The sequence below is a fragment of the Schistocerca nitens genome, chromosome 6, assembly GCF_023898315.1.
Source record: "Schistocerca nitens isolate TAMUIC-IGC-003100 chromosome 6, iqSchNite1.1, whole genome shotgun sequence".
NCBI classification, from domain to species: Eukaryota; Metazoa; Arthropoda; class Insecta; order Orthoptera; family Acrididae; genus Schistocerca; species Schistocerca nitens.
In genome coordinates, this window is record NC_064619.1 from 239,930,196 (window position 1) to 240,002,284 (window position 72,089).

Genomic DNA, 72,089 nt, shown 5'->3' on the forward strand with positions numbered 1-72,089 from the left:
CAAGGTTTAGGGCTGGAAAATTACATATTTACAATGAGACAGATTCGAGACTTCAATATACCCATTTTTGTTATACCCTAGATTTTTCCGAGGCGTATGGCAGCGTCCACATTTTGAGCATTCAGAATGTCCTGAGGCACTATGGGGCTCCTAAGGAAGCTTGTAAGCAAGGTGGAAGTTTGCACAACTCCACAAGATCAAAAACTGAAACAGCAGGTAGATCCAGCCAACGAATTAAACGTATTTACATGTTGCTATTTCGTCCATACTTCTCCACGTACATAGTTTGATGAATTCATATGCGAAATGAGCAGAAAATCTGAAAGGTAAGTTAGCTTCACATACAAATGTCACCATAGCTTTATCAAAGTTGGAAGTTGAGCAAGAAAGTATTGAGAAACCTAGTCCGCAATAGAACGAAAGCTCGATGTGAAAAAAAAGAAGTGAGGCGCCAGCGCCTTGAAGCGGCATTGTTTCATATCCTGGAAGCGGCATTGTTTCATATCCTGGAAGTTATAATATGAAAAGCACCAAATACGAAAATCTTTTAACTACTTCTATGTCATTTCCCGTCATTGTATTATAACACTAGCTTAACGCCTGCTATTTAGCTCTCGTAGACTGTATGACGTCATCATCATCATCATCATCATCATCATCATTTAAGACATTATGCCTTTCAGCGTTCAGTCTGGAGCATAGTCCCCCTTATAAAATTCCTCCATGATCCCCTATTCAGTGCTAACATTGGTGCCTCTTCTGATGTTAAGTCTATTACTTCAAAATCATTCTTAACCGAATCCAGGTACCTTCTCCTTGGTCTGCCCCGAGTCCTCCTACCCTCTACTGCTGAACTCATGAGTCTCTTGGGTAATCTTGCTTCTCCCATGCGTGTAACATGACCCCACCATCTAAGCCTGTTCGCCCTGACTGCTGTATCTATAGAGTTCATTCCCAGTTTTTCTTTGATTTCCTCATTGTGGACACCCTCCTGCCATTGTTCCCATCTACTAGTACCTGCAGTCATCCTAGCTACTTTCATATCCGTAACCTCAACCTTGTTGATAAGGTAACCTGAATCCACCCAGCTTTCGCTCCCATACAACAAAGTTGGTCGAAAGATTGAACGGTGCACATACTTTTTTTATTTAATCGAATTTCTATGTTTTTCACAAATTGCAACTCCTTCTAAACTATTCAAGGTAATTAAGCCCAAAGAAGCATGGTCTTTTCCGAATGTACTTCTGACCAAAACGCAATTCTGGTAGCTGGTTCTTGTGGTGATATTTTTGTCGAAAGTTTTCATCCCCAAACGTATTTCTTTACATTTAACCGAGAAATGAAATAGAAATTATCATAGATTTAGCTTAATTTTTTTTTAATCTAACGAAATATTTTCTTAAAATTTTTCATTCCAAATTTCACCCTCTTAGGAGGCTGAATTGCCAAAAACACTGAAACATGTATTTTTTTAATTTGTAACCGAGAAGTGAAACACCAGTTGCATGGATCTAGCTTTAGGAATGCTTTAATAGTTCTTTAATAATGTTTTATTTAAAAAGAAATCTTGATCTAACATTGTGCCCCCTTAGTGGTTGAATTTCCAAAAATTTTGAAACACTTAGGTTGATTTATTTCTGACTGAGAAGCCAAATACCAACTTTCATGAGTCTAGCTTCAAAATTTCTTTAATAGTGACATATTTCCAAAAAGCTTTGCATCCCCTATTTCACCACCTTTAGGAGTGGATTTCGAACACTCCCTTCTTAAACGATGCCTACGGTATAAGTTCCATACTCTCTTCAAATTTGAAGTTTCTTTCCTTTGAAACATCCACTTGGAAAAATTAATGAATTACGGTGCTGATAAACCCCTTACGTTATTTGATTTTCAAACAGCTGAGCAAAACTGAACGTGCACAGACATTTCTCTCTTTACGTATTCAGATCATCAACAAACTGACAAACAATATTTTTAGCGCAACGCAATCTGACTTTTAATAATCCCTACAAAAGAATGGCCCTGACTAACAATAACCTATACCTTTCATGAATCACTTACCTCACAAAAATCTTGGTTACTCGAACTACTGCAATACAACAAGCGCCAATACTGCCGGCTAAATAAAAGATTCTAACTACTGAAGGCACTAACTACTGATAGGCATAGTTAGCAAATGAAAGGTTTTGATAGAGAACAAACAGTGTATTTACCTTAATAGTGTTCAAAAGTCATAATATATATACCAGTTCATGACATCCAGTCTTACAAATTTACTCTTTCTGGCGGACACACGTCCAGATCATCCGCTCTCAAAACTCCGCCATCTCACTCCCCACATCCACGACTGCTGGCGGCTCACCTCCAACTGCGCAACGCTACGCGCTGTTCACATCCAACTGCCCAACACTACAATAGCGAATGTTCCAACAATGCCAACCAGCCACAGACTGCACACAGCACAGCCAGTGATTTTCATATACAGCGCTACGTGGCGTTACCACATAAAAACCTAAACAGCCTACTTACACCTTACCGGTTTGGACTGGACGAGGATGAGTCAGTGAATCAGTCGGACCCTATTTCACCACATTAGGGGTTGAATTTCCAGAAACAGTGAATCACGTTCTTTTTTATTTGTAACGAGAAGTTAAATACCAATTCTCGTAGGTGTAACTTTAAAAATATTTCAGTAGTTCTTTAATAATGATTTATTTTCGAAGCAAACTTTCCCCACTGTTTCGCCCCCCATGGGGTCAAATTTCCAAAAATGCACAAATACGTATTTGTTTATTTCGGATCCAGAAACCAAATATCAATCCTCGAGTGTTTAGCTTCAAAACTGCACTAAAAGTAACATATTTTCAAAAAAAAAAAAAAAAATTCGTCACCTATTTCGCATACAGGTGGAATTTCGAAAAATTCCTTCTTAAACGACTCTTAAGGTATAAGAGCAACACCCTCTCCAAATTTCAAGATTCTGTCCTTAGCAGTTTGGACTAGGCAATGATGAGTCGGTCAGTCAAGACATGGCCTTTGATATAAATAGATATTAAAAATTATACTTTTTCGATAAATCTGCAATATGACAGTGCTTTGAGACAGCATATATTCATAGCATGTAGTTTATAATACAAAAACTGCCAAGAAAGGGCTTCAGCTGCAAACGATGTAAACCAGTTTGGCGCCTCTCAAGTTCTGCTTATGCCTAGAAGCGATCGTGCATGTCATTGACCACGTTCCTCTCCGCGGTGTAAAAATCTGACGGCACGTCTGGTTCTTCCTTTCGTGCTTGGTAATGCTCCGCAACATGAAATTCCACGCTGTGACGTCATAAAACTCGTTCCGCTGCACGTCCACTTCCGGTTTCACGTCCCGTGTGAGGAGAGCTTTACGGCGCGCAGAGTGCTTCAGGCGGTGTCGACGGGCGCGAGAGCGTTTAGCAGTGGCGGCGCGGCCGTCGAGTTCCTCTGGGGCAGAGCGGGTGCGACAGGAAAATCTGAGCGCCGTGGGGCGTGCCGCGGCCATTATTAATGAGCCCCTAATACGGCGGCCATCCGTCTCCCCGGAGGGATCAGCGCCGTGCGCCACCGGGTCTGCTTTTTCCGCTCAGCCAGTGCCTGCGGCGAAACTGGCCAAGCGCGCGGGGCTTTGGAGTTACATCTCTGTAGCTGAACAAGTCACAATCGCAGCCTGGTCGTGCTCAATAAAGCTTACCTTTCGTTTCTAAATCACCCCGCTCATGTCTTTCCATTACTGATTCTCTTCAAACGTTAGTGACGAATCTGGACCTGAACGGATACTTTTACAGTTCCATTGCATGGGCAATATACGCTGAAAGAAATAAAAATCCCATCATCAAGAAATAATTACTGTAGAGTAATGAAATTTAGAGAATGACCCGCCAGGGTAGCCGAGAGCGCTAACGCGCTGCTTCCTGGACTCGGGTAGGCGTGCCGGCCCCGGATCGAATCCGTCCGGGAGATTGCCGACGGGAGCCGGTGTGCCGGCCAGCCTGGATGTGGTTTTTAGGCGGTTTTCCGCATCCCGATAGGTAAATACCGGGCTGGTCCCCACGTTCCGCCTCAGCTACACAGCTCGCAGACATCTGAACACATTCACACTGTTTCATGGATCCCACTAGACACAGACAGTTGGGGTACACTAATTGCGTCCTGCGGGGTACAGGGTGGCGGCAGGAAGGGCATACGGCCACCCCTTAAAATTAACATGCCAAATCCGATTAACCATGGCCGACCCAGCGTAACCGCGGGACATGGCGTGGGCGATGGATAGGTAGAATGAAATTTCGAGAATGTATTTGTCTATGTATAACTGACTAACGCTGCAAGATCTCAGGTTAATGTAAGCGCGAGGAAACCGTGGCAGACGTGAACTGCTGGTCCGTTAATAACCGGTGTAACCGTGGAAATGTTCAATGTAAGCATGCAAAGGTGCGTTCACCGTGTCGTATAGGTGGCGGATGTCAGTTTGTGGGATGAAGTTCCTTGGCTGTTGCACATGGTCGGTCAACACAGGAACAGTTAATACTGCTTGTGGATGACTCTGGAGTTGTCCGTTGATGTTCCACACGTGCTCGACAGGAGGCAGACGTGGTGATCTGGCAGACCAAGGCAACTTGTCGACACTCTGTAGAGCATGTAGGGTTACAACAGCGCTGTGTGGGTGATCGTTGTCCCGTAAGAAAACTCTCCTGTAATTCTCTTCATGAATGTCAGGACGACAGGTCAAACCACCAGATTGACGCACAAATTTGCAGCCAATTGCGTGGGTAACCACCTGCTGTCATACGAGATCGCGGCCAGACCATAAGCCCCCCTTCTTGCAGCGGTGTACCGTAGGTCTTTAGAAGAGCGTAGCGTTCCAAAGGATTGGAAAAGGGCACAGGTCATCCCCGTTTTCAAGAAGGGACGTCAAACAGATGTGCAGAACTATAGACCTATATCTCTAACGTCAATCAGTTGTAGAATTTTGGAACATGTGTTATGTTCGAGTATAATGACTTTTCTGGAGACTAGAAATCTACTCTGTAGGAATCAGCATGGGTTTCGAAAAAGACGGTCGTGTGAAACCCAGCTCGCGCTATTCGTCCACGAGACTCAGAGGGCCATAGACACGGGTTCACAGGTAGATGCCGTGTTTCTTGACTTCCGCAAGGCGTTCGATACAGTTCCCCACAGTCGTTTAATGAACAAAGTAAGAGCATATGGACTATCGGACCAATTGTGTGATTGGATTGAAGAGTTCCTAAATAACAGAAAGCAGCATGTCATTCTCAATGGAGAGAAGTCTTCCGAAGTAAGAGTGATTTCAGGTGTGCCGCAGGGGAGTGTCGTAGGACCGTTGCTATTCACAATATACATAAATGACCTTGTGGATGACATCGGAAGTTCACTGAGGCTTTTTGCGGATGATGCTGTGGTATATCGAGAGGTTGTAACAATGAAAATTGTACAGCAATGCAGGAGGATATGCAGCCAATTGACGCATGGTGCAGGGAATGGCAATTGAATCTCAATGTAGACAAGTGTAATGTGCTGCGAATACATAGAAAGAAAGATCCCTTATCATTTAGCTACAAAATAGCAGGTCAGCAGCTGGAAGCAGTTAATTTCATAAATTATCTGGGAGTACGCATTAGGAGTGATTTAAAATGGAATGATCATATAAAGTTGATCGTTGGTAAAGCAGATGCCAGACTGAGATTCATTGGAAGAATCCTAAGGAAATGCAATCCGAAAACAAAGGAAGCAGGTTACAGTACTCTTGTTCGCCCACTGCTTGAATACTGCTCAGCAGTGTGGGATCCATACCAGATAGGGTTGATAGAAGAGATAGAGAAGATCCAACGGAGAGCAGCGCGCTTCGTTACAGGATCATTTAGTAATCGTGAAAGCGTTACGGAGATGATAGATAAACTCCAGTGGAAGACTCTGCTGGAGAGACGCTCAGTAGCTCGGTACGGGCTTTTGTTGAAGTTTCGAGAACATACCTTCACCGAAGAGTCAAGCAGTATATTGCTCCCTCCTACGTATATCTCGCGAAGAGACCACGAGGATAAAATCAGAGAGATTAGTGCCCACACAGAAGCATACCGAGAATCCTTCTTTCCACGAACAATACAAGACTGGAATAGAAGGGAGAACCGATAGAGGTACTCAAGGTACCCTCCGCCACACACCGTCAGGTGGCTTGCGGAGTATGGATGTAGATGTTCAATAAACAAAGATACGAATGTTACACTGAGTGTATCCATACATAATTCTGACAAAATCCTTCCAGTGCGCAAGCAGCCAATAACTACATGCAGCAAAAAATGCAAATTACCAAAAAAATCCTCAATTGATACCAAAGTCTCCTCCGGTCCTACTAGCACAATCACGGCTGGTTGGGACCTCTCATGTCGCGCGGCTTCTCTCCGCCGCATCCTGCGTCCGACCACTTCCGACACCCCTCGAAAACTGCTCGCTCGCTACAACTCGAGGTAATACACTCCTGGAAATTGAAATAAGAACACCGTGAATTCATTGTCCCAGGAAGGGGAAACTTTATTGACACATTCCTGGGGTCAGATACATCACATGATCACACTGACAGAACCACAGGCACATAGACACAGGCAACAGAGCATGCACAATGTCGGCACTAGTACAGTGTATATCCACCTTTCGCAGCAATGCAGGCTGCTATTCTCCCATGGAGACGATCGTAGAGATGCTGGATGTAGTCCTGTGGAACGGCTTGCCATGCCATTTCCACCTGGCGCCTCAGTTGGACCAGCGTTCGTGCTGGACGTGCAGACCGCGTGAGACGACGCTTCATCCAGTCCCAAACATGCTCAATGGGGGACAGATCCGGAGATCTTGCTGGCCAGGGTAGTTGACTTACACCTTCTAGAGCACGTTGGGTGGCACGGGATACATGCGGACGTGCATTGTCCTGTTGGAACAGCAAGTTCCCTTGCCGGTCTAGGAATGGTAGAACGATGGGTTCGATGACGGTTTGGATTTACCGAGCACTATTCAGTGTCCCCTCGACGATCACCAGTGGTGTACGGCCAGTGTAGGAGATCGCTCCCCACACCATGATGCCGGGTGTTGGCCCTGTGTGCCTCGGTCGTATGCAGTCCTGATTGTGGCGCTCACCTGCGCGGCGCCAAACACGCATACGACCATCATTGGCACCAAGGCAGAAGCGACTCTCATCGCTGAAGACGACACGTCTCCATTCGTCCCTCCATTCACGCCTGTCGCGACACCACGGGAGGCGGGCTGCACGATGTTGGGGCGTGAGCGGAAGACGGCCTAACGGTGTGCGGGACCGTAGCCCAGCTTCATGGAGACGGTTGCGAATGGTCCTCGCCGATACCCCAGGAGCAACAGTGTCCCTAATTTGCTGGGAAGTGGCGGTGCGGTCCCCTACGGCACTGCGTAGGATCCTACGGTCTTGGCGTGCATCCGTGCGTCGCTGCGGTCCGGTCCCAGGTCGACGGGCACGTGCACCTTCCGCCGACCACTGGCGACAACATCGATGTACTGTGGAGACCTCACGCCCCACGTGTTGAGCAATTCGGCGGTACGTCCACCCGGCCTCCCGCATGCCCACTATACGCCCTCGCTCAAAGTCCGTCAACTGCACATACGGTTCACGTCCACGCTGTCGCGGCATGCTACCAGAGTTAAAGACTGCGATGGAGCTCCGTATGCCACGGCAAACTGGCTGACACTGACGGCGGCGGTGCACAAATGCTGCGCAGCTAGCGCCATTCGACGGCCAACACCGCGGTTCCTGGTGTGTCCGCTGTGCCGTGCGTGTGATCATTGCTTGTACAGCCCTCTCGCAGTGTCCGGGGCAAGTATGGTGGGTCTGACACACCGGTGTCAATGTGTTCTTTTTTCCATTTCCAGGAGTGTATCTTAAGAGTTTGTGTATGCACACCGTCGGGCAATAGACTGCGCCGCTTGAGCTGTCAACACAACTGGTACTGCTAAGAGAATTTTACGACTTCCACATCGCTGGCAACGGGTTATACACAAGGCTGGTGACTACTTTGAAGATTAGTAAAACTTTGGAACAGGTATCTATTTTGTGCGAGCTGTAAATAAATAGTTGCCACTATTAAAGTTCCAACCTCATATAAACACTCCTATCAATTTTCATTTCTGCCACTCATCTCCTTCTTGGAGCTGGGATTCTTTTTCCGTTAGCGTAGACCTGACCCGAAAATACGAGATCATTTTTTTCCTATTAAAGCACAGTGAAAATCCGAGAAGTTTTGCGTCTGTGTGTTGCACAGTGTTTCTAGTACGCCCGTCGATCGCGTTACGTCGCACTTTTCAGTTTTGAGCGCGCGGTGAGCACGTAAAGATGTATAGAGTAATAGTGTCAGTGCATGCTGTCATTAAATTTCTTCATGCTGGTAAGTTCCACCTCATTTCACGCAGCACACATAACGTAACTGTCATGCATGAAAGCAAAGTGCGGCAATGGTGCAGGAACTTTGCAGCAGAACGTGCAGTCGTTCATGATGCGGGCGGTCATGGAAGAAAGCGAGTGTCAACAGATGATCTTGCTGAGCGAGTGGATCAGGAGATCCCACAAAATCGTCTATGAAGGGCAGTTCGGAACAAGCGATGAGGAATGTTGTTGTCAGGCCTTTTCCTTCTTGATGACAACGCTCAGCCTCATATTGCAGCTGCAACAAAGACGCTCCTGCAGCATTTTCGATTGGAACTCTTTGGTCGTCCACCGTACAAACTGGACTTGGCTCCCTTTGATTTTCATCTCTTTGCCCACATGAACCGCTGACTACGACGACAGCATTTTGGCAAAGACAATCAATGCAGAGCAGCGTAGAAATTTTGCGGAAAGCACAGGCGGCTGCCTTGTGTGACGAGAGTAATGAAACGTTGGTACCACGGTACGGCAGATGTCTAAGCTCGAGCAGCGACTATGTAAAGAAGTGTAATTAAATGTTGCAACTAAAACATTTTTTATTTTCTCTACGGTTTCCACTTGGCGATAGATCGAAACTTAGAAAAAAATCCCCTCGTATTACATGTGCCTGAAGGTAGGCAACCCACCTTACACCATACGCACCAGAAGCGCAGTGTGTAAGTTGGCTTGCCTACCTTCAGGTAAATGAAATATTTTCGAGACCAGTTGTACTGGTTTGTATAAGAGCTTGTTTCTTTTCTAGCTTTAGTCTACCATAGGTCGTTGGAGGAACGAATAGTTTCAAGCCATTGGAAAAATGTTCTGGTCATACCCGCTCTCAAGAGAGGTCATCAAGGAGACTCGCACAACTGTAGGCCTATATCACTCTCGCCAGTTTCTTTTACAATTTTTGAACAAATTTTTTGCTCACGTGTCCTGTCTGGAGACCGAACATCCTCTCTGTTGAAATCAATATGAATTCCGCAAAAAACAGTTGAGCGAAACCCAGCTCTCCTCTCTCTCTCTCTCTCTCTCTCTCTCTCTCTCTCTCTCTCTCTCCGTACAAATCATACAGAAGGCCAGAAGGCTGTAGATACTGGCAACCAGGTTGATGCCGCGCTCCTTGACTTCAGGACGGCGTTTGATACACATGTGCGCGGTCGCCTATGGGCGAAATACGAGCATACGGAATATCAGTCCAGCTGTGTGTTTGGATTAGAGAGTTCCTAGCCAACTGAACACAATAAGTCATTCTTGACCAAGAGAATTCTTAAACGTCGAAGTGGCTTCGAGCGTATCCCAAGCGAATGTTATAGCACTATTAACTGACTCATGAACAGCAGTCCTGGGTGATCTATATTGTACCGAGTGGTTATAATTAAAGAGCAGCTGTTCACAGAGGTCCTGTGAGGGCCGTAATTATCATATGGCAGCGGTACATGGTAGATAGTCTAATGTTTTAATGAGGAAAAAAGTTATCTCCAATTTTGGCCACCAGGGCAAATCTCGCAATGTGAATAAAAGAAAGACGTATACAAATGTTTCCATATGTAACGGTTTAGGAACGGTGCATTGGCAGAAATTGTCAAATAAGTGAGAAAGACATAATGTTGATTTTATTATTAACCGCCGTTTAAACAATTCATTCAATATAAGCACTAGAAACATCGACATAATACTGTACAACGCCAGATTTGCACCTGGCGGCTAAAACTGGAAACAATTTTTGCACAGTAAATTGGTTCCACATTAACGCATTAGCGTGTCTACCACGTTTCGCTGTCGTACGATAATTACAGCGTACACTGTACTTCCGTGAGCAGCTGCACTTTAACTAAAACCGTCCGATATATAGAAAGGCAGCCACGACGCTATTTTGTTGCAGCGAAATGCAGGAAGACCTAAAGAGGATCGACGCTTGCTGCGTGGCACTTTATTCCCAACATAAACAAATGTGACATACTCTGCGTAATGGGGTGAAGACATTCGTTTTGTATGATTACAGATTTGTGGTAAGTTGCTATGGGACCAAGCTAGGCTTACACACTACTTAATCTAACTTAAACTAACCTAACGCTAAGGTCAACACACACACACACCCATGCCTGAAGGAGGACTCGAACCACCGACGGAGGGAGCCGCGCGAACCATGGCGAGGCACCTAAGACCGCACGGCTACAGGTTTGGTTCAAATGGCTCTGAGCACTATGGGACTCAACTGCTGAGGTCATTAGTCCCCTAGAACTTAGAACTAGTTAAACCTAACTAACCTGAGGACATCACACACATCCATGCCCGAGGCAGGATTCGAACCTGCGACCGTAGCGGTCTCGCGGGGCTACAGGTTTGCCGAACATCCTCTGCAAGCAGACATGTTCATTCAGTTTGTGGAAGTACGCGTACGAAGCGATTTAAAGGGACCTACAAAAAAAAAAAATAGGAAAGGTTGAGATCAGACTTAAATTCATTGAAAGAATGCTTCCGAAATATAGTCCTCTCACGAAGAAGATCGGTTACAAAACCGACCGTCATTAGACCGTTACTCGTTATTCTTGGACCTTTACCAGATGGACCAGATAGAGGAAACAGAGAAGATAAAAAGAAGAGTAGCGCATTGCGTGACTGGTTTGTTCAGCAATCGTGTGAGAGTTACGGAAGCGCCTCCTCTAATTGCTGTCGTCCGCAGCTCGTAGTCTCGCGGTCGCATTTTCGCTTTCCGAGCACGGGGTCCTTTCACCTGCTTCGAGATGACTGGGTGTTTGTGTTGTCCTCATCATTTCATCATTATTCATGAAAGTGGCGAGATTGGACTGAGCAAAGGTTGGGAATTTGTGCGGGCGCCGATAACCCCGCAGCTGACCACCCTACAAACCAAACATCATCATCATCATCATCATCATCATCATCGAACTGCTGTCGCTGATGCTACAAGAGAGTTCTGGTGCATCACAGTTTGGCTGATTGTTAAAATCCAAGACTACCAGTACGTTTCAAATAGAATCTACCAACATTTTACTTCCTCACAGATATATCTCGCGGATAAAACATGAACGGAAAATTAGAGGAATCCGAGCTCACGTGGAGGCGTGCTAACAATCGTTCTTCCCGGACACACATCTCAGCCACACAGATTAAGCATGTTCGCAGGGTATAGACGTAGATGTAGAACACCCGTTTTGACGCAACGTTGCCTCTGAAGAGACATAAAAAATCGCGCTTTTCTTCCACAATTTGCGCCAACGTACTGAATTAAGCTCCAGATCTCCCTGTGATGTCTTGAAAATGAAGAAACGAAGGAAAGAAGGTTTGAATTTTAGATTGCTGTCATTAGTGACGGAACAGTCAAAGAGGGGAACGTTGTTGTAGCGTTTGGAAAGATACCATCCGTCCATTTATCTCTAACAATTTGGGAATAATCTAATTCAGGATACTTAGACGTAGATTTGAACTTACAGAGTAAGTGCATTTTACAGTGTTGATGGTCATCTCTTCGTCAGGTCGGAACGTGCAACTGTTTGTATTAATAATTCCCTTCATTTATCTGTCTATTGCTGACCTAGCAACCCGGAGTTTGTTTTCCAGAGGGCCAGTACGTCATGTTTGTGAGACGAAAGAAGTAATACTGCCGCTGTCGTTAACCCTTCGCGATTATTTTTCAGGCATTTTCCTGCCATATTTTAATATTAATCATGGAGAAATTTCAGTAACTGTTTTATCAACGTGTTACTCCTGAAGAGAGTTTTTGATTACCTTGACTTTCAGTACATTCATCCATAAAAATAGTAACCGTATAGGATACTAACCACCCCATTTTTAAGCCATTGCCCAATATCCTTATTTCGAAATCTTGAAGCATCAATGAACTGTTAAAAGCAGCACTTCACTCAGACTACACAATTTTGGATCAAATAGAATCGTTCGACACAGCGATGTTATCGGAGAGTAGACCAGTATAACCATATTCACAGCGAAAAAAAGCTTTCTGATTATATTCAAAGCCAGAATTCTTTCAGTATGCAGAACTAGAGTTGTCACCTTGTAAAGATAGGTAATTGTTATAAACGTTTCAAAAAAATGTTCAAATGTGTGTGAAATCTTATGGGACTTAACTGCTAAGGTCATCAGTCCCTAAGCTTACACACTACTTAACCTAAATTATCCTAAAAACAAACACACACACCCATGCCCGAGGGAGGACTCGAACCTCCGCCGGGAACAAGCCCATAAACGTTTCAAATAAAGTAGATTTACTAGATGAGAGAGAGACTGTGCAGGTATTTTAAACGCAAATATGTGATTTAATAGCGTAAATATATTTTAAAAAAGTTAGAATAAATATTTAAACTATTAACGCCGCTGAAAATTATTGTTGTAGTTGTCTCTGTTTCACGTAAGTCGCACCGAAAAACGCTTTCGAAAGACATTTAGCAAAATGCCGTCACTACATCCAAAGTACCAACTTAATAACAGAAATAAAATTACCAAATATTGCCTCACAGATACCTTTCAGCAAATATCGAAACTGAATTTCTACAGATATGCGTCGTACAGATAATTTATACTTGAGAAAGATACTGATCGTATAGCTCTCCTCCAATGAGCACTCATAAAAAAGTACTGTATGACAGAATGTGAGGGGACTAATAAAACCGGAAATGAAAAGTGAAATGTTTCTGTTAACTTGTTTACTGCCTTCAAAGGGCTATATTAAGTTCTAAGGCTGGCGTGAAAGCTGTGTTCGTTCCAGTAGATTGCCGACGGGAAACCGCAAGTGATTTCCAAACGGCGTGGTAGAAACTCACGCAGTAGCTATACTTCATCTTCCTGTAAATTTCTTTTTGAGTGGTTACGAAGTATTAGCTGCAGCTACCAATTAGGAGAAACTACTCCGTCGGACGCTTTTTACGTGTGCACGCCTTAAACACGGATACAGTTACCGCTCTTGTTGTGAGAAAATGTTGAGAAAATATCACCTCAAAAGCCAGCGTAATTTTCAGCAGACGCACCTGAATGGCAGAGCGATTGTGAGGGGGAAGACATGAATCACAGAACTGGCCAATGCATAGTAATGTGCCCATCCATATCTCGACACGTATCAATAATTTACTACAATCTACACTAATAGCCGTATTACGGGCATAACGCGATCGATGTCAATTTACTTCACGTTTTCACTTTTCCATGAAACATTGTTCACGCCTGTCAGTAAAATTCTGCTTTTCTGTTGGTGAAATATCTCACTGTAGCCGGCCGGTGTGGCTGAGAGGTTCTAGGTGCTTCAGTCTGGAACCGCGCGACCGCTATGGTCGCAGGTTCGAATCCTCCTCAGGCATGGATTTGTGTAATCTCCTTAGATTAGTCCCATAGTGCTCAGAGACATATGAACCATTTTTATCTCACTGTTATCGAGTGACAGCTGTGATCTGTCTTCCGTAAATCATAAACTTGAGTAAAATATCCCCATTTCTGTTTTATGAACACGCGAATTACTTTGCGTATATTTGCATTTTCATGTATACTGCGTAAAACCACTGTAAAGAATGTGGCAGAGAATGCTTGGTACTGATGTTAGACGTTGTTTTGCGTACTCTACTAGCTTAGATTAGATTAGATTAATACCAGTTCCATCGATCATGAATACGATATTTCGTAATGATGTGGAGCGAGTCAAATTTTCCAATACATGACATAATTAAGTTAATTTAACAACATAATTAAGTTAATACAACAACTTTTTTTTCTTAATTTATATCTAAAATTCCTCTATGGAGTAGAAGGAGTTGTCATTCAGAAATTCTTTTAATTTCTTCTTAAATACTTGTTAGTTATCTGTCAGATACTCCCACCCTCCTTACACACACACACACACACACACACACACACACACACACACACACACACACATTTATTCTCCATTACAAAACTGAGAACTCCTTGATGCCTCAGGATGTGACCTATTAACCGATCCCTTCTTTTAGTCAAGTTCTGCAACATTTTCAAGCATTTTTAGTAGCATCACATTTCTAAACCTTCATTTCTCTTCTTGAGTGAAGTGTTTAACGTTCACGTTACTCTTCCATGCAGGACTACACTCCAAAATTAAAGAAATTCGGCAAGTACTTTCTAACTCTTCAGTTTACATCCTTTGTTAGCGAAATCGTCTTTTTCGGTTTGTTTTTCTTGTTTCTGCTAGCCTGCATTTTACACAGTACTCTCACATTAATGTGATCCACCACCTATGTTCGGAATCAGTGTGCAATAACCACTGACAGATAGCAGTTGGCAACACTAGCACTGGAGGTTATATGACGCGGATAACCGTGCAGTCGTTGTCGTAATGCGAATGCGGAGTGATTTATCTGACGTACAAAATGACAATCATTGGCTTTCAGCCCAAGGGTGGCAGCATTCCCGAAATGATTAAGTCTGTCAGCTGTTCACTTGCCATGGTTAAAGTGGACCGTGCGTAGCAAACTGGTGCTGTCCGAAGACTTTGTCAAGGTGACTATGGTGCAACAAGGGCCATGCATTACAGAGGTGAATAAACGCTGCGGATACGTGTAAGGGCGAATAGCCTAACAGCTCTTGAGCAACTGACCGCACAGTCGTACCAACAGTGTCTGCTGAGCTACGATTCAGCGAATCTTACCTGTGTGGGCCTCAGTAGCAGGCGCTGATTGGCCACCAATGCTGACTCCTACTCAGTGGCGACGAACGTTGGAATTTGCACGCCATTGAACGTCCACTGGGCGTCCTTTTCAGGAGACTCACGTTTTATGACCCATCAGAAAGATGCTAAACAGCATGCAGCAATCGTCGGAAGGGTTCAGTTCGGAGGAGATAGCGTTATGGTCTGAGGAATGTCTTCTTGCCATTCCCTAGGTGATCTCGTAATTCTGGAAGGCGCGGTGGATCAACACAAGTATGCATCTTTCCTCGGGGACCATGTCCACCCATATATGCAGTGCATCCTTCCTCCGCACGAAGCTATCTATCAGGACAGTGCAACATATCAACCAGCTCGCACTGTACGAGCGTGGTTCGAAGAGCGCTAGGTTACCTCGTACTTCCCTCGCCACCAAACCCACCAGATCACCCAATAATGAGTCTACGGTACGACCTCGATCGGGCTGTTCGCGCCATGGGATCTCAACTGATAAACCTAGTGTAGCTGGCCACGGCGCTGGAGTCCCTACCGAGCGAGGTGGCGCAGTGGTTAGGACACTGGACTCGCGTTCGGGAGGACGGCGGTTCAATCCCGCGTCCGGCCATCCTGATTTAGGTTTTCCGTGATTTCCCTAAATCGCTCCAGGCAAATGCCGGGATGGCTCCTTTGAAAGGGCACGGCCAAATTGCTTCCCCATCCTTCCCTAATCCGATGAGACCGATGACCTGTTTGGTCTCTTCTCCCACACAACCCAACGCTGGAGTCTACATGGCGCCACATCCCTTTCGGTACCTTCCAGAACCTCACTGATTTTGTTCCTGCAGGTCTCGCAGCGGTCCTCGATGCAGAAAATGGTTGTTGAAGTTTTGACAGGTGGTCACATTAATGTGACTAGACAGTGTGCATCCTCGCTAGTTCACTCATCATCAGCTATTTTGCTACCAAAACAATGAATCTCATCCATTTTAGTGTCTCATTTTCTAATCTAATTCTCTCGTCACCGACTGGATTAATACGATTACATTCAATTTCGCTTCTTTTACTTTGGTTGATGTTCATCTTATAATCGCTTTTCAAGACACTATCCATTCCACTGAGCTGGTTTTCCATTTACTTTACCGTGTCTGAGAAAATTGGCAACGGCCTTGGCGCAGTGGATACACCGGTTCCCGTCAGGTCACCGAAGTTAAGCGCTGTCGGGCGTGGCCGGCACTTGGATGGGTGACCATCCGGGCCGCCATGGGCTGTTGCCATTTTTTCGGGGTGCACTCAGCCTCTTGATGCCAATTGAGGAGCTACTCGACCGAATAGTAGCAGCTCCGGCCAAAGAAAACCATCATAACGGCCGGGAGAGTTGTGTGCTGCCCACACGCCCCTCCTATCCACATCCTCAGCTGAGGATGATACGGCGGTCGGATGGTCCCGGTGGGCTACATGCGAACTGATGACTGACTGCTGTCTCAGAGTGCTGTGTCTGAGAAAATTACAATATCGTCGGCAATCCTCAAAGTTCTTCTCCTTGAATCTTCGTTCTCTCTCAAAATGTATCACTAGCTTCCTTCACTGCTTCCTCAAAGTACATATTCTATAACATCGGGAATGGGCTGCACCCCTGCTTCACAGCCTTTGACTCTTGTCACTGGTGTGTGTTTTTTTTTTTTACAAATTGTAGACCACCCTTTGCTCCCCGTATTTTATCCCCGCAACCATCAGAATTTCTGTGGCTGTGTTCCAGTGAACATTGTCATAATATTTCTCTGAGTCTACAAAAGCTATAAATGCAGGATTGACGTTCTTAGACCTATCTTCCAAGATAAGCCGGAGCCCCTCTTAAAACTATCGTGCAAGATAAGTCGTATGGTTAGTAATTCGTCACGTGTAGATACATTTCTCTGGGAGTCAAACAGATCTTTACCGAGGTCGGCTTCTATCAATTTTTGTATTCTTCTGTAAATAACTCATGTCAGTATTTTTCAGCTAAGACTTATTAATATTGATACGTGCCAGCACTTATCTGGGGACAGTTTCACCTGGTTATCAGAGAACCAGTGGGAATTTGCTGCATGTTATTGCTGTACATCAATGACCCATTGATAAAGGGAAGCCTGTTAACGGTTCGCAATTAACCGCGTGCACCTGTAATCTCTGAAAATTCGTGTCAGTGAACTGCACCGACGTATTGATGTTTGCCGCATCGCAAACGTTAGCCATACTGAGCACCTCTAATGTGAGTTCCAAACTTCGAAAGGTGCTCTGTCCATTGATATGTGTCTGTATTCTGTGTTTCCTGGAGATTTTACGCAGTTGGAGGTGCGTATGAGTAAACGCGTCCCAACTCTCCCTCCCTGCTAAGGAAAATGAAACGGCGGGAAACGCTTCTTCTCTTTCAATATGCAATACAATATAGTTGTCCGTCTTGATCGTTACTCTTTTTTCTTCTTTCTTTTCATTTAAAATTTTGATACCCAGTATCTAGTCAATTCATCTGTAGTCTTGTACTATGACTAGTGCTGTTTAGTTAGGGAGCCTACCTTAAATAACAATCTGTGGCCGTTAAGTGGTGTTACATGCAAGTAGACTTGTCAACTAAAATTCAAATTAATGTCTACAATTAAGCAAACAATCATTTCAGAAAAAAGTGTACAAATAATGAACTGGAACAGTCACGCTAAAATTCAAAACAACGTCTACAAATTGAACATATCCGTTTCATAAAAAATAGCCTAAGGCCATTTCATTAAAAAAACTTATAAAAATGAAATGGATAATTGTATTGTTAAAAATAATTTAATGTATGACTTTAATGTTATACAAGGCAGAACTTAATGAAGCTATATTGCACCACTTTTTCTTTTCTGGAATTGAGGATGTAAATCATAATGTCTACATTATTGAAATACCGGGTGATCAAAAAGTCAGTATAAATTTGAAAATTTAATAAACCACGACATAAAGTAGATAGAGAGGTAAAAATTGACACACATGCTTGGAATGACATGGGGTTTTATTAGAACAAAAAAAAAGTATTGCTAGACGCGTGAAAGATCTCTTGCGCGCGTCGTTTGGTGATGATCGAGTGCTCAGCCGCCACTTTCGTCATGCTTGGCCTCCCAGGTCCGCAGACCTCAGTCCGTGCGATTATTGGCTTTGGGGTTACCTGAAGAGCCGCGCGGGATTAGCCGAGCTGTCTGAGGCGCTGCAGTCATGGACTGTGCGGCTGGTCGTGGCGGAGGTTCGAGTCGTCCCTCGGGCATGGGTGTGTGTGTTTGTCCTTAGGATCATTTAGGTCAAGTAGTGTGTAAGCTTAGGGACTGATGAACTTAGCAGTTAAGTCCCATGAGATTTCACACACATTTGAACATTTTTTTGTTACCTGAAGTCGCAAGTGTATCGTGATCGACCGACATCTCTAGGGATGCTGAAAGACAACATCCGACGCCAATGCCTCACCATAACTCCGGACATGCTTTACAGTGCTGTTCACAACATTATTCCTCGACTACAGCCATTGTTGAGGAATGATGGTGGACATATTGAGCATTTCCTGTAAAGAACATCATCTTTGCTTTGTCTTACTTTGTTACGCTAATTATTGCTGTTCTGCTCAGATGAAGCGCCATCTGTCGGACATTTTTTGAAATTTTGTATTTTTTTGGCTCTAATAAAACCCCATGTCATTCCAAGCATGTCTGTCAATTTGTACCTCTCTGTCTACTTTATTCCGTGATTTAGTCAATTTTCAAATCTATGCTGGCTTATTGATCACCCGGTATATACTTAGAGCATTAAGATGTTGACACTGTGAACTATTTTTTCGTATCTTTACTTATGACTACGACACTGATTACAATAACCGTACATTAATGTCTTTCACGCGGAAAAAATTGGTGCTGAAAGGATTACATAGGAAGACAGTGTGGTAGCAAGCATTGCCTTACAGCCAGAGAGTTAATAAGAAAGTAAGTAGAATGACGAACTCAGACACTGGAAGGGTACACCAAGAGCGTTTTCCGGCTGTAGCGACAGCGCTTAAGTCGGGACAGAGGAATGTGAGGGTAAAAGATTCGCCGGTCAACGGGTGCTCGGAAGCTACCTGGGATATCCACGGCACCTCCCCTCCTCTCGCCTCTCGCCTCTCGCCTTCGCGGCAGTATCCCCCTGCATCTGGGCGGGCGACTTAGGCGGCCCTGAAAAGCGGGCCAATAAATAAGGGCGCGCTGAATGAGGAGGTGGCGCTGATAGGGCGGGCGCCATCAAACTTGCAGCGCGCGCCTTTTGTAGCCTCGCCGGCCCCGCGGCTCTCTTATTCATGGCACGCGGCGCTGAATATTGCACGCCGGCTATTATACAGTTACGGAGAACGAAATGAAGCGCTACGTGAGGCGCCGCCGCCGGGCCCTTGGCGCTCCTCCAGGGGGTCGCGGCGTGTCCTCAAACACTCGCCGCTGGAGTCTGCCCACACGCCGCTGCCCAGGGCCCATTCACTGAAACGTTTCTACAGACCGGGGGCGCGACCTTGAAACCTGGTTCAGGCTCTTGTCCCACGTACAGCGGAACCTCGCTAATTCGTCCCCTACGGGACTGGAAGCTTGGTCGGAACGCAAAAAAAAGCCACATTATCAGAGGAACACTTTTATTGACCCATAACATCATAATACAGTAGCGTTAATCTGAGAGAGATGGCATACATTTTCCAAATCACGCCAGTACTCTATGACATACCATTTTTTTTAAGTTTAACGTTTAAACATAATATTTGACTATGAAAACATCTTCACATAGCGGCGTCTATCCCTTAGGCTGTAGGTGATGTGCCGCATTCTACAGGGTGAAAAGTATTTAAACCGACAAACTCTGGGAGGTTGTAGGGGACATCAAAACTAATACTATCCCCTAATGTCATTTTTTCCTGTGAGGATTATTTGAACCGGTGGAAGCCGTATTACGCTCTTCTGTTGTTAGAGGGCGTATTACGCTCTTCAGTTGTAGGTAAGTGCTGTCCAACAGTGTAGTAGTGCATTGTCTCTGTTTACTAATGCAGCGATACACCTGGAGTGAGTACACCGATATGGTTGGTGCGTACTACGTAGCGCACCACAACGGACGAGCAGCACAGCGGGTTTATCAACAACAATATCCTAATCGCCGTATCCCGCATCATACGACCTTTGCTGCTGTGTACCAAAGTCTGCGTAAGACCGGGTCATTTAGCAGATGACCTGGACAGGGACGCCGTCGCACGGTAAGAACGCTGCAATTTGAGGAAGCTGTCTTGCAGCATGTGGAGTGGGATCCTTCAATCAGCACTCGTGCAATTGCACGTAACATGGAGACGAATCAGACGAATGTAAGAACAGTCCTTCGAGAGCAATTTTTACGTCCATTTCACTTACAGAGTGTCCACAACCTGGAACCAATTAATTATCCACCCAGAGCACAGTTTTCGCAGTGGTACCTGGAACAGTGTTAAAAAAATGACTCTGAGCACTATGGGACTTAACATCTGAGGTCATCAGTCCCCTAGAACTTAGAATTACTTCAACCTAACTAACCTAAAGACATCACACACATCCATGCCCGAGGCAGGATTCGAACCTGCGACCGTAGCAGTCTAGCGGTTCCGGACTGAAGCGCCTAGAACTGCACGGCCACCGCGGCCGGCTGGAACAATGTGAAATGCATCCTACATTTCCATCCTCTGTGTTGTTTACCGATGAAGCAACGTTCGGGCGTGATGGAGTCTTCAACGTGCGCAATTCGAATGTTTGGAGTGGGGGTAACTCACATGCTACAGTTACCAACGATCATCAAGTGCGGTTCTTCGTTAATGTGTGGGTCAGTGTTGTTGGGGACTGTTTAATTGGGACGTATCTGCTACCTAGACCATTAAATGGCAGGCACTATTACAATTTTCTCGTCAGAGCATTGCCAGAATTGCTGGAAGACGTCCCGCTCCTTACAAGACAGCGCATGTGGTTCCAACAAGACGGGGCGCCGGCACATTTGAGTCGTCGTGTGCGTCGATTCCTGGACCGACGGTTCACAGAAACGTGGATTGGCAGAGGTGGTCCTGTACCATAGCCTGCTCGATCCCCAGATATGTCCCCTCTGGACTTTTTTGTGTGGGGAGAGATGCGCAACCTTGTTTAGGCAACTCCTGTTGCATCAGAAGAGGATCTGGTTGCCCGGATAGTAGCAGCAGCAGGAACAGTTCAGGATATTCCTGGGGTTTTTGCCCGTGTCAGACAGAACATGATCTGACGGTATAACCTCTGTTTACGTGTCAATGGAGGCATTTTTGAAAATATACTGTAATTGAAATTGGGCTGTGTTAATGTGTTGTCTCTTGGTCGTAAAAAATGGAAAAGTGTTTGTTGGTTTAATTAATTCACCACCAGAGAAATCTTCCTCTACCAGTTTAAATACTCCTCATAGGAAAAAACGACATTAGGGAAAAATATTTGTTTTGATATCCCCTAGAACCTCCCATAGTTTGCCGGTTTAAATACTTTTCAAATGGTTCAAATGGCTCTGAGCACTATGGGACTCAACTGCTGAGGTCATTAGTCCCCTAGAACTTAGAACTAGTTAAACCTAATTAACCTAAGGACATCACACACATCCATGCCCGAGGCAGGATTCGAACCTGCGACCGTAGCGGTCTCGCGGTTCCAGGCTGCAGCGCCAGAACCGTGCGGCCACTTCGGCCGGCAATACTTTTCACCCTGTACGAAACCGCAAACCTACCCTGTTATTTAAGTCAAAACATACGCCTTCAATATCGCTGGCAACGCGTGTTCTACATAACGCTGGTGACTACTTTGAAGGACAGCAACAGGTTGCGACTATTTAAGTATATATATACAGGGTGGTCCATTGATCGTGACCGCGCCAAATATCTCACGAAATAAGCGTCAAACGAAAAAACTACAAAGAACGAAACTTGTCTAACTTGAAGAGCGAAACCAGATGGCGCTATGGTTGGCGCGCTAGATGGCGCTGCCATAGGTCAAATTAAGTACAATTAAAGTACATCATTCTATATTTTCTGTTCTATTCAAATAGTGTCATATTTTACAGCCTACCACAGTAGTGTAGAGGAAGTTGAGACGAACAGTTTGATACGGGACACTTGTGGTCAATCAAACTACTTCAGATCGGCCTACAAAAACTACGTACGCCAAAGCGCATGCACGTCGCGCGAAGTTTTCGATATTCTCGAGCTCTCTTTGTGCAAACTATTAGTCTTATAGAAAAAATGAATAGGATTTTTTTCTATGAATTTTTTCTAGGAAATTTCTCCACTACGACAAGTTTTCGAGACGTTCAAGAAAAATGTACAAAAGCGTTCCATAACGGAAACCATTCGGATAACGGCATATTCCATATGAAGTTTTCTATTCAGAATCGGTAATAGTATCACCTCTCAAAGCATGCACCTTTCCTCCTGACTCACTTGATATAACAGTCAAATCGTCAAATATACTACGAGATGAGGTGCAGCCAGAGCAGATATATTTGATACAGACTACTAAACAGGATTAGACACTCAACTGTAAAGTTTGAGCCACTTCCATACCCATAACTTTTCTGTTACTGTCTGAAATAGTAGTCACACAAGCTCCCACTCATTCAGTGTATTCACCACGTTCCATTGATTTCGATTTTTCACGTCATAAATAATTTAAATTCAGTGTACAGTAGACAGATTTTCAACCGCAATAAATGTGCCTTGTTCCGACTGATCGAGAGCCGTAGCGGGCGCTGCATTCAAATGAGGAAACTGTTGTACATGTGTTTGGGGCCGGTTTGTTTACCGTTTTACGTCGGTTGTTTGTATTTCACTGTTTGACGCGTCACTCTTTTTCGAATGACTTGATCTCATTTCTGAGTGTTTGCATCGTTTATTCAAAAACATTGGTACTCAAAAAAAAGTTCAAATGTGTGTGAAACCTAATGGGACTTAACTGCTAAGGTCATCAGTCCCTAGGCTTACACACTACTTAACCTCAATTATCCTAAGGGAGGGAGGACTCGAACCTCCGCCGGGACCAGCCGCACAGTCCATGACTGCAGCACCTGCGACCGCTCGGCTAATCCCGAGCGGCTACATTGGTACTATACAGCGTGGTCCATTGATAGTGACCGGGCCAAATATCTCACGAAATAAGCATCAAACGAAAAAACTGCAAAGAACCAAACTCGTATAACTTGAAGGGGAAAATACCAGATGGCGCTTTGGTTGGCCCGCTAGAAGGCGCTGCCTTAGGCCAAACGGATATCAGCTGCGTTTTTTAAAATAGGAACCCCCGTTTTTTATTACATATTCGTGTAGTACGTAAGAAATATGAATGTTTTAGTTGGACCACTTTTTTCGCTTTGTAATAGATGGCGCTGCAATAGCGCTGATCGTGCGCAGCGTCGTTCATGGTTTCATGAATCCAGATCCACCACTACAATTCGATACAATTCAGGATTATATTTCGCAAGCCACCACCTCAAAGTCTGTTATCAGTTGGTACAATCTTTTTACCAGAACTGGCTGTTTATCAAATAAGACGATAGGTCAGGGTCGGCCATTAGTTTCCGACGAAGCAATTGAACAAGTTCGGCAGTCTTACCTGAACATGCGTGAACACTATCTAATGCCTCAGTAACAACAGGATATGGGCACTGAATTTATTTTCCAGCAAGGTGGCACGCCACCACATCATTATTGTAATGTTGTTGCATATCTCCATAAGAATGTGCCAGCTTGGATTGGACGTGGTGGAACAATATCTTGGTCACCACGATTACCTATTTAATCCCAATGGACTTCCGTGTCTGGCATTACATTAAGGACAGAGTAATTGCTCAACCGTTTCTGGAAAACGTCGACGACGAACAACACAACCAGTTGCCACCATACATCAAGACTTGCTTTATACAATTTGGTAGGAAAACTTGTCGATATACTGCATTCAGTGCTATATCAAACATTTCTGTAAGTTATTTACCTTTTTCACAATTGAAGGTTACTTTCGTACTAACTAATTTATGAACACCCTGTATATTTGTTTATGCACGCCCTGATCCGTGGCACCCCTGAAGCAATGTCCGTTCATTGAGCGACATAACGAAGTTCAGGGCTTATTCATATAGAAGAACAGTCCTTGTAATGTTCAAATGTGATATCGTGCGTATGCACTGTTTCGCCAGTGACACACCGATTTGCGTCCCTTGGTCACGGGCACATCCAGAAATGAAAGCACGGCACACAGTATTGAATTTACTCGATAACCACGTTCACATTGATACGTTTCATGTACTAATTTAAATGTTTTAACCGTTCCCTCACATGTGAAAACATACCCAGCAACCAAGCTGTCATGTCAACAACTGTCTCTGTCGTCGCCATTCCTACCACTCGATTATTCAGTGTCGATAGTCTAAACAGGCGCTCTTACAGCAAAGATACTAAAGGCAAGTTGAAATATTTATGTTCAGATAGACGTATTTGTAATATTTAAATGTAAGGACGTTCGTTACTAAATGAAATGAATAAAACAAAATAATAAAAAAGAAAAATATTTATACAAGCTCCTTACAGAAGTCTCAGAACCAGACCATATGTAACGAACTCTTTGGTGCGTTCGACGCTACTTCCGTATGTGAGCATAGCTCTCCATTAAGAAAAAATCTGTTTGCTAACGTAAGAGTCCTTCATTCCAATCGCATACCAAGCTGTTTTAGGTGTGATTCCAGCATTCGCAGCTTTTAAAACCTAGCTGAATCTTTTAAAGAGAAAGAAAGAATAAAATTGACACGAATTGAAAACAAATAGTGAACATAGCTTTCAGCCACATTTTCTGTAAAGCACTGTTGTAACAGGAATAAATTCCGGTGGCAGAGGACCTTGTAAAATCATGGACGAGAAAAAACTGAAAGCATCTGAGATGTGTTTCTTTTATATTCACGTCAGAAAATAATACAGTACATGGTAATTACTATTACTAATAAATGAAAGAAAGAGTTAAGTTCTTCTTCTGTGCAAGATTGAGGGCATAGTTGACTGTCCAGTAGATATCCGTGATCTGTCGATCTCCGCAAACACAGTTGGTGATATGCACAGGGAAGAGACGTTTCTGTAGGTTACACCTGGAGCTTCCAATTTCAGAGCGAAGACGGTTCAGTGCTCTCGACAGATCCAATTCCAGACGGGAGATTTCCGAAGGGAGAGACGCGGAGAGTTATTCTCAAGTCGAGTAATCTGCAGTTATTTTCTTGCTGTAGCTACTGTTGGTTGCAAGACTAAAGTTATCTTGAGGAAACTGCTGCAGCTAAACCTTGGGGCAGCTGGAACGTGCCTGTGTAGAGGACGGTTTTCGTGATGAGCTTGGTGTTCAAAATGGTTCAGATGGCTCTGAGCACTATGGGACTTAACATCTGAGGTCATCAGGCCCCTACACTTAGACCTACTTAAACCTAACTAACCTAAGGACATCACACACATCCATGCCCGAGGCAGGATTCGAACCTGCGTCCGTAGCCACAGCGGGGTTCCGGACTGAAGCGCCTAGAAACGCTCGGCAATAACGTCCGGCAAGCTTGGTGTATTTTCTCCATATTGGCAGCTACTTCACGGTGAATATCTGGTGGCGCTATTCCAGCGAGTTGATTAGAGTTTTATAAGTGGCGTAGGTTTCAAACAAGCTGTAGGAGAAGGATCGAATGAAGAAGCATTCGAAAAACGAAACAAGCCGGCCGCTGTGGCCGAGCGGTTGTAGCGCTTCAGTCCGGAACCCCGCTGCTGCTACGGTCGCAGGTTCGAATCCTGCCTCGGGCATGGATGTGTGTGATGTCCTTAGGTTAGTTAGGTATAAGTAGTTATAAGTCTAGGGCACTATTGACCTCAGATGTTAAGTCCCATAGTGCTCAGAGCCATTTGAACCATTTGAAAAAGAAGCAAACAAAAGCAAGGCCAAGAGGGACTTTTATCTCAGGAAGTGACAGGTTACTGGGGAATACACTAAGATATTGGAAATAGACTAAGATACCGAGAAACATATCAACTGCTCAGGAATGACCAATAAGGGAGAAATCTGTGATAATGATGATCAGTTTGGTTGGTTGGGGCTCAACGCCATGCTTATCAGCGCCCAAATTTCCAATCTTTTCACTGTCCAGTCTCGCCATTTTCCCGAATGATGATGAAATGATGAGTACAACACAAACACGGAGGAAATACCCGGTCCGGGGAGAAACTGAGACGATTTTGGATGCTATTTATACATAGTGCGTGAAACACGTTGTTGAGAATTTTGAAATAATTTATGTGCAGAGATGAAAATGTTAGCACGAGAAAGGGACTGCTTCAGAACGGTTCCGAAGCAGTCGACTAACGACATAGAAAAAGAACTACGAAAAATGCAGACGAGGAAAGAAGGACAGGATAACTGCCAGAATGAAACTGTTACCGTAGTTAGAGGATAGTGAGAAGAAGCGAGTATTGACAGTGCGTCACCTAGAATGGCTAATAGAGAACGTCTCAGTCTTGTGCAGGTAAATGCGTTTCCGGCTCTGCGGCTGGAATTTGTGTCTAAGTGGCTCTCCTCAAGATCAGTGTAGCAATCCACAGCGCTGTTTAATCTGCGGTGAGGCGGATTTGTTCCGCCGAAGCGTGGGCCGGATGGCGAACTGCCGAGGCGGCGCAGCCGTTTGCTGTCTGCCGCCAGCTCTGACCGTAAGCGGATTCCCGCTGCCTGCTGAACCCCCCCCCCCCCCCCCCGCCAAGTCCCAATCTCCCAAGGTGTAACGTCCCCCCCCCCCTTACTACGTCGCTAATTTCTGTCTGGCGCACATAATCTAGCACTTTAAGTATGTTTCCTCTCCCTACAGGTTCCGCGCGGCAGGATTAAACGGCATCTGCTGCTCTGGTATAATTCCATCACACACATTGCGATCTGACCTGTAGATGACAGTTCTGAGCAGACGGGATTTTCACAACGACCTTAAGCCTATTACATCTATACATCTTTGCCCTACACACTAGCTTTTGAAGATAAAGTAAATTAGCCTAAACAGAACATAACACATTAAAAAGCCAAAATTCCGTCAGCGAACAGGACAACAGATTATTGAAATCAGATAAAATGCAACTGCTTATTTTCAAAAAGAAGTACAGTCTTACAATATTCAAGAATGCACTCACTGGATCGAGGAATTCGGCCGTATATACTAATGTCTCTGAAGACTAGCATCAGTCACAATAGCACATCATTGATGAGTCTTGTGTTCTTCCACGCCTTTTTTCGTGACTCTACGAGGTCGGCATCGTTATATGTGTTTTGGTGATATTCGTAACGGTCTGTGACAGAATTCGCTTCCTAACACCACTACTTCTTCAAGAGGTAATCTGATGTTCAACTGTGAGAACGTTTTCTAAATGTTTGCGTAGCCCTTATCTGGGTACCAGCTCGGTATTTACATAGCTGGGTGTGTGAAACCCCCTAGAAACTATACCCAGGTTGGCTGAATCAACAGACCTCGTCGTTAATACGCGAGGCGGGTTCAATCCGGGGCAGGCTTCCCCCCTGTAAACCAGAAGCCGGGCGTTAACGCGCTCGGATGCCTGGGCGTGTCACTGAAGCCTATTGTGAACTGCGATATCGTAATTGTCCGTACAAATAAAGCAATTTCTGCGTCAGTCACTTGTTTATTTTGCTACTACACGTTTCGATGGTTCACACCATCTTCAGGTGGATAATTGTGTATTTACATTAAGAGAACAGATGTCTGTTCACAGTATCAAGCCAAGGGACTGTAGGTTATTTTGCGTCATTTGATAATCATAGATTTTTATTTATAAAAGGCATTTTTATTGTTGAAAACAATGACAATGAATTTGTACTTACAGGTCAGTATAGTTGCAAAAAGTCTGCAGCATTATTTTTGACAGTAAATTGTACTTACAGGGATAGGTAGAGTTGTAAAAAGTCTGTAGATTTTTTACAACTCTATCGTCGCTAAAAGTACAAAAGCCTGCAGGCTTTTTACGACTCTACTCACCTCGTAAAAAGTCTGCAACATGAATTTCTGACACTGAATCGTATTTACAGTGATAGGCAGAATTGTAAAAATTCTGTACATATTTTACAACTTCGTCATCCCTGTAAGTACAAAAGTCTACAGGCTTTTTACAACTCTACAGTCCCTGTAAGTACAATTCACTGTCAGAAATTCACGTTTTTTAACCTCAAAAGTGCCTTTCCTAATTAAACAGTTTTTAAAATTAGCAAAAGACGCAAAATAACCTACATTGCCCATGCTCTGTTACTGTGAAAAGAATTATGTACTGTTCACCAACACAAGCTATCTAAATAAACGGTTCTCCACTTGAAGATGATGGTGTGAACCATCGTAACGCGTAGTGGGAAAATAAACAAGTGACTGATGCAGAAACTGTTTTATTTAGATTTATCAGCAGTCACAGTTCTAATAATGCTAAAATGGTTCGAAATGACCTCTGCACTTCGGGACTTAACATCTGAGGCCATCAGTCCCCTAGAACTTAGAACTACTTAAACCTAACTAACCTAAGGACATCACACACAACCATGCCCGAGGCAGGATTCGAACCTGCGATCGTAGCGGCCGCGCCGTTCCACACTGAAGCGCCTAGAACCGCTCGGCCACACCGGCCGTCTCCTAATAATGCCGTCCCTTACGGACGATGTTTCCCTTCCCTATTCGAGTGCAAATTCTTCACGTACCTGGTGCAGGACTGTTGATGTGCAGGCGTAAATCCTTCACGGGATTGGAGTGAGGTTTCCCATCTCTGTTTTGACGAGTTAGTAGAGGCAAACGTTCACATTCTCTGCATTCAAGTATACACTTTACAGTGATGCAGCAGAGTGCAAATAGGCTCAAGATTTAAATTCTCGGGAAGCATTTGCTCCCCTAATTTTGCTAGTGACGTTCTTCATAATGTTATTACAGTCGATAACCTTGCTTGTATTACTTTAGTAGTGCAATCTAACGTCACTCTCTAGGATTTCGGAACTGGACTACGCTGCAGACTAACTTCCAAGTTGCTTTCCTACACATTTCGCAGACTGTTGTAAATAGTTTTAGTCACATTTATGGTCGGACTTGATGATCTAGTGGTACAGAGCACGTTTGGTAACCGAACGGTCGCGTGATTGAACGCCGGTCAGGCCTTTAAATTTTCCACTCTGCCTTTATCCTGGTCTTTACCTTTGATATGCCAGGAACGAAACGTGTTTCGTATTCCACGCTAAACTGTGAGTCTCCTTTTCCCGGTGGGTTTGCTGGGGCAGATTAAAGGGGTGCAAGTCGACGAAGTAGCTTCCAACTGTAAGACTGGAAGACTTGCACCAGGCACCTGAATATGACTCTTGGTGGAGTCCCAGCCCATCGTGCCAAATAATTATTATTTCTTTCTTTTCTCAGACGTTATCTATGGTCAAAAATGGAAAGTGACGCGGACTTTGATCAAGCGTGACTTCCTTTTAACTGTTAACTGTACGGTATATGTTACATTGCATTTAGGAACTTTCGGGTAATTGAACATGTATCAATAATTACAGATTTCTGTAGTTGTATATATACATTTGGATGTAGCTATATTGCGTTGATGTACTGGTGGATATTGTGTGGTATGACTCCTGTAGTTGATAGTATAACTGGTATAATGTCAACTTTATCCTGATGCCACATGTGCTTGACTTCCTCAGCCAGTTGGATGTATGTTTCAATTTTTTCTCCTGTTTTCTTCCGTATATTTGTTGTATTGGGTATGGATATTTCGATTAGTTGTGTTAATTTCTTCTTTTTATTGGTGAGTATGATGTCAGGTTTGTTATGTGGTGTTGTTTTATCTGTTATAATGGTTCTGTTCCAGTATCATTTGTATTCATCATTCTCCAGTACATTTTGTGGTGCATACTTGTATGTAGGAACGTGTTGTTTTATAAGTTTATGTTGTAAGGCAAGCTGTTGATGTATTATTTTTGCTACATTGTCATGTCTTCTGGGGTATTCTGTATTTGCTAGTATTGTACATCCGCTTGTGATGTGATCTGCTGTTTCTATTTGTTGTTTGCAAAGTCTGCATTTATCTGTTGTGGTATTGGGATCTTTAATAATATGCTTGCTGTAATATCTGGTGTTTATTGTTTGATCCTGTATTGCAATCATGAATCCTTCCGTCTCACTGTATATATTGCCTTTTCTTAGCCATGTGTTGGATGCGTCTTGATCGATGTGTGGCTGTATTAGATGATGCAGGTGCTTGCCATGTAGTGTTTTCTTTTTCCAATTTACTTTCTTCGTATCTGTTGATATTATGTGATCTAAAGGGTTGTAGAAGTGGTTATGAAATTGCAGTGGTGTAGCCGATGTATTTATATGAGTGATTGCCTTGTGTATTTTGCTAGTTTCTACTCGTTCTAGAAAGAATTTTCTTAAATTGTCTACCTGTCCATAATGTAGGTTTTTTATATAGATGAATCCCCTTCCTCCTTCCTGTCTGCTTAATCTGAATCTTTCTGTTGCTGAATGTATGTGATGTATTCTATATTTGTGGCATTGTGATCGTGTAAGTGTATTGAGTGTTTCTGGGTCTGTGTTACTCCATTCCACTACTCCAGATGAGTAGGTCAATATTGGTATAGCATAAGTATTTATAGCTTTTGTCTTGTTTTTTGCTGTCAATTCTGATTTTAGTATTTTTGTTAGTCTTTGTCTATATTTTTATTTTAGTTCTTCTTTAATATTTGTATTATCTATTCCTATTTTTCGTCTGTATCCTAGATATTTATAGGCATCTGTTTTTTCCATCGCTTCTATGCAGTCGCTGTGGTTATCCAATATGTAATCTTCCTGTTTAGTGTGTTTTCTCTTGACTATGCTATTTTTCTTACATTTGTCTGTTCCAAAAGCCATATTTATATCATTGCTGAATACTTCTGTTATCTTTAGTAATTGGTTGAGTTGTTGAATTGTTGCTGCCAGTAGTATCCATGTATAGCAAATGTGTGATTTTGTGTGGGTATGTTCCAGTAATATTATATCCATAATTTGTATTATTTAGCATGTTGGATTGTGGGTTCAGAGCAAGGCAGAACCAGAAAGGACTTAATGAGTCTCCTTGGTATATTACACACTTAATCTGTATTGGCTGTGATGTGATATTATCTGAATTTGTTTGGATATTGAGTGTGGTTTTCCAATTTTTCATTACTATGTTTAGGAACTGTATCAATTTAGGATCTACTTTGTATATTTCCAATATTTGTAGTAACCATGAGTGGGGTACACTATCAAAAGCTTTTCGGTAATCAATGTATGCATAGTGTAGCGACCTTTGTTTAGTTTTAGCTTGATATGTCACCTCTGCATCTATTATCAGTTGCTCTTTACATCCTCATGCTCCTTTGCAATAGCCTTTTTGCTCTTCATTTATAATTTTGTTCTGTGTTGTATGTGTAATTAATTTCTGTTTAATGATTGAAGTTAATATTTTGTATATTGTTGGTAGGCATGTTATGGGGCGATATTTAGCTGGGTTCGCTGTGTCTGCTTGATCTTTAGGTTTCAGATAAGTTATTCCTTGTGTAAGTGTATCAGGGAATGTGTATGGGTCTGAAATGAAACTGTTAAACAATTTAGTTAGATGTGAATGTGTTGAGGTGAACTTCTTTAGCCAGAAATGTGCTATTTTATCTTTTTCAGGGGTTTTCCAATTGTGAGTAGAATTAATTGCTTGGGTGACTTCATGTTGCAAAATTATCACTTCAGGCATTTGTGGTATCATCTTGTATGTGTCTGTTTCTGCTTGTATCCACCTGTTATGTTTTACCGGGTTTAACCATATGTTCCTCCAGAAGTGTTCCATGTCTGTTATGTTTGGTAGAGTGTCTATTTTAATGTGTGTGTTATCTATTGTCTGGTAAAATTTCTTTTGGTTTGTGTTAAATGTTTGGTTTTGTTTCCTTCTATTTTCACTTTTTTTTGTATCTTCTAAGTCGTTTGGCCAATGCTTGTAATTTCGGCTTCTTTTCATCTAATTGCTCTATCGCTTCTTGTTGTGAAATTTTACCTAACCTTTTTCGTTTTTTTCTGACATTTCATTTCTTATAAATTGTGTTAGCTGTCCGATGTCTTTTCTCAGTTTTTCTATTCTGATCTGTAGCCTGTGTTGCCATGCTGGTTTTATGGGTTTCTTCTGTGTGTTGGTTGGTTCTGATCTCTGCCTAGTGTGTATATTTATTGTAGTGAGTGCTCCTATATAAACCAGCGGTTGTAACTCTTCCATAGTTGTATATTCATTTATTTTGTTGTGTATGATTGTGTTGATAGTTTTTATTGTTGTTTCGACTTGTGGGTTATTTGGGGGTCTATGCAAGAATGGTCTAATGTTTGTATTTGTGTCTTTGTATTCTATATATGTCAGCTGAAATTTTTCTTCTATATCTAACATGTGTGTCACTTCGTGTTCTATTTGTGCTTGTTCTGGTGGCTGTCTTAAGATTTCGTTTTCCTCTGATTGTTTAATTGATGCATGTTGTTCGTTGTTTGTTTGCTATGGGATGTTTGAGTCAATTACTCTATTTTCTTCTTCTTCTGATTACACATTATTTTGTTCCAGTATTTGTTGTACTTGTTGTTTGATGTTTTCTAATTCTGACTGGGGTATACTGTTATTTTTTATTATTACACGGATCTGATCAGCTAGACGTTGTTCTGTTAAAAGTTTTAATTCTGGGTATCTGGTAATAAATGTTGTGTATACTTGTGATCTGTATCCAGTTGTGTTGGTTCCTAGGTTTGTTGCTTGGTAATAACAGAACATGTGGTGTCGATTAACTTCATCTGACCATCTCATCCTCTGTCTTTGTTTTCCTTCTATGGTGGTTGCAGGAAGCATATCCTGCAAAACACCTCTATTTGGATTTAAATCATTTTCCAGTTGGCTAGCAGTGTCATTACCATTGTGGGCGGGCATAGGGTTCAAGCGTCATCCCCAACCATGACGGCGCTTGTCCGAGGCTTCTTTAGTTCTGTACTGAACCAACTAATCACACTAAGAGGGGGGTTAGCCCTATTAGTGGTTTGTTCTTTTCGTCGCCTTTTACAACTGGCAGAACCTACCGGAGGCCTATTCTTTTCCCGGGCCTCCACGGGGTTTATTATTATTATTTCTTTCTTGTCTCAGACGTTATGTCTGGTTAAAAATGGAAGGTGACGCGGACCTTGATCAAGAGTCACTTCCTTTTAACTGTACGGTATATGTTATATTGCATTTAGGAACTTTCGGGTAATTGAACATGTATCAATAATTACAGATTTCTGTAGTTGTATATATACGTTTGGATGTAGCTGTATTGCGTTGATGTACTGGTGGATATTGTGTGGTATGACTCCTGTAGTTGATAGTATAATAGCTTTAATGTCAACTTTATCCTGATGCCACATGTCCTTGACTTCCTCAGCCAGTTGGATGTATTTTTCAATTTTTTCTCCTGTTTTCTTCCGTATATTTGTTGTATTTGGTATGGATATTTCGATTAGTTGTGTTAATTTCTTCTTTTTATTGGTGAGTATTTATTTTATTTATTTATTTATTTATTGTTCCATGGGACCACATTTAGGAGAAGTCTCCATGGTCATGGAACGAGTCAATACAAGAAATTATAACACGATTGTAGAAACAGATGAAATGAAATATAAGAAACATATTCAGGCGACAAGTCGTTAGTTTAAATAAAGAAAATCAAGAATGTAACACTGGAATTTGCTTAATTTTTTTGCCCACATCTCGTGGTCATGCGGTAGCGTTCTCGCTTCCCACGCCCAGGTTCCCGGGTTCGATTCCCGGCGGGGTCAGGGATTTTCTCTGCCTCGTGATGGCTGGGTGTTGTGTGCTGTCCTTAGGTTAGTTAGGTTTAAGTAGTTCTAAGTTCTAGGGGACTGATGACCATAGATGTTAAGTCCCATAGTGCTCAGAGCCATTTTGAACCATTTTTTTGCTTAATTTTTTAGCTCTTCCAGGAGCTCCTCGACAGAATAGAAGAGTGAGCCATGAGGAAACTCTTCAGTTTAGACTTAAAAGTGTTTGGGCTACTGCTAAGATTTTTGAGTTCTTGTGGTAGCTTATTGAAAATGGATGCAGCAGAATACTGCACTCCTTTCTGCACAAGAGTCAAGGAAGTGCATTCCACATGCAGATTTGATTTCTGCCTAGTATTAACTGAGTGAAAGCTGCTAACTCTTGGGAATAAGCTAATATTGCTAACAACAAACGACATTAAAGAAAATACATACTGTGAGGGCAATGTCAAAATTCCCAGACTATTGAATAGGGGTCGACAAGAGGTTTTCGAACTTACACCATACATAGCTCGAACAGCCCGTTTTTGAACCAAAAATACCCTTTTTGAATCAGAAGAATTACCCCAAAAAATAATACCATATGACATAAGCGTATGAAAATATGCGAAGTATACTACTTTTCGTGTTGAAATGTCACTTATTTCAGATACTGTTCTAATGGTAAATAAAGCGGCATTTAGTTTCTGAACAAGATCCTGAGCATGGGCTTTCCACAACAGCTTACTATCTATCCGTACGCCTGGGAACTTGAACTGTTCCGTCTCGCTTATAACATGCCCATTCTGTCTGATTAAAATGTCAGTTCTTGTTGAATTGTGAGTTAGAAACTGTAAAAACTGAGTCTTACTGTGATTTAGCATCAAAATATTTTCCACAAGCCACGAACTTATATCATGAACTACCTTATTTGATAATGTTTCAATATTACACACAAGATCCTTCACTACCAAGGTGGTGTCATCAGCAAACAGAAATATTTTTGAATCACCTGTAATACTAGAAGGCATATCATTTATATAAATAAGAAGCAGCAGTGGCCCCAGCACCGACCCTTGGGGAACGCCCCATTTAACAGTGCCCCATTGGGACTGAACATCATTACCACTCTCAATATTGCGGAGGATTACCTTCTGCTTTCTGTTCTTAAAGTAGGAGGCGAACCAATTGTAAGCTACTCCCCTTACTCCATAATGTTCCAACTTCTGCAGTAATATTTTGTGGTCAACACAGTCAAAAGCCTTCGTTAAATCAAAGAAAACACCTAACGTTCGCAACCTTTTATTTAATCCGTCCAAAACCTCACAGAGAAAAGAGACTATAGCATTTTCAGTTGTTAAGCCATTTCTAAAACCAAACTGTACATTTGACAGCAATTTATGTGAATTTAAATGCTGCAGTAACCTTGTATATACAACCCTCTCGATAACTTTAGCAAACACCGATGGCATAGAAATAGGTCTATAATTGTCAACATTATCCCTGTCTCCCTTTTTATAAAGTGGCTTCACTACCGAGTACTTTAATCGGTCAGGAAACCGACCACTCCAAAAGGAAAAGTTACAGATATGGCTAAGTACTGAGCTAACATACGTGGAACAATACTTCAGTATTCTGCTAGATACCCCGTCATATCCATGAGAGTTCTTGGTCTTTAGTGATTTAATTATTAACTCAATCTCCCTCTTGTCAGTATCATGGAGGAGCATTTCAGGTAACAGTCTCGGAACACTTTTTTCTAAGAGCGCTATATGATTCCCTGTTGGGACTAGGTTTCTATTTAGTTCACCTGCTATATTCAGAAAGTGATTATTAAGTACTGTACATATATGCGACTTATCAGTAATACGGACATCCCCACTACGCACTGATTCTATATTCTCGACCGGTCTCTGCAGACCAGCCACTTCCTTTACGACTGACCATATGGTTTTAATTTTATCCTGAAACTTAGCTATTCTATCTGCATACCACATACTTTTTGCCTTCCTAATAACTTTTTTAAGCACCTTACAATACTGTTTGTAATGGGCTGCTGCATTTAGATGTGACTGTTTCTAACGTTTTGATATAATTGCCACTTTGTTCTACAAGATATTCTTATCCCTTTAGTCAGCCACCCAGGCTGCCTGTTTGTGCTAGTACCCTGTTTTGAACGTTCTAACGGAAAGCAACTTTCAAAGAGCACGAGAAAAGTCTTGAGGAAAGCATTATATTTATCGTCTACTGTATCAGCACTATAAACATCTTGCCACTCTTGTTCCTTGATAAGGTTTACAAAAGTCTGTACAGCAACTGGATCAGCTTTCCTAAAAAGTTGGTAACTATATTTAACATGTGTTGCAGCACAAAAATCTTTTAGACTTAAAATTTGTGCATCATGATCTGAAAGGCCATTCACCTTTTTGCTAACAGAATGCCCTTCTAATAATGGCGAATGAACAAAAATATTGCCTATGGTTGTTCTACTGTTCCCTTGCACTCTCGTTGGAAAGAATACGGTTTGCATAAGATTATATGAATTAAGGAGGTCTACCAGCATCCTTTTCCTTGCACAATCACTTGTTGTTGTTGTTGTGGTCTTCAGTCCTGAGACTGGTTTGATGCAGCTCTCCATGCTACTCTATCCTGTGCAAGCTTCTTCATCTCCCAGTACCTACTGCAACCTACATCCTTCTGAATCTGCTTAGCGTATTCATCTCTTGGTCTCCCTCTACGATTTTTACCCTCCACGCTGCCCTCCAATGCTAAATTTGTGATCCCTTGATGCCTCAAAACATGTCCTACCAACCGATCCCTTCTTCTAGTCACGTTGTGCCACAAACTTCTCTTCTCCCCAATCCTATTCAATACCTCCTCATTAGTTACGTGATCTACCCACCTTATCTTCAGCATTCTTCTGTAGCACCACATTTCGAAAGCTTCTATTCTCTTCTTGTCCAAACTAGTTATCGTCCATGTCTCACTTCCATGCATGGCTACACTCCACACAAATACTTTCAGAAACGACTTCCTGACACCTAAATCTATACTCGATGTTAACAAATTTCTCTTCTTGAGAAACGCTTTCCTTGCCATTGCCAGTCTACATTTTATATCCTCTCTACTTCGACCATCATCGGTTATTTTACTCCCTAAGTAGCAAAACTCCTTTACTACTTTAAGTGTCTCATTTCCTAATCTAATTCCCTCAGCATCACCCGACTTAATTTGACTACATTCCATTAACCTCGTTTTGCTTTTGTTGATGTTCATCTTATATCCTCCTTTCAAGACACTGTCCATTCCGTTCAACTGCTCTTCCAAGTCCTTTGCTGTCTCTGACAGAATTACAATATCATCGGCGAACCTCAAAGTTTTTACTTCTTCTCCATGAATTTTAATACCTACTCCGAATTTTTCTTTTGTTTCCTTTACTGCTTGCTCAATATACAGATTGAATAACATCGGGGAGAGGCTACAACCCTGTCTCACACCTTTCCCAACCACTGCTTCCCTTTCATGCCCCTCGACTCTTATAACTGCCATCTGGTTTCTGTACAAATTGTAAATAGCCTTTCGCTCCCTGTATTTTACCCCTGCCACCTTCAGAATTTGAAAGAGAGTATTCCAGTCAACATTGTCAAAAGCTTTCTCTAAGTCTACAAATGCTAGAAAAGTAGGTTTGCCTTTTCTTAATCTTTCTTCCAAGATAAGTCGTAAGGTCAGTATTGCCTCACGTGTTCCAACATTTCTACGGAATCCAAACTGATCTTCCCCGAGGTCCGCTTCCACCAGTTTTTCCATTCGTCTGTAAAGAATTCGCGTTAGTATTTTGCAGCTGTGGCTTATTAAACTGATAGTTCGGTAATTTTCACATCGGTCAACACCTGCTTTCTTTGGGATTGGAATTATTATATTCTTCTTGAAGTCTGAGGGTATTTCGCCTGTCTCATACATCGTGCTCACCAGATGGTAGAGTTTTGTCATGACTGGCTCTCCCGAGGCCATCAGTAGTTCTAATGGAATGTTGTCTACTCCTGGGGCCTTGTTTCGACTCAGGTCTTTCAGTGCTCTGTCAAACTCTTCACGCAGTATCTTATCTCCCATTTCGTCTTCATCTACATCCTCTTCCATTTCCATAATATTGTCCTCAAGTACATCTCCCTTGTATAAACCCTCTATATACTCCTTCCACCTTTCTGCCTTCCCTTCTTTGCTTAGAACAGGGTTGTCATCTGAGCTCTTGATATTCATACAAGTGGTTCTCTTCTCTCCAAAGGTCTCTTTAATTTTCCTGTAGGCAGTATCTATCTTACCCCTAGTGAGACAAGCCTCTACATCCTTACATTTGTCCTCTAGCCATCCCTGCTTAGCCATTTTGCACTTCCTGTCAACCTCATTTTTGAGACGTTTGTATTCCTTTTTGCCTGCTTCATTTACTGCATTTTTATATTTTCTCCTTTCATCAATTAAATTCAATATTTCTTCTGTTACCCAAGGATTTCTATTAGCCCTCGTCTTTTTACCTACTTGATCGTCTGCTGCCTTCACCACTTCATCCCTCAGAGCTACCCATTCTTCTTCTACTGTATTTCTTTCCCCCATTCCTGTCAATTGTTCCCTTATGCTCTCTCTGAAACTCTGTACAACCTCTGGTTTAGTCAGTTTATCCAGATCCCATCTCCTTAAATTCCCACCTTTTTGCAGTTTCTTCAGTTTCAATCTGCAGTTCATAACCAATAGATTGTGGTCAGAATCCACATCTGCCCCTGGAAATGTCTTACAATTTAAAACCTGGTTCCTAAATCTCTGTCTTACCATTATATAATCTATTTGAAACCTGTCAGTATCTCCAGGCTTCTTCCATGTATACAGCCTCCTTTCATGATTCTTGAACCAAGTGTTAGCTATGATTAAGTTATGCTCTGTGCAAAATTCTACAAGGCGGCTTCCTCTTTCATTCCTTCCCCCCAATCCATATTCACCTACTATGTTTCCTTCTCTCCCTTTTCCTACTGACGAATTCCAGTCACCCATGACTATTAAATTTTCGTCTCCCTTCACTACCTGAATAATTTCTTTTATCTCGTCATACATTTCATCTATTTCTTCATCATCTGCAGAGCTAGTTGGCATATAAACTTGTACTACTGTAGTAGGCATGGGCTTTGTGTCTATCTTGGCCACAATAATGCGTTCACTATGCTGTTTGTAGTAGCTAACCCGCACTCCTATTTTTTTATTCATTATTAAACCTACTCCTGCATTACCCCTATTTGATTTTGTATTTATAACCCTGTAATCACCTGACCAAAAGTCTTGTTCCTCCTGCCACCGAACTTCACTAATTCCCACTATATCTAACTTCAACCTATCCATTTCCCTTTTCAAATTTTCTAACCTACCTGCCCGATTAAGTGATCTGACATTCCACGCTCCGATCCGTAGAACGCCAGTTTTCTTTCTCCTGATAACGACGTCCTCTTGAGTAGTCCCCGCCCGGAGATCCGAATGGGGGACTATTTTACCTCCGGAATATTTTACCCAAGAGGACGCCATCATCATTTAATCATACAGTAGAGCTGCATGTCCTCGGGAAAAATTACGGCCGTAGTTTCCCCTTGCTTTCAGCCGTTCGCAGTACCAGCACAGCAAGGCCGTTTTGGTTAATGTTACAAGGCCAGATCAGTCAATCATCCAGACTGTTGCCCCTGCAACTACTGAAAAGGCTGCTGCCCCTCTTCAGGAACCACATGTTTGTCTGGCCTCTCAACAGATACCCCTCCGTTGTGGTTGCACCTACGGTACGGCCATCTGTATCGCTGAGGCACGCAAGCCTCCCCACCAACGGCAAGGTCCATGGTTCATGGGGGGGGGGGGGGCACAATCACTTATACAATTAATATTGAAGTCACCACATATAACTAACTTTTTGTATTTCCTATAAAGTGAACCAAGAACCTCCTCTAGCTTTAGCAAAAATGTTGTGAAATCGGAGTCTGGGGATCTATAAATAACAACAGTAAGAAGTTTAGCTCCACTAAATTTAACCACACCTGCACGACATTCAAACACCTTTTCAGTGCAGTACTTTCAAACATCAATTGACTCAAATGGGACACCGTTTTTCACATACATGGCTACTCCCCCACACCGCAAAGAGCTCCTAGAAAAGCTGCCAGCCAACCTGTATCCTGGTAAAGGAAGCCTCTGAATTATCTCCTTATTTAAGAAGTGTTCAGATATACCAATAATTTCAGACTCAACATCTATAAGCAGTTCACTAACTTTATCTCTAATACCTTGTATATTTTGATGAAATATACTAATTCCCTCATTAATCGGATACCCAAGCTTTGTAGAAAGTGGTTTCTTTGTTAGAGAGACTTCCCTTAAGCAGGAATACCTATCAGCTGACTTCAATCTAAAAAAGGTACAGCTCTAACACCCACAACTACCGGAATTTTCCCATGAGTGATCCCACCACCCCCACCTATGCTGTCACCTATAAGTTTTGCCAACCTCCCCTTCCCATACCTGTTGAGGTGCAGGCCATGTCTAGTGAAATCCGTCCTGCTGATAGACTCCACCGACACCACTGAAATGTGACTCATGCCTTCTGTCATCAGCACACCCCCAAGTCTCATGTTATTACGCCTGACGCCTGTATTAAGATGAGGCCGATCGTGACGCTGAAACAGTTCCACGAAATGCACATTCGTGTTGCCAGTCTGAGTGGCTATCTTTTCCAGGTCACCATCTATGTCAGACTCCCCATCCCTATCAATACTATTACCAGCCCCACCCACAATCACTACCTGATCCTCTTTAGTAAAATCCCTACATAACCCCCTATGTTAAAAGTCACCTGAGCCAATCCTGCATTAGGCTTCACAATGCTGGTGACCTGGTACTCACTCCCCAAAACTTCCTGCAACTGCTGGCCTACACCTCTACCATGAGAACTACCTAACAGCAGAACCTTCTTCTTTCTCTTAGACTTTGCAACTGTCCTAGCCACCGTAACTGCTGAGATCTGCTGCATACTTCCTACATCTACAGCTACTAGAGAATCCTCTCCACTAGACTCTGACAGTTGGTCATATCTATTACAAACACCAATAGTAAAACTATCTGAAAATCTCCTTCTCCTACCAGATCTCTTGCCAACAGCCAGCTCCCATTCCCCAACCCCCTTCTCCCTCCTCATCCTATCTAGCTCCTCCTGTGCGTTTTTCAACTGCACCTGAAGGGCACAGATCTTACGCTCCTGCTCCTCTATCAACTTACTCTTGCTACATAACCTGCAGTTCCAGGAGAGGATCTCACCAGAATGCCCACTGGCTTCCCCACTGCATTCCCCCCAGTGAAAATACTTCGAACAAGTCTCACACCGCAATCCACTACTCACGAACCTACGGCAAAGCCCACACTTCTCACTCATGGTAAAATTTTACAATTATTGAAACAAGAAAACAACTTTATCTAAGTTCCGCTACTACAATAAGAAGATGTTAAAAACTGACTACAATAATCACAAACTTGCTCTACAAGGGAAGTAACTACTATTATTGACAGTATTAATCAACAACAAATGAGAATATAACAAAATACTAACACAGAAAGAAAATCAAACGTCTAATGACAGTAACGAAACTGAAAGCAGTTCGCAAAAATTTCTTCTGAAGCAGGTTTGTTATGTGGTGTTGTTTTACCTGTTATAATGGTTCTGTTCCAGTATAATTTGTATTCATCATTCTCCAGTACATTTTGTGGTGCATACTTGTATGTGGGAACGTGTTGTTTTATAAGTTTATGTTGTAAGGCAAACTGTTGATGTATTATTTTTGCTACATTGTCATGTCTTCTGGGATATTCTGTATTTGCTAGTATTGTACATCCGCTTGTGATGTTATCTACTGTTTCTATTTGTTGTTTGCAAAGTCTGCATTTATCTGTTGTGGTATTGGGATCTTTAATAATATGCTTGGTGTAATATCTGGTGTTTATTGTTTGATCCTGTATTGCAATCATGAATCCTTCCGTCTCACTGTATATATTGCCTTTTCTTAGCCATGTGTTGGATGCGTCTTGATCGATGTGTGGCTGTGTTAGATGATACGGGTGCTTGCCATGGAGTGTTTTCTTTTTCCAACTTACTTTCTTCGTATCTGTTGATGTTATGTGATCTAAAGGGTTGTAGAAGTGGTTATGAAATTGCAGTGGTGTAGCCGATGTATTTATATGAGTGATTGCCTTGTGTATTTTGCTAGTTTCTGCTCGTTCTAGAAAGAATTTTCTTAAATTGTCTACCTGTCCATAATGTAGGTTTTTTATATAGATGAATCCCCTTCCTCCTTCCTGTCTGTTTAATGTGAATCTTTCTGTTGCTGAATGTATGTGATGTATTCTATATTTGTGGCATTGTGAACGTGTAAGTGTATTTAGTACTTCTAGGTCTGTGTTACTCCATTTCACTACTCCAGATGAGTAGGTCAGTATTGGTATAGCATAAGTATTTATAGCTTTTGTCTTGTTTTTTGCTGTCAATTCTGTTTTCAGAATTTTTGTTAGTCTTTGTCTATATTTTTCGTTTAGTTCTTCTTTAATATTTGTATTATCTATTCCTATTTTTTGTCTGTATCCTAGGTATTTATAGGCATCTGTTTTTTCCATCGCTTCTATGGAGTCGCTGTGGTTATCCAATATGTAATCTTCTTGTTTAGTGTGTTTTCCCTTGACTATGCTATTTTTCTTACATTTGTCTGTTCCAAAAGCCATATTTATATCATTGCTGAATACTTCTGTTATCTTTAGTAATTGGTTGAGTTGTTGAATTGTTGCTGCCAGTAGTATCCATGTATAGCAAATGTGTGATTTTGTGTGGGTATGTTCCAGTAATATTATATCCATAATTTATATTATTTTGCATGTTGGATAGTGGGTTCGGAGCAAGACAGAACCAGAAAGGACTTAATGAGTCTCCTTGGTATATTCCACGCTTAATCTGTATTGGCTGTGATGTGATATTATCTCAATTTGTTTGGATATTAAGTGTGGTTTTCCAGTTTTTCATTACTATGTTTAGAAACTGTATCAATTTAGGATCTACTTTGTATATTTCCAATATCTGTAGTAACCATGAGTGGGGTACACTATCAAAAGCTTTTTGGTAATCAATGTAAGCGTAGTGTAGCGACCTTTGTTTAGTTTTAGCTTGATATGTCACCTCTGCATCTATTATCAGTTGCTCTTTACATCCTCGTGCTCCTTTGCAACAGCCTTTTTGTTCTTCATTTATAATTTTGTTCTGTGTTGTATGTGTCATTAGTTTCTGTGTAATGACTGAAGTTAATATTTTGTAGATTGTTGGTAGGCATGTTATGGGGCGATATTTAGCTGGGTTTGCTGTGTCTGCTTGATCTTTAGGTTTCAGATAAGTTATTCCATGTGTAAGTGTATCAGGGAATATGTATGGGTCTGCAATGTAACTGTTAAATAATTTAGTTAGATGTGAATGTGTTGAGGTGAATTTCTTTAGCCAGAAATGTGCTATTTTGTCATTTCCAGGGGCTTTCCAATTGTGCGTAGAATTAATTGCTCAGGTGACTTCATGTTGCAAAATTATCACTTCAGGCATTTGTGGTATGTGTCTGTTTCTGCTTGTATCCACCGTGCATGCCTGTTATGTTGTACCGGGGTTGACCATATGTTGCTCCAGAAGTGTTCCATGTCTGTTATGTTTGGTGGATTGTCTATTTTTATGTGTGTGTTATCTATTGTTTGGTAAAATTTCGTTTGGTTTGTGTTGAATGTTTGGTTTTGTTTCCCTCTATTTTCACTTTTTTTTGTATCTTCTAAGTCGTTTGGCCAATGCTTGTAATTTCGGCTTCTTTTCATCTAATTGCTCTATTGCTTCTTGTTGTGAGGTTTTACCTAACCTTTTTCGTTTTTTGTCTGATATTTCATTTCTTATAAATTGTGTTAGCTGTCCGATGTCTTTTCTCAGTTTTTCTATTCTGATCTGTAGCCTGTGTTGCCATGCTGGTTTTGTGGGTTTCTTCTGTGTGTTGGTTGATTCTGATCTCTGCCTAGTGTGTATATTTAGTGTAGTGAGTGCTTCTACATAAACCAGTAGTTGTAACTCTTCCATAGTTGTGTATTCATTTATTTTGTTGTGTATGATTGTGTTGATAGTTTTTATTGTTGTTTCGACTTGTGGGTTATTTGGTGGTCTATGCAAGAATGGTCTAATGTCTGTATTTGTGTCTTTGTATTGTATATATGTCAACTGAAATTTTTCTTCTATATCTAACATGTGTATCACTTCATGTTCTACACTCCTGGAAATTGAAATAAGAACACCGTGAATTCATTGTCCCAGGAAGGGGAAACTTTATTGACACATTCCTGGTGTCAGATACATCACATGATCACACTGACAGAACCACAGGCACATAGACACAGGCAACAGTGCATGCACAATGTCGGCACTAGTACAGTGTATATCCACCTTTCGCAGCAATGCAGGCTGCTATTCTCCCATGGAGACGATCGTAGAGATGCTGGATGGAGTCCTGTGGAACGGCTTGCCATGCCATTTCCACCTGGCGCCTCAGTTGGACCAGCGTTCGTGCTGGACGTGCAGACCGCGTGAGACGACGCTTCATCCAGTCCCAAACATGCTCAATGGGGGACAGATCCGGAGATCTTGCTGGCCAGGGTAGTTGACTTACACCTTCTAGAGCACGTTGGGTGGCACGGGATACATGCGGACGTGCATTGTCCTGTTGGAACAGCAAGTTCCCTTGCCGGTCTAGGAATGGTAGAACGATGGGTTCGATGACGGTTTGGATGTACCGTGCACTATTCAGTGTCCCCTCGACGATCACCAGTGGTGTACGGCCAGTGTAGGAGATCGCTCCCCACACCATGATGCCGGGTGTTGGCCCTGTGTGCCTCGGTCGTATGCAGTCCTGATTGTGGCGCTCACCTGCACGGCGCCAAACACGCATACGACCATCATTGGCACCAAGGCAGAAGCGGCTCTCATCGCTGAAGACGACACGTCTCCATTCGTCCCTCCATTCACGCCTGTCGCGACACCACTGGAGGCGGGCTGCACGATGTTGGGGCGTGAGCGGAAGACGGCCTAACGGTGTGCGGGACCGTAGCCCAGCTTCATGGAGACGGTTGCGAATGGTCCTCGCCGATACCCCAGGAGCAACAGTGTCCCTAATTTGCTGGGAAGTGGCGGTGCGGTCCCCTACGGCACTGCGTAGGATCCTACGGTCTTGGCGTGCATCCGTGCGTCGCTGCGGTCCGGTCCCAGGTCGTTGGGCACGTGCACCTTCCTCTGACCACTGGCGACAACATCGATGTACTGTGGAGACCTCACGCCCCACGTGTTCAGCAATTCGGCGGTACGTCCACCCGGCCTCCCGCATGCCCACTATACGCCCTCGCTCAAAGTCCGTCAACTGCACATACGGTTCACGTCCACACTGTCGCGGCATGCTACCAGTGTTAAAGACTGCGATGGAGCTCCGTATGCCACGGCAAACTGGCTGACACTGACGGCGGCGGTGCACAAATGCTGCGCAGCTAGCGCCATTCGACGGCCAACACCGCGGTTCCTGGTGTGTCCGCTGTGCCGTGCGTGTGATCATTGCTTGTACAGCCCTCTCGCAGTGTCCGGAGCAAGTATGGTGGGTCTGACACACCGGTGTCAATGTGTTCTTTTTTCCATTTCCAGGAGTGTATTTGTGCTTGTGCTGGTGGCTGTCTTAAGATTTCGTTTTCCTCCGATTGTTTAATTGATGCGTGTTGTCCTTTGTTTGTTTGCTCTGGGATGTTTGAGTCCATTACTGTATTTTCTTCTTCTTCTTCTAATTGCACATTATTTTGTTCCAGTATTTGTTATACTTGTTGTTTGATGATTTCTAATTCTGACTGGGGTATACTGTTATTTTTTATTATTACACGGATCTGATCAGCTAGACGTTGTTCTGTTAAAAATTTTAATTCCGGGTATCTGGTAATAAATGTTGTGTATACTTGTGATCTGTATCCAGTTGTGTTGGTTCCTAGGTTTGTTGCTTGGTAATAACAGAACATGAGGTGTCGATTAACTTCATCTGACCATCTCATCCTCTGTCTTTGTTTTCCTTCTAGGGTGGTTGCAGGAAGCATATCCTGCAAAACACCTCTATTTGGATTTAAATCATTTTCCAGTTGGCTAGCAGTGTCATTACCATTGTGGGCGGGCATAGGGTTCAAGCGTCGACCATGACGGCGCTTGTCCGAGGCTTCTTTAGTTCTGTCCTGAACCAAGTAATCACACTAAAAGGGGGGTTAGCCATATTAGTGGTTTGTTCTTTTCGTCGCCTTTTACGACTGGCAGAACATACCGGAGGCCTATTCTTTTCCCGGGCCTCCACGGGGATTATTATTATTATTATTATTATTATTATTATCACTTTTAAAACCACTTTTCTTTTGTCTCCGTCTTATTTACACACAAATCAAAAATAGTTTTGCATCACCTCGGTTCAGAGAGTTCCGGAACCTGTACAGTAAATTGCAATAGTGATCAACATAAACATCATTTCCGCCCTTTTTATTACTCATGAAAACCACACATTGCATGTTGTACCACCATACAGCGAGACCTTCAGAGGTGGTGGTCCAGATTGCTGTACGCACTGGTACCTCTAATACCCACTACCACGTCCTCTTGCATTGATGCATGCCTGTATTCTTCGTTGCATACTATCCACAAGTTCATCAAGGCACTGTGGGTCCAGATTGTTCCACTCCTCAACGGCGATTCGGCGTAGACCCCTCAGAGTCGTTGGTTGGTCACGTCGTCCATAAAGAGCCCTTTTCAATCGATCCCAGGCATGTTCATAGGGTTTATGTTTTGAGAACATGCGACACTCATCGGTGAAGAGAACTTTGATGCCAATCCTGAGCGGTCCATTCGCCATGTTCTTGGGCCCATCTGTACCGCGTTGCATGGTGGTGTGGTTACAAAGATGGACCTCGCCATGGGCGTGGGGAATGAAGTTGCGCATCATGCAGCCTATTCCGCACAGTTTGAGTCGTAACACGACATCCTGTGGCTGCACAAAAGGCATTACTCAACATGGAGGCGTTGCTGTCAGGGTTCCTCCGAGTCATAATCCATAGGTAGCAGTCATCCATGGCAGTGGTAGCCCTTGGGCGGCCTGTTCGAGGCATTTCATCGACAGTTCCTGTCCCTCTGTATCTCCTCCATGCCCGAACAACGTCGCTTTGGTTCATTCCGAGACGCGTGGACACTTTCCTTGTTGAAAGCTCTTCCTGGCGCAAAGTATGAGGACGTGATCGAACCGCGGTATTGACCGTCTAGGCACGGTTGAACTACAGATAACAAGAGCTGTGTACCTCCTTCCTGGTGGAATGACTGGAACTGATCGGCTGTCGGACCCCCTCCGTCATGCTGCTCATGCATGGTTGTTTACATCTTTGGGCGGATATAGTGACAACTCTGAACAGTCAAAGGAACTGTGTCTGTGATACAATATCCACAGTCAACGTCTATCTTCAGGAGTTCTGAGAACCGGGGTGATGCAAAACTTTTTTTGATGTGTGTATGAGGAAGTCAATTTGATCCTTCACGATTGTTGTGTCACACACCTCAGGAAAAACCATTACGAGAAACAAAAAGCAAATATTTTCAACACATTAATTCAGATCACAAACTGGGGCACTTTAGTTTACGTGAATGATCAGCAGCTCAGACAGGAAGAGAATAGCAGCTTTTGAAAAAATGGTTCAAATGGCTCTGAGCACTATGGGACTTAACTTCTGAGGTCATCAGTCCCCTAGAACTTAGAACTAATTAAACCTAAGTAACCTAAGGACATCACACACATCCATGACAGAGGCAGGATTCGAACCTGCGACCGTAGCGGTCTCGCGGTTCCAGACTGAAGCGCCTAGAACCGCTCGGCCACCACGGCCGGCTAGCAGCTTTTGAAAGGTGGTGTCACAGAAGAATGCTGAACATTAGATCGGTAGATCGAGTACTGAGGAGATGATGAATTGAATTGGGGAGAAAAAGGAATTTATGGAACAACTTGACCGCAAGAAGGAATCGGTTCCTAAGATACATTCCGTGACATCAAGGAATAGTTCATTTGAGAAACAGATGCGTGGGGGATAAAACTGTAGAGGCAAGCCAAGGCATCAGTACGATAAGCAGGTACAAATGAGAGTAGGTTGCAGTAGTTATTCAGAAATGAAGAAGCTTGCTGAGAATAGACTAGAGTGAAGAACTGCATCAAACCAGTCTTTGGACTGAAGACTGTAATGACAATGATGCATGTGCGTTTCATGCAATAGTTGAGTTTAAATATGTAAAACGTGTGTGTGTGCGTGAGGGAGAGAGAGAGAGAGAGAGAGAGAGAGAGAGAGAGAGAGCTCTCGCAAGTTCACATACAACTGTTAACAGCTTTGCCTTAAAGTCATTCGTATAAAAATATTCTGCTACATTATCCAGGTCTAAATTATGCGTTTTTTGTCGTAGTTCTCAGTCCAGACATTACTTGCCCATAAAAGGCATGAATTTCTAGGAAAATTTTTTCACAAATTTGGATACTTCAAATGCGCAACCGTACAGTAACTGCAAATCGTTTTATGTGGTTTTGTAACCAACCTTAAAAACTGTTTTTCTATCATCCGTGTTACATTGCCTTTACCGATTTACGTTTTATGTGTCCTGAATTATTAAATGTTCTGAATTATTATGTGTTCTGAATTATTAAATTTTGTATCCAAAGAAATTACAAGGTCATGAAAACATAACTTATAGACTGTGCAATTGACTGGCATAAGCTATCCAAGAGCTAAACATTTCTGCGACCAGTCGAAACACATTACTAGCATTAGAATCTTTCCTTTGAAAAAAACTGCAAATATGGAAATGAAATGATCATATGGTATTATAAACAGGGAAACGCTAACAGGGGTAGCTGCATCTGGTGCAACTCGTTGTATTTGGCACCACTTAGACGACTTGTGCGTCGATGATAATGATGATGATGATTATGACATGAAACGATGATACCAACATAGATAACCAGTTCCCAGTCGGAGAAAATCCTCGATCTGGCAGGAAATCAAACCCGGGACCCCAGGGTCTAGAGGTAGCAATGCTAACAACTTTTTTCCCTTCATTTTGTTCGTAATAGGTCCCATCATTTGGTCAGGGGGACGTCACAAGATACCCCTTCTGGCTCACTGTCGAATCAGTTATTTTCTTACATAGGGCAGCCAGTTCTCTAACCGATCACGCTGTGCTACCGTGCTGGCTCCATTAGACCACGAGCTGCGGACTACACGTATAGAAGTAATACTTTTTTTTTCTTTTTTTCAAAACGAGCTTTCTGCCTGCGGAGCAGTGCGGAAGTGAGCACGACCCACATCAGCCAGAGGACAGCTTGCCACGCGTAGGAAAACATGCTGACCGCACAAGGTGACCCTAGTCTGCGTCGTAATTCAGTCGTCAACAAGTCGACGCGCCAGAATCACAGCGACACAATCCGCTCCAGTTCACAAGTGCCTCCTCAAATTACGGCTGCTAAGAAAGCAAACTATGCTGCCGTTTCTCAAAAACATTATTTCTGGACGATCCCGTTAAAACTATTCAACCGTCAAAATTTTGTCGCATACAAATACCTGTACTACAAGATATGTTTTCGATTACCTATTTTTCCCCGCTACAACTTTCGCTCTCAGCTGTTCCTTACGCTGCTAAATTATTTCTTATGAGGACAGATCACAGAACAGCAAAATACCAGGAAGTGCGAAGTCCACGTTAAGATGTGGATACAGAGACCGTTAGCAGCGCTCCGAGTGCCTTGGCAGTGAACTTCGAATTCTGGAAAATATGACGTGATAATCTGCATCTGGAACCGCGCGACCACTACGGTCGCAGGTTCGAATCCTGCCTCGGCCACGGATGTTTTTGATGTCCTTAGGTTAGTTAGGTTTAAGTAGTTCTAAGTTCTAGGGGACTAATGACCTCAGATGTTAAGTCCCATAGTGCTCAGAGCCATTTGAACCATTTCTTTGATAATCTGCATTCTTGCTGTTCGAAACAAGAGTACTAGATGATAATATCTTGATGGGTCTCGTGGTCCGGTGGTAAAAATTATTTATTTGGAAAACTCAGTATAGCAGTTTCTGCGGTGTGGCTGTGGAAATCATGTCCCTGATTCCGACCTTCTTTTGTGTACATACGTCCCCTCACCGGTTTGATTTATATTGCCAGAGTGTGTAAGCGACGACTAGGACTTCGACATTTGAAAACAGGAAGACGCGACTCTCAAACTTTTCGAGAACATCGAGTTGAAAAATAATAGTCGTGCCTACGCTGTAAGCTTTCTAGGACGACTGGTTTTCACGGAATTCGTAGTTGAGCGAGTAAGCTAGTAGAATCATTAGCGCTAGGTCAGTGGACGGAATTCTCGCAGCCGGTACTACTTGTTCTTGTGAATTTTGTGCACCAACATTCGGTGCTGTGCTTTGATATGCTTGTCACGCCTCGAAGTTGTGGCAACCGAGAACAGTTTACAAATGTAAATCAGATTTGTTTTGCTATAGATACACTGAAAAAAAAGACATGCAAAAATTCTGCGTTTCTTACATCTGATTTATGACGTGATATATTGTTTTCCATGTTTCTGCGATCAATATTATCCTGATTCGAGCAATGCTGCATAGTTTATACATTATACAGGCCACAGTAATAGAAATAAAATGAGTGCACTGATTTGATTGAACGTTCTCGTGTAACCTTTTTTAATTTGCAATATCCTTAAGAAAAAATATTTTCTCCCTGTTTCATGTTAAAGTTAGGAAAACAGTAAGTGAATGATTAGATATTGATACTTTTCACGGTCATCTGTTGTTAGAACTGGGACTGAAAAATAAACTACTGGCAGCGAGACACAATCGAGAGACCTCGCGCATATGAAACTAACAAGGGAACCTCCCCATCGCACCCCCCTCAGATTTAGTTATAAGTTGGCACAGTGGATAGGCCTTGAAAAACTGAACACAGATCAATCGAGAAAACAGGAAGAAGTTGTGTGGAACTATGAAAAAAATAAGCAAAATATACAAACTGAGTAGTCCATGCGCAACATAGGCAACATCAATGAGAGTGTGAGCTCAGTAGCGCTGTGGTCCCGTGGTTAGCGTGAGCAGCTGCGGAACGAGAGGTCCTTGGTTCAAGTCTTCCCTCGCGTGAAAAGTTTAATTTTTTACATTCAGACAATTATTATCTGTCCGTCCGTCCGTCCGTCCGATGCGAGGTAACTGCGGCGTAGTATGGGGCGCTACACCTAAACAAACATCGAAACACACGACGTCAGTCGACTACAGCTCATGGAAGAGAGAGTATTCCTGCTAACGAGGCTACCTGGCTGGCAGTTGACTGTTCGCTACTTTGGACGAGAGTGCATTAAATACGTGAGATGTATTCCGTGGGCAATATGACTCTAGCAAATATAGCTCGCGACTTCAGTAACAAGGTCATATTTTCCGAACTGTAAGTTTTTCGGTGCAGTCGCAAAACACAGACACTAAACTTATTACAGTGAACAGAGACGTCAATGGACGAACGGACAGATCATAACTTTGCAAAAATAAAGAAAGTAAACTTTTCACACGAAGGAAGACTTGAACCAAGGACCTCTCGCTCTGCAGCTGCTCACGCTAACAACGGGACCACGGCGCTCCTGATTTCAGACTATCCTTGATGTTGCCTATCTTGCACATGGACTACTCAGATTGTATATTTTGCTTATTTTTTTTTCATAGTTCCACACAACTTCTTCCTGTTTTCTCGATTGATCTGTGTTCAGTTTTTCAAGGTCTATCCACTGTGCCAACTTACAACTAAATCAGAGGGGGGTGCGATGGGGAGGTTCCCTTGTAAGTACTTACTCGGCTGCGGATACCATGAACACTAGTGGCCCTGCAAGCGTACTCGATAAGCACGCCTATAATTTTCAAACTCGAATTTCTCACGAACGGCTGAGAGTCGCGTCATCGTATTTACATATGTTGACGTTCCAGTCGCGCCCTAAACACCTAGTCAATATGAATCAAATCGGTGAGTACTGTCTGCTTGTGAGGCCAGAGGGATTTTTTATGTTGTTCATGTTTTAGCGCAAGCCTATACTTTGACTTTCGGTAGGACCTTGACCCGGTTCCAAGCTGAAGTACTCCATGTATGCTGATTACGCGCCCGCGCCCGTGGCCTTGCTGAGAAAGTCCCTACAAGTGTTTTCAGCGTTAGATAGCCGGCATTCAGAAGAGCTGCGCCGGTGGAACAGCTGCAGTCAGCTGGGGCTGAATTTCGGGGTGCGTGCCGGCGCACACGCAAGCCCCGTGAGACCTCGGCCGGGAAAACTTACGGCGCGGGCCCGCACTCTGTTGCAGTGTGGCGCTACTGCTGACTCCTCCCAACTCCACGTGTGTGTGTGTGTGTGTGTGTGTGTGTGTGTGTGTGCGTGCGTGCGTGCTCCCCTATCTTCCCTCTTCATATCGCTGCATACTGGCCACTGACATATTCTTCTCATTATTTACCTGCCATGAGGCTACGCAGAAAAGGCTGCTGTGGGGTAAAAAAAATCGTGTGGTGCGGAATTCAACATTCGTACCACCGTCGCGTAAATTACACATTATCACTGCTATAGTCCCAACTTGAAGTTGTGAGAGCCGTCTTTTACGCTTCGACATATATAATGAATTAAAGCCATTTTTTAATAAATAGTATTATAATTTCCCCAAATATTCACGTGTGTTTGTTTACAAATATGACACTACACATGTGAAGTGTTATGACAGCGAAAGGAACCTGTGACCACTGTAGACAGTGCCACACGTTCCTCCAAAAAATCGTAACACAACACACATACAAATGTCATAATAATTAATGTAAATCCACTCGATAATGGAGGTTTAAACCTTTGAAACGCGTCGTGGAAATAAATAAAACGGTGACGGGTAACAGTAAACTTGTTGTTTCATTTAAAGCAGCCCATCTAGAGAATAACAACTTTGCAAAGCACTATAAAATCTGCATGTATCAGCAAAGAGTGCAAAGGGACCGCGGCGCTACGGGGGTCACAAAAATTAGCCAGGAAACAATCCACTGGAAAATAAACTTCTCAAAAAGTGAGAAAAACAATTGTGAAGTAGAACTCACTACCAGATCAGTTGTCCTGTTGCTGGAGTAAATGTAGCATAGGTGGAAGTGATTCAAGGAAGAACAAAAATGTCCATGCACTCTACCAAGCCTTCTGCTTCTTGAGACTCTTACGCACAAACAGACAGTCTGTTGCAATAATATAAGCTATAGAAAAATCAGATTCGGCGCAAAGCGTGTCACTGACTGTTAGCGGACAATATTTAAGTGTCGTGCCCCTGTCGTGGATAAGTTCTTAATGCGAGGAACGAAGACTAGCTTAGCGTCACTCCGACATTGAAATCGTTTTAAATGGACCAATAGTTGGTGTTGGAAAAAGGTTGCTGTGTTGTTGTTGTTGTTGTTGTTGGTGGTGGTGGTGGTGGTGGTGGTGGTGGTGGAGGTGAGGGTGGTGGTGGTGGTGGTGGTGGTGGTGGAAATGGATGTGGAGGGCTGTGATTCAATTACAGAACTATCGTGCCATTTGTCGCAGGAAAACTAGAGCAAGTCTAAAACGAAAACATTATTGCTTGAATGGGATATGATTCCATTATCACATGCTAGAGAACCGTCGTTGACACTGCGTCAGCACACTCAGAAGGGCTTAGTAGAGGTGCCTTGCCGTTTTTTTCCTTCGAAGGCACTGTGAACAATTAAATCTGCATCCTGTGTGTGGCTGTCGTGAGTGCCTGAAGTGTAATGTTGAGTTTATGTAAGCTTCGATGGATGATGTTGTTTTTGTTGTTGCTGTTAACTATTTTTCATATGTTAAGATGTATCCTGGCAACATCGTGTTTTTTCTCCACGATTCGATTCACTACCTCTTCATTAGTTATCCAATTAACCCATAGAATCTTCAGCATTGTACTGGAGCAAACATTTCAAAAGCTTCTGTTCATTTCTTGTCTCCATATGTCTTGGTGTGTCGTTTCCTAATCTAATTCCCTCATAACGACCTGACTTAATTCTACTACACCCCGTTACTTTGTGTTTTACTTTAATTGGTGTTCATCTTATAACATCATTTTAAAGGCACACTATGTGATCAAAAGTATCCGGACACCACCAAAAACACTCCTTTTTCATATTAGGTGCATTGTGCTGCCACCTACTGCCAGGTATTCCGTATCAGTGACCTTAGTAGTCATTAATATCGTGAGAGAGCAGACTGGGGCGACCTGCGGAACTCAAGGACTTCGAACGTGGTCAGGTGTTTGGGTGTCACTTACGTCATACGTCTGTACGCGAGATTTCCACACTCCTAAACATCCCTAGCTCCACTGTTCTGATGTGATAGTGAAGTGGAAACGTGAAGGGACTCGTACAGTACAAAAGCGTACAGGCCGACCTCGTCTGTTGACTGACAGAGACCGCCGACAGTTGAAGAGGGTCTTAATGTGTAATAGGCAGACATCTACCCAGACCAACACACAAGAATTTCAAATTTCATAGGATCCACTGCAAGTACTATGACAGTTAGGCGGGAGGTGAGAAAACTTCGATTTCATGCTCGAGGTGGCTGCTCATAAGCCACACACCACGCCGGTAAATGCCAAACGACGCCTCGCTTGGTGTAAGGAGCGTAAACATTGGACGATTGAACAGTGGAAAAATGTTGTGTGGAGTGACGAATCACGGTGCAAAATGTGGCAATCCGATGACAAGGTGTGGGTATGGCGAATGCCCGGTGAACGTCATCTGGTAGCGTGTATAGTTCCAACAGTAAAATTCGGAGGCGGCGGTGTTATGGTGTGGTCGTGTTTCTCATAGAGGGGGCTTGCACCTTTATTATTTTGCGTGGCACTATCACAGCACAGGCGTACATTGATGTTTTAAGCACCTTCTTGCTTCCCACTGCCGAAAAACAATTCGGGGATGACGACTGCACCTTTCAGCACGATCGAGCACCTGTTCGTAATGCACAGCCTTTGGCGGAGTGGTTACACGACAGTAACATCCCTGTAATGGACTGCCCTGCACAGAGTCCTGACCTGAATCCTATAGAACGCCGACATTGATACCTCTGCTCAGTGCAGCACTCCATGAAGAATGAGCTACCATTCCCCAAGAAACCTTCTAGCACCTGACTGAAGTATGTCTGCAAGAGTGGAAGCTGTCATCAAGGCTAATGGTGGGCCAACACCATATTGTATTCCAGCATTAACGATGGAGGGGGCCACGAACTTGTAAGTCATTTTCAGCCAAGTGTCCGGATACTTTTTATCACATAGTGTACTATCCTTTTCGTTCAGTTGATCCTCCAAATCATTTGCCGGCTCTGGAAATAAAATATCAGCGAATGTCAATTTCTATTTCTTTTCTCCAGCCTAGTCGTCAATCTTTTTGTCTAGGTAGCCTGCATACTCGCTTCGCTAGACAAACAAACAAGTCGTTTTAATGAGTTTTATTACACTTAATCAAATACAATACTTAACTTTGGCAATCACACAAATGTGTCGCAAGCAAAGGGCCACATACGAAATAGTCAGTCTTTGCTGTGACTGATGATCTGTAACTGACAAAAGTCTTTCCTGAACTGCTATCGAAGTCGCTATCGTTGACGCTGCTATCCAGGTCGATAGCTGCTATTGAACGGAGCCGCCACCAATCGGTCACGGCGCTTGTGCCCTCTTCACCTAGGGGCCGCTGCTGCCGCGTTGTCGTCCTGGAAGAGAGGTCGGTCGGTGTGCGAGTGGCTGATTTCTTCTCGCAGCCTTCTCTTCCTTGTCGTCCCCGACTGGCGTGCCGCGCTTGACTTTATGCTGCAACATTATGTCTTCTCCCAGAATTGTAATTCACTTTCGAAATTTCTGATTCGTTTCCCATACTGGCTCAGTGAAAAGACTGAACAACGTTGGTGATGGGTTAAACCTTGTCTCATTCCCTTCTGAAGTACTGCCTTCCTGTGATTCCCCTCGACTCCGAAAACTCAAGTCTGTTTTCTGCACGAGTTGAGATAACCATTCGCTTCTTGCTTGCAGTTTCTGACAGTTACTTTCCGAATTTCAAATAATGTATTGCAGTCAACATTATCAAAAGATTTCACTAAATCTACAAATATTTTAAACATAGGTTTACATTTTTTTCAGTCTATTGCTTACGATAAGTCGTAGGGTTAACATTGTCTGACATGTTCCTACATATCCAGGGATGCCCATACATCTTACCACAGATTGGTATTACCAGTCTGTCCATTCTTATGAAAATAATTTGTTCTAGTAATACTGAAGCTTGACTTATTAAACTTTCAATTTAAATTCTTACATTCTTGTTGAACTCTGGCGGTATTTCGTCGGTCTCATATGTCTTGCACATCAAGTGAAACAGTTTTGTTATGACTGGTTATCCGAAGGATGATGATAATTCTGAGGGATACCGTCTACTGCAGGTGCCTTGCTTCGTTCTAGGTCTTTCAGTAGTTTGTCAAATTCTTCTCTGAGGATCACATCTCCCATCTCGCCTTCATCTACTTTCTCCTAGCCGACCGCTGTGGCCGAGCGGTTCCAGGCCCTTCAGTCCGGGACCGCGCTGCTGCTACGGTCCCAGGTTCGAATCCTGACTCGGGCGTGGATGTGTGATGTCCTTAGGTTAGTTAGATTTAAGTCGTTCTAAGTCTAGGGGACTGATGACCTCAGATGTTAAGTCCCATAGTGCTCAGAGCCATTTGAACCATTTTTTATTTTCTCTTACTTTTGCATAATATAGTTTTCAAGTTTTTCTCCACTTTGTAAAGTATGGAAAGCAAACAAGGCAGAGGATAATTTTTTCATAATGTAGGGCCACAGTCATAATATATTTCTTTAAAGTCAGTACCGCCATTAGACTGTTGTTTAGTTACAGTGTTACGTTTACACTTACACAATCATAATTTCGGCTTCAAAGTGCCATTATCAAGTGTTTATGTGTTATAAATTGCCTAAGATGGCATACTGTCGTATTAAAATACACTAGACAATGTGTCTAATAGAGTATTTTCATACGACATTATGCCATATTAGGCAATTTATAACACTTAAAACACTTGATAACAGCACTTTGAAGCCGAAATCATGATTTTGTAAGTTTAAATGTAGCACTGTAAATAAACAACAGTTTAATGGCGGTACCGACTTTAAAGAAAGGGCAGAGAACGTATCCGATACCTGTAATTAGTCCACTCACCTCGATAACACGAAGGAAGCTGACGAGTTGAAGAACCCTGTCAACAGTACAAGTATGCATCACTCTTAGGACTGTATTTTACCTAGACTTATCTAAAATAGTAATGTTGTTAGGAATTTAAATATTGGGTTGAAAGTTGCTCCCACCAAAGGGATCCAAAAAGCCTAGCACCGACACTAGCGTACGTTGGCACCCTAGACCACGACAACGGGTATCAGTACACTGCATGTAAAGGTAAATAAATAAGTCTACCCAGGGCGGACTCCTAGTTCCGTTCTTTGGGTAGAGGAACACCGAATGACGGGAGGATGGGCTAGGGAGGAACCACCACAGTCTGCTGGTTTAACGTACCTCGGCAACACCGGAGTCGGTTGCTGCCGCAGCAGAGGGTGGCAGTTCTGAAAGCGTGAATGATGACTTGGCTGGCAGCGCGTGACCCCGGGTGACCCCCGCTACGGGGTCAAGGTCGCGCCGCATTGATTGCGTGGGAGTTAGGCGGCCGTCCCCCGCCATCTGGCTTCCGGCTTCCGGTCGACTCTCCGTTTCGATATCTCCGGAGCTCCAATACAGCGTAGCGACCAATCAGATGAGATCCTATTTGCCTAAATACAGAGTATCGTTTATGAAAAGCGTGCTTCCACAGTTATCTGAAAAGACGATTTTCATCATTTCGACTTTATATGTAAAGAGTATCGCTTTTGGTAGCAATACCAAATGAGTCAAGCCTATTCGACAGCGGGGTTTACTGAAAAACTGATGTAGAGGTGCCTGGACACGGCTGAACGTATTGTAGGGTTCCGGCGCCATGGCACAGAAATATGAACAGAAAGACTTTAGCCCGTATAGCTGCCTTCGAAAGTCAATGGTTTTCCGATTCAGGCAACCAAAAATACTTCACGGACCTGTATAGGGTTCACTCTGCCATTGACTCCTCCCGACTTACTTCAACTCCGTGTACGCATCGCGTCAGTGCTCCATGGTAAGGCTATCATCCCATATGAGAATGAGTACTGCGGGAAGTGGAATTAAAAATGAATAAAGAGAACCCAGTGACCAAATGACGGGCAGTGAGGTGGACTTCAGTGGCTATATCAGAAGAGCGCTGCCCCTGTAAATCTGTGAATTAGACTACTGAAACGTCACCCAGTTTATAGAAACATTTGACATAATGACAAAAGCGAGAACGAAAGACTTGTTGCTGCCAGAAATACACTCTGTTTTGAAACTTCCTGACAGATTAGTGTGTGCCGAATGAGCACTTGAATCCGGAATCTTGCTTCTCGCGATAAAGTTTTAACCTTTGGGAGTGTTTCAAAACAGCACGGAATGAAGCATTGGGAAAAAGCGCAGGTCGTTATCATTTTCAAGGAGGTAAATAAATGTCGTGTCACTAGGGCCTCCCGTCGGGTAGACCGTTCACCGGGTACAAGTATTTCGATTTGATGCCACTTCGGCGACTTGCGTGTCGATGGGGATGAGATGATGTGATGATGAGTAGGGCAACACAACACCCAGTCCCTGAGCGGAGAAAATATCCGACCCAGCCGGGAATCGAACCCGGGCCCTTAGGATTGACATTCTGTCACGCTGACCACTTTTTTTTTCTTTTTTTTGTTCTCATTTTGTTCGATTTTGTTCGTCGCATTTGTTCGGTGCGGATGTCCCAGGACACCCGTCCAAGTTCAGTGTTGAGCCGTTGACTCAGTTTTTTGTTACAGAGGGCAGCTAACCCTCTGACCGAGCACGCTGAGCTACCGTGCCGGCGACCACTCAGCTATCGGAGGCGGACTTTCAAGGAGGTTCAAATGGTTCAAATGGCTCTGAGCACTATGGGACTCAACTGCTGAGGTCATTAGTCCCCTAGAACTTAGAACTAGTTAAACCTAACTAACCTAAGGACATCACAAACATCCATGCCCGAGGCAGGATTCGAACCTGCGACCGTAGCGGTCTTGTGGTTCCAGACTGCAGCGCCTTTAACCGCACGGCCACTTCGGCCGGCAAGGAGGTTCTCTGACGTCTGTCTGTTGTAGGATTCTGAATATGTTTCATGCTCGAATTTCCGGAGATTGAAAATCTCCTCTAGAGGAATTAACATAGATTCCGAGGACTACGACCGTGTGAAATCCAGCTCTCTCCGTACGTCCACGAGATGCAGAAAGTTGTAGCTGTCGACGGCTATGCTGATGTCGTGTTCCTTGTCGTCCAGAAGGCGTTCGACACAGTTCTGCACTCCCGCCTAATGAGCAAAATACGAGCTTACGGAATATCAGACCAGCTAAGTGATTGGAGTAAGGAGTTTCTGGCTAATAGAACACAGCATGTCGTTCTCAGCGGAGATCAATCCTCGGACGTAAAAGTAGCTTCAGGTGTACTCCGAGGGAGTGTTGCAATACCATTACGTTTCACAGTATATATAAATGACCTAGTGGCTAATGTCGAAAGGTCCACAAGGCTTTTCGCGGATGATGCTGTTATATATAGAGAAGTCGCAATTATAGAAAATTGGGGCTAAATGCAGAAAAGGTGGCTAAGATGGACCTTTGGTGCAGGTATTGGCAGTTGGCCCTCAACGTAAGCAACATAGTGGCCATAAATAGTTAGTTAGAAATACCCATTACTGTACGATTACACGATTGTAGAACTAACACTGGAAGCAGTCCCTTCGGAATATGGGGACGGAGCGATTTAAAGTTACACAACCATATAAAAGTAAACGTAAACAAGGCAGATGCCAGACTGACATTCACCAGAAGAAGCCGCAGTAAAAGTTGTCCACCCACAAATAAGGTACCTTACAAAACCCTAGTTAGAACAATACTTGAATATTGCTGGTGAGTCTGAGGGCCGTACGAGATAGTATTGATAGAGGAAATAGTGATCATCCAAAGAAAGGCAGCGCGTTTCGTCACAGGTTCATTTAGCAAGTGCTAAAGCGTCACGGAGATGCTCAGACAACTCCAGTGGCAGATGCTGCAACATAAATGTTACTAACAATTCATCTGTTAATCCGATCCAAAAAGTATCACCAGAATCTCTCCTCCATTTTCGCAGCAACATATTCAAACTTATTCTCTACATTCCGTTTCTCGTGAAGTCTTCCAGTTGCTAGGGGCTGTCAGAAATTGTCGCCATATCTACGCAAGATCTCCTGACTTATTTATACCTAACTAGCTACGTTGCGGGCAGCATTGTTAAGAACGAAATACTGCATATCGCAACTTAGAATGTATGCAACCAATGCCATCACTGTGAGCGTTAAGTTCAGTGCACGTTCGGAAGAGGACAACGGCTGTCAGGTGCTGCATGCGAAGCGCGCATAAAGACACGCGATAGGAACAGCTGTGTGTGGCAGTGCAGGCTGTGAAAGAGACAGTATTTCAGACGAATCGGTTTTCAATACTGCTCCTGATTTCTCGATTTAGCTTTGCTGTGGTTGGCGAATTCCGTTATGGTCCCCTCGGCAAAATCATGACCTTTTCCTTCTATATGCGTCTTCTGAGTGAGTTCATGGTTCAGTCTGTATCGGTATTTTGCTTTAATTTTTCTGGCGTACTACTGTTCTCACGCTACGAATCAGTACTTTGGTGGCAAAACTGCATTCACAACGCACATAGAAGATTCATGCATATACTCAACACTGGAGTCCTGTAAACAACACAAAATATAAAACTTCTGCTAATGTCAACTATAATACTGCACATCGTTACTTAATTTATTACTGGTACCAAAATATTTCGTGTTTCTAACGAATCGTTGACTAAACAAGTAAGTACACCAACTTTCTATTAATTTCATCTGAGAATTTGCTTTTTTTTGCTACATAAGTGAAGGAAGCATTTATACTGTATGTTGGTTCTTGCTATGTACATGTGACGCTGTACGTTTTGCTCACTTGTGCTCTCAACGTTTTTCGATGCCCAAATGTGTGTGCCACATGACGGTACAGGTGGATGGCTGCTGGTCCCGGTATTTCTATCTTCGTCGATTTTTGCCTAAGTTACGTGACACCTTCCTTGATCTTACACGAGCATACACAAAAATAATTGTTGGCGCTCTCTGGCGAAAAATTGGCTTGAACTAAACAGCTTTTCTGGCAGGTACGAATAACATCGAAGCGTTATGCGAAGAACTAATATTTTCAGTTTATTGAAAATCGCTGATTTACAGTCCTGTTTCATCGCACCGTTCGGTATATACACTCCTGGAAATTGAAATAAGAACACCGTGAATTCATTGTCCCAGGAAGGGGAAACTTTATTGACACATTCCTGGGGTCAGATACATCACATGATCACACTGACAGAACCACAGGCACATAGACACAGGCAACAGAGCATGCACAATGTCGGCACTAGTACAGTGTATATCCACCTTTCGCAGCAATGCAGGCTGCTATTCTCCCATGGAGACGATCGTAGAGATGCTGGATGGAGTCCTGTGGAACGGCTTGCCATGCCATTTCCACCTGGCGCCTCAGTTGGACCAGCGTTCGTGCTGGACGTGCAGACCGCGTGAGACGACGCTTCATCCAGTCCCAAACATGCTCAATGGGGGACAGATCCGGAGATCTTGCTGGCCAGGGTAGTTGACTTACACCTTCTAGAGCACGTTGGGTGGCACGGGATACATGCGGACGTGCATTGTCCTGTTGGAACAGCAAGTTCCCTTGCCGGTCTAGGAATGGTAGAACGATGGGTTCGATGACGGTTTGGATGTACCGTGCACTATTCAGTGTCCCCTCGACGATCACCAGTGGTGTACGGCCAGTGTAGGAGATCGCTCCCCACACCATGATGCCGGGTGTTGGCCCTGTGTGCCTCGGTCGTATGCAGTCCTGATTGTGGCGCTCACCTGCACGGCGCCAAACACGCATACGACCATCATTGGCACCAAGGCAGAAGCGACTCTCATCGCTGAAGACGACACGTCTCCATTCGTCCCTCCATTCACGCCTGTCGCGACACCACTGGAGGCGGGCTGCACGATGTTGGGGCGTGAGCGGAAGACGGCCTAACGGTGTGCGGGACCGTAGTCCAGCTTCATGGAGACGGTTGCGAATGGTCCTCGCCGATACCCCAGGAGCAACAGTGTCCCTAATTTGCTGGGAAGTGGCGGTGCGGTCCCCTACGGCACTGCGTAGGATCCTATGGTCTTGGCGTGCATCCGTGCGTCGCTGCGGTCCGGTCCCAGGTCGACGGGCACGTGCACCTTCCGCCGACCACTGGCGACAACATCGATGTACTGTGGAGACCTCACGCCCCACGTGTTGAGCAATTCGGCGGTACGTCCACCCGGCCTCCCGCATGCCCACTATACGCCCTCGCTCAAAGTCCGTCAACTGCACATACGGTTCACGTCCACGCTGTCGCGGCGTGCTACCAGTGTTAAAGACTGCGATGGAGCTCCGTATGCCACGGCAAACTGGCTGACACTGACGGCGGCGGTGCACAAATGCTGCGCAGCTAGCGCCATTCGACGGCCAACACCGCGGTTCCTGGTGTGTCCGCTTTGCCATGCGTGTGATCATTGCTTGTACAGCCCTCTCGCAGCGTCCGGAGCAAGTATGGTGGGTCTGACACACCGGTGTCAATGTGTTCTTTTTTCCATTTCCGGGAGTGTATTTGTAGGTACGCGTTCGTTTGTTAATTAGAAAAGGTATAAAACAATTTGGTGTGCTATGCCGTCACAAAAGTATCGTTTAGTAAGCAATCATTCCAAGACGTAACTCTGTAAAAAGCCACACTCTTCCGTCATCTATAGCTCACACATCAGCCCCTCAATGCTCATAAATCGTTTACACAGTCTCAGCAGCACTGATGACTTGGAATCACGAATACTTTACTCCACTTTCAAACACATTTTTCACTAAATGTTTGTCCAGTTCAGTTGCTCGTTTCCATACATTCGATGTCATGAAAATCTCAAATCAATGGAGCGGAGAGTTGAAAGAATGTAGAAGAAGGGAAAGAAAAAAAAATCTTTCCCTTCTTCCACCTTCTTTCAACTGTCCGTTCCATAGACTTTAAACATACGTTAAACTCTCTGGACACCACTCGTACAACATTAAATACTCATGTACAATACTTACACATATACAAATATACATAGTTCAAATTACTTGGGTAACATTAATTATCCTGAAATTTCTGTCTGAATGTTGTTGTCGGTAGGAATTTCAACTTCAGCTAGAAATGAGGGGTAATACCTGTGAATGATGAACAATCAAAACGAGAAGAATACTGTGTGAGACTGTATTACCCTCCTTTCTCTCTCTCTCTCTCTCTCTCTCTCTCTCTCTCTCTCTCTCTCTTCCCGACAACTCAAATGGTTTTCAGGTCCAACAGTATTACGCCAACCATATACAGATTTACTAATATGTTTCTATGTTAAAAGATAATTCACGTCAAGCAGGACAACGTTTGTTTACTTTTTGCTTCACTCAAATATGTTTTTAGCACCTTCTGTTCTATCTTCAGTGTGAATTTTACTCTTTCTGAAAGTTATTGTAACATGATAATACACTGCTGGCCACCGTAAATGCAACACCAAGAAAGACAAGAGGTAGCACAACAAAATTTATTTTGTAGATAACATGTTGACCAAGGATCAAATGATTACGTTTACAGACGTCTGTGACATGTGGTTCCTGCCAGAATCAGTAGCCAGAGTAGCCGCCATTGTTGGAGATCACCGCTGCCACACGTCTCGGCATTGAGTCAAAGAGACGTTGGATGTGTTCCTGGGGTACAGCAGCCCAAGCAGCTTCCACACGTTGCCAAAGATCATCTGGTGTGGCAGCTGGGGATGTAATCTGGGCCACTCGTTGAGCAACCATGGACCACATGTTTTCTATCGGCGAAAGATCCGGAGAGCGAGCCGGCCAGGGAAGCAATTCAATCTGGTTATTGACGAAGAACCTTTGGACAATGCGTGCCACGTGTGGTCGCGCATTATCCTGTTGAAATATGGCTGTGGCCGAGCCCTGAAGGTAAGGAAGGACAACTGGCTCCAGCACCTCGGATATGTAGCGCCGGCTATTTAAAGTACGGGCAATGCGTACTAGAGGCGTACGAGAGTAATATCCAATACCGCCCCATACCATAATACCCGGTGCAAGACCAGTGTGGCGGTGCATAATGCAGCTGTCCAGCATCCTCTTTCCACGGTGTCTCCACACTCGAATCCGACCATCGTGGTGCTGCAGACAGAAGCGTGCCTCGTCAGTAAAGACAACGTCATTCCATTCTGCCGTCCACATCCGTCTGTCATCACACCATTGGCGACGGAGACGTCTGTGGTTCTGCGTCAATGGTAGACGAAGCAATGGACGTCTTGCGGACAGACCACTCTGCTGTAAACGGCGTCGAATGGTACGCGCAGACACTGGATGATGCGTTACAGACGCAATGTGCTGTGTTATGGTTCGGGATGTCACTAAGCGATCCGTCACTGCCATGCGCACAATTTGCCTATCAGCACGTGCAGTGGTGCACCGAGGTGAATGCGATCGACCACGTCGGTCCGTCGTACCCTCCTGCATCCAACGGTCACATATCCGCAATACAGTTGTTTGGTTTCGTCCAACACGACTAGCGATTTCTCTGTATGATAATCCACAATCTCGGTAAGCCACTATCCTTCCTCTGTCGAACTCGGATACTTGATCAAACGATGTTCGCTGTTGTCTACGAGGCATAACTGATCGTCTTGTGACACAAGGTAAACACACGTGCCGAACGTACACTCGTCGAAATCGCCAAGCCTTAAATGGCGCTATGAGGTGGCGCCACAGGCGCGCGTGATGTGCGTCTGCGCTGAAATTCTAATCAGTTGCGTATCTCATCGCTGCAAACCCATGGTGTAAATTTCACTTGATTCGGATGCTTCCTTCAGGGTGTTGCATTTATGGTGGCCAGCAGTGTATTATTACTTAAATATACTTAGTTAAATTTCGTATTAAGAATTGTTTTTTTGAAATTTGTGGGTTGTGTTCTAAAATTTGATTCACATAAATATTAATTATTTATAGAACAGCTCGCAGTTCTCCGTTATTATCTGATCGTATTACAAGCACGATAATGAAATACTGCAGAGTGTTCCATCGTTTCCCAACTATGTAAACAGTGTTTACCAAAGGTCACAATCGTTTCAAGACTGTGTATACGCGCGCCGAAGAGCCTACAGGAAGACGTTATGTACCGGCGATGATGAGTTTGCTAATTCAGGTTTAGTGCTCACAGATGCTCTTAGTGACAATGTCACTCACTAGAGATCTACCTCGGCTTGCTTCAAATTCTTGGGAAATTTTTCACATGAGGAAGTACCCGAACGTAACGATAATTCGCTTGAGGGTGGAGGGACGGTAGTAACAGGAGCTCTAGACATGTGCCTAAACTAGACACGGTTTTGAAAGTATTAACCAATCACGAACTGTGGGGAAACGAAAGTTTAGTCGAGTTGCTTGTTTTCGTAAAGGTTTTCTATTTTGTAGCTCTGTGCGCGACCGAACGACGCGGTGACACCATGTGGGTATGACGTACTAAGGCCGGCCGGGGTGGCCGAGCCGTTCTACGCGCTTCAGTCTGGAACCGCGAAACCGCTACAGTCGCAGGTTCGAATCCTCCCTCGGGCATGGATGTGTGTGATGTCCTTAGGTTAGTTAGGTTTAAGTAGTTCTAAGTTCTAGGGGACTGATGACCTCAGATGTTAAGTCCCATAGTGCTCAGAGCCATTTGACCTACTAAGAAAGGGATGATCAGGCGAGCAAAATGTTATTTCATCACCGTGACGTAATAATAAAGACAGTTGCCTCAAACGGATGTTGATTTGTTGCCTCACCGTGAGCGGAACAGTCTTTCACGACTGCGTTTCTCAAGGTGCTACAGTTAACCATCTGATCCATAAATTTAGGAAATACGGAAGAGACTGAATTATGGAGGTCAAATTGTTCGTTCCTCCACACGAGAACGTCGATTGGACGTTCCACCCTCACAGGCCTGATGCGAAATCCATTCATTTGAAATTTTAGATCGTTACCAGAGCCAGGTGAGCAGACTGATTAGGGTGTCGTTCAGTAAGAAACGATTATTGCAGCCTTTGAACGACTGACTCAAAACTCGACTTGCACATCAAAATGAAATCTCTTATTTTCACGTATTTCTCAAAGAAACAAATCTGGAGAAAAGTATTTCCCATAATTTTACAAGCTCAGATCTTCATTCCAGCAACTAACAAGATCTTATCTAAGTGAAAGATATATGGAAAATATCATTTGCGTGTGATTAATAATGGAATCCGCGTGCTATATTTGAGTGTTTTTTCTCTGTTTCATCCAAGATACTCTGTTTCGGCTAGACCATTAATAGAAAGTGGAAGTTCCTGTAACTATTTTCTTATGAGATTCTATACTTTACCCTCAAGCCTTTGGGGGGGGGGGGGGGGGGGGAGGTTTTGCTCCTTCAGTGAACCAAAGTTCTGCAGAGCACTCTTCAGATGTTAGCTTCGTGGTGTAATGGAAAAACTGTTAAAGACAGTAAAGCTGGCTCATTTCGCGCGTCTATTTATAAGGCCGTAAAAGTTACGGTCGCATAAAATCCGGACTGATTAAAAAGGTCTTAAAACAGCGGTAATTGCGTTCCGGCAATATATTCACTGTATGTGGTTCTAGAATCCGTAACGGACCTCAGTCGATCGGTGCTGGAGCGCTGGCAGACATAATAGAAAGCTTTCATGGTCCACCAGTCTGTGCAGATGTCAAACAGGAATGTGTCGCACCGAAGAATTACTCGCGCAAGATATAGTTTTTCTAGTAAAATATCCTTCATGCTCATTAGTGTGGTCCGGACTGCCTACTAACTAACCAGAATGCATAAATAAAGTGAATGTAAGAAGAAATTAAACTGGTTATGACTAATGTTTAGCCGAAAAACTGGATTCGTCTACGCGACGGCCAGATTTACCCGTAAATTTCTGATTTCCTGCCATTACCAGGTGAATATATACTCAACAAATCGTCTCTAGAGTAGCGTTTCGCTGTTGAAGTATGTCTTCGTTAGTGCCCATTTGGCCACACTAACAAGTCACCGAAGTAAAGGCTGAGACGCTCCCTTAAACGTCCTCCGTCGCACACTTAAATGGAACTGAGCCAGTGCGTCTTTTCTAGCGATGTTTCTGTAATTGGATGTAAAGGAACTGGAGTCTCATTTTGGAGGAACTGACTTCAAATCCCTGCACGACCACTCTGATTAATTTATTGCTTATTTACCCTGAAGAGATTAGGGCCTTAAGGCCCACTCTTACATCTGACCAGGAACAACACATACAAAGAATATTACATAACAATCACAATAATAATAATAATAATAATAATATGCATTATTAATAAAATAACAATCTGCAATACAATAATAATAACAATAATACATGGCAAACACCCGTATCATCTAACACAGCCACACATCGATCAAGACGCATCCAACACATGACTAAGAAAAGGCAATATATACAGTGAGACGGAGGGATTCATGATTGCAATACAGGATCAAACAGTAAACACCAGATATTACAGCAAGCATATTATTAAAGATTCCAATACCACAACAGATAAATGCAGACTTTGCAAACAACAAATAGAAACAGTAGATCACATCACAAGCGGATGTACAATACTAGCAAATACAGAATACCCCAGAAGACATGACAATGTAGGAAATATAATACATCAACAGCTTGCCTTACAACATAAACTTATGAAACAACGCGTTCCCACATACAAGTATGCACCACAAAATGTACTGGAGAATGATGAATACAAATTATACTGGAACAGAACCATTATAACAGATAAAGCAACACCACATAACAAACTTGACATCATACTCACCAATAAAAAGAAGAAATTAACACAACTAATCGAAATATCCATACCCAATACAACAAATATACAAAAGAAAACAGGAGAAAAAATTGAAAAATACATCAAACTGGCTGAGGAAGTCAAGGACATATGGCATCAGGATAAAGTTGACATTATACCAATTATACTATCAACTACAGGAGTCATACCACACAATATCCACCAGCACATCAACGCAATACAGCTACATCCAAACATATATATACAACTACAGAAATCTGTAATTATTGATACATGTTCAATTACCCGAAAGTTCCTAAATGCAATGTAACATATACCGTACAGTTAAAAGGAAGTCACGCTTGATCAAGGTCCGCGTCACTTTCCATTTTTGACCAGACATTACGTCTGAGAAAAGAAAGAATAATAATAATGACAGCAACACATAATAATAATAATAATAATAATAATAATAATAATAATAATAAAAAGAATAGGCCTCCGGTATGTTCTGCCAGTCGTAAAAGGCGACGAAAAGAACAAACCACTAATAGGGCTAACCCCCCTTTTAGTGTGATTAGTTGGTTCAGGACAGAACTAAAGAAGCCTCGGACAAGCGCCGTCATGGTCGGGGACAACGCTTGAACCCTATGCCCGCCCACAATGGTAACGACACTGCTAGCCAACTGGAAAATGATTTAAATCCAAATAGAGGTGTTTTGCAGGATATGCTTCCTGCAACCACCCTAGAAGGAAAACAAAGACAGAGGATGAGATGGTCAGATGAAGTTAATCGACACCTCATGTTCTGTTATTACCGAGCAACAAACCTAGGAACCAACACAACTGGATACAGATCACAAGTATACACAGCATTTATTACCAGATACCCAGAATTAAAATTTTTAACAGAACAACGACTAGCTGATCAGATCCGTGTAATAATCAAAAATAACAGGATACCCCAGTCAGAATTAGAAAACATCAAACAAGAAGTACAACAAATACTGGAACAAAATAATGTGCAATCAGAAGAAGAAGAAAATACAGTAATGGTCTCAAACATCCCAGAGCAAACAAACAAAGAACAACACGCATCAATTAAACAGTCAGAGGAAAACGAAATCTTAAGACAGCCACCAGAACAAGCACAAATAGAACACGAAGTGACACACATGTTACATATAGGAGAAAAATTTCAGCTAACATATATAGAATACAAAGACACAAATACAGACATTAGACCATTCTTGCATAGACCACCAAATAACCCACAAGTCGAAACAACAATAAAAACTATCAACACTATCTTACACAACAAAATAAATGAAAACACAACTATGGAAGAGTTACAACTACTGGTTTATATAGGAGCACTCACTACACTAAATATACACACTAGACAGAGATCAGAACCAAGCAACACACAGAAGAAACCCACAAAACCGGCATGGCAACACAGGCTACAGATCTGAATAGAAAAACTGAGAAGAGACATCGGACAGCTAACACAATTTATAAGAAATGAAATCTCGGAAAAAAAAACGAAAAAGGTTAGGTAAAATCTCACAACAAGAAGCGACAGAGCAATTAGACGAAAAGAAGCAGAAATTACAAGCATTAGCCAAACGACTCAGAAGATAAAAAAAAGTGAAAATAGAAGAAAACAAAACCAAACATTCAACACAAACCAAAATAAATTTTACCAGACAATAGATAACACACACATTAAAATAAACAATCCACCAAACATAACAGACATGGAACACTTCTGGAGCAACATATGGTCAAACCCGGTACAACATAACAGGCATGCACGGTGGATACAAACAGAAACAGACACATACAAGATGATACCACAAATGCCTGAAGTGATAATTTTGCAACATGAAGTCACCCAAGCAATTAATTCTACTCACAATTGGAAAGCCCCTGGAAATGATAAAATAGCAAATTTCTGGTTAAAGAAGTTCACCTCAACACATTCACATCTAACTAAATTATTTAACAGTTACATTGCAGACCCATACACATACCCTGATACACTTACACATGGAATAACTTATCTGAAACCTAAAGATGAAGCAGACACAGCGAACCCAGCTAAATATCGCCCCATAACATGCCTACCAACAATATACAAAATATTAACTTCAATCATTAAACAGAAATTAATGACACATACAACACAGAACAAAATTATAAATGAAGAACAAAAAGGCTGTTGCAAAGGAGCACGAGGATGTAAAGAGCAACTGATAATAGATGCAGAGGTGACATATCAAGCTAAAACTAAACAAAGGTCGCTACACTACGCATACATTGATTACCAAAAAGCTTTTGATAGTGTACCCCACTCATGGTTACTACAAATATTGGAAATATACAAAATAGATCCTAAATTGATACAGTTCCTAAACATAGTAATGGAAAAATTGGAAAACCACACTTAATATCCAAACAAATTCAAATAATATCACATCACAGCCAATACAGATTAAGCGTGGAATATACCAAGGAGACTCATTAAGTCCTTTCTGGTTCTGCCTTGCTCTGAACCCACTATCCAACATGCTAAATAATACAAATTATGGATACAATATTACTGGAACATACCCACATAAAATCACACATTTGCTATACATGGATGATCTAAAACTACTGGCAGCAACCAATCAACAACTCAACCAATTACTAAAGATAACAGAAGTATTCAGCAATGATATAAGTATGGCTTTTGGAACAGACAAATGTAAGAAAAATAGCATAGTCAAGGGAAAACACACTAAACAAGAAGATTACATACTTGATAACCACAGCGACTGCATAGAAGCGATGGAAAAGGCGGATGCCTATAAATACCTAGGATACAGACAAAAAATAGGAATAGATAATACAAATATTAAGGAAGAACTAAAAGAAAAATATAGACAAAGACTAACAAAAATACTGAAAACAGAATTGACAGCAAGAAACAAGACAAAAGCTATAAATACTTATGCTATACCAATATTGACCTACTCATTTGGAGTAGTGAAATGGAGTAACACAGACCTAGAAGCACTAAATACACTTACACGTTCACAATGCCACAAATATAGAATACATCACATACATTCAGCAACAGAAAGATTCACATTAAGCAGAAAGGAAGGAGGAAGGGGATTCATCGACATAAAAAACCTACATTATGGACAGGTAGACAATTTAAGAAAATTCTTTCTAGAACGCGCAGAAACTAGCAAAATACACAAAGCAATTACTCATATAAATACATCGGCTACACCACTGCAATTTCATAACCACTTCTACAACCCTTTAGATCACATAACATCAACAGATACGAAGAAAGTAAATTGGAAAAAGAAAACACTTCATGGCAAGCACCCGTATCATCTAACACAGCCACACATCGATCAAGACGCATCCAACACATGGCTAAGAAAAGGCAATATATACAGTGAGACAGAAGGATTCATGATTGCAATACAGGATCAAACAATAAACACCAGGTATTACAGCAAGCATATTATTAAAGATCCCAATACCACAACAGATAAATGCAGACTTTGTAAACAACAAATAGAAACAGTAGATCACATCACAAGCGGATGTACAATACTAGCAAACAGAGAATACCCCAGAAGACATGACAATGTCGCAAAAATAATACATCAACAGCTTGCCTTACAACATAAACTTATAAAACAACATGTTCCTACATACAGGTATGCACCACAAAATGTACTGGAGAATGATGAATACAAATTATACTGGAACAGAACCATTATAACAGATAAAACAACGCCACATAACAAACCTGACAT

At 43.0% G+C, this 72,089-nt stretch overlaps 1 pseudogene; it reads left to right on the forward strand.

The window, feature by feature from the left end:
* Positions 1–16,259: 16,259 nt before the first annotated feature.
* Positions 16,260–16,377, forward strand: LOC126264050 (5S ribosomal RNA; annotated as a pseudogene).
* The last annotated feature ends 55,712 nt before the right edge of the window (positions 16,378–72,089 follow it).